Below are 72,089 nucleotides of genomic sequence, written 5' to 3'. Positions count from 1 at the left end.
TACATTCAGAACAGTTAGGTCTTGGTAGAAGACTACATTTAGAACAGTTAGGTCTTGGTAGAAGACTACATTCAGAATAGTTAGGTCTTGGTAGAAGACTCCTTTTGTTACTAATAGGAATCACAGGGACTCTAGGGTTTTTCAAACACTTACAGTTCATATACACTTTCAATACTTTCAATACATATACTTACATTTTCTCACATACAAATTAAGTCACTAAATACTTATGATCTCACCAGCTTTAAAGCTGATATTCGCTTTCAAAATTACTTGTATCCTCAGGTCATCATAGACAGGTACAGATGCAAGGAGAAAGGAAGATGGAGCTTGTTCAAGACTTATCTTTCATTTTGATTTATGCTTTAGTGTTTATCAAAATTTGACAGAACACATTTGTATAATAATTATATTATTAATGCAATGGATGATGTTGTTGCTTGTTTACTACTTTACATTGTTGTTGATATTATACATGACGTCCTCCGCCCCAGAACGTTTCCGCCGTTCTTGGTTTTGGGGTGTGACAATTTAAGGGCTCTAACTTATAGGAAACCCTCTCATGAATTTTTTTTAGGTCACTAAGGCTAAAAAGTAACCTAACAAATATTTACTTTTTATGACACACGTTGCTAAATCGGGTCGAATCGCAAAACTTCAACATACCATAACTTATTGGTTATAAGTCTGATCTAAGCGTTCCTTATATCTCCAAAATCCTTATCACAACTACTTCAACTTTCGTCAAGGGTATTCGGCCTAATTATTATTTTATTTTAGACACGTATTTTATTCTGATTTTCTTATATCGTTATAAACACATATACCACAAATAATCGCTTAATACTCAAATAATTTCCCTTTTATTAAATAAGTTACAATTGTTGAGCCTAACTATTACATCATCTTATTAATGCCTAGCGAGAAATGCCAGCGTTACAATTCTCTCCACCTTAGGATGATTTTGTCCTCAGAATCATGCATCAACAAACATATGTGGATATCGATTATTAATCTCGCTTTCTGTTTCCCTGGTGAGATTCAGCCCATTCAAATGTTTCCATCGAACAAGCACTAAATCAACCATCTTACGTCTTTACCTCTTTGTTTTACGGTCAACAATCACTTAAGGTTCTTCGATTAACCTCTTGTCTTCATCAATCCTTATCTCTAAAAGTGGGATTATATCAAGGACTTCTCTTGAGAATTTCCTTAAATAACACACGTGGAATGTGTTATGAATACCATCCAGTTCTTCTATATCACACGTCCTCAGAAGCATGGTCGGTTGACTTTCCCAACAAATACGCTCCATTGCTTCGCCAAATCATTTCTGATTCAGCAGCAATGAGCATGTAAGTTAGGTCAATGAGGTTGTCGTCATGATTCATCATATAATACTTTCTTTTGAACTCATTATATGATTCAGGAAGTAACTGCAAAACCCAATTTACAGCCAACTCATTCGGGAATGACACACCCAACATTATCAACCTATCAATGTGTGATTTCATTCCTAGAACGTGGGCACACAAGGGTTTACCATCCTCATGTTTCATTTCCAATAGGGATTTAGTGATGTTGAACCTTTCAATTCTTCGATCTTGTGGGTTAGGGAGAACAATTGGAGGAGGTGGAGGAAGTGAAGCATGATATCTTGTTCCTCGATCGAATCGTGGAATACCATCTTCATGTGGAATGCTTATTCCACGAGATTTGGGAAGACCATAGTTGTCGAACTTTGACATCTACAAAACGGGAGAAAACGAATTCAAGTTAGTTGATCGATTGAGTCCTTAGTAAATCACCCAAATGAGATACTAAGGCTAGGACCCAACACAATACACTACAACCTAGAAAAGGGATTCCGTAATTTAGTTGCAGAATATTTGAAGGTAAGTGAATGACGATTCACTAATTTCCACCATGAAAAACAAAAAGAAATTTAAGTTTTAAATCTATGAAAACTCCTAGATCCTTTGAGATTCATTGAACATTTCAATGGCATGTTTAAATCTCGATATGCCCCTCTTGTTTGTGACTGGGATGCCGAGGATCACAAAGCGGGTGTAAAATAACCATGCAAACTTACATGGTGCCCTCACATGTTACAGTCACCTATTCGATGTGCCGGTAAACCACACATGCTCCACCGAACTATGATAAACACTGAGTCACCCTTTGCTACCTTTGCTTAGAACCATTTAGTGTGCCCGTAAACCACACACGCTCCACTAACGTCTTCGCAAGGGCACAAAGTGTAATTTCATGGAATTGCATCAATTCAGTTTTGCCTAAGTAACTAAGATTGGGAATTTGTAAAACATTTAGTTACTTTTGTATTTCCTTATACTTATAATGGAAGGTTTCGTCCTATCCTACCCGTTCGGCTAACGACCCTCCACTAGTCAAGAGTGCGGTGGGTAAGAGTGGATACCCATTCAATCGCCATTTTATAGGCAATTTCCTTAAACACCCCTTATAGACTAGCTTCGTGAATAAGGCCTACTAACGGTAAGACTGACTTTTACTCATACATATATATAATGTTAAACTTTTAATGTTATATATAGTATAGGGTGTGTTTTACACTTTGAAAATACTAGGTGGTCAAATTTAATAATTATACCTTTAATTCAATTAAATTGTATACCTAAACTTTTATGGATTTATTAAACCTCTTTTAATTATACACCTTAATTAATTAATAGAACCATAAAGGTGTGAATTGAACTTTTCAAAACATTACTAGGTTTTAGAATTTAACATTCCTAATTAAACTTTTAATAAACTTTTAAATTCCAAAACTTGAGGGCAAGTTTTGAAACATTTCAAAACATTAGGGTTTCAACTATTTAAATTTCAAAACAACAAAACTTTTGGGTTCAAATTTAAACTATAAAACCTAAAGGGGAAAATATGAAACTTTTCATAACAACAAGGATCAAATAACAAATCATCTAAATTAACATTTAATCACATAATTATCCATAGTTGATTTATTGAATGATTTCTTGCAAAACAATTTACCAATTTAATCAAAATAATTAATCAATTATCACATAAGGAAACAAATATTTTATTAATTGATAAATATCTTCAATTAGATCAAGAATATAGTCAAATATATCATAAAATCGGATTTATATTGATCTAATATGATAAGGAAACTATCCTTAAGCAAAAACAGCAAGAAATCCTGAAGTTTGCTCCATCTGACGAGTTGACTCTTCGAGTCAAACATGGACTCGTCGAGTCAGCATGGACTCGGCGAGTCCAGTCCCCAGAAACACACAAAAAAATGAATTTTTCAAACATATAATGCATCAATACAATAGAAACCAATCTGGGCTCTGATACCACTGATGGGTTTTAGTCATAAGAACATCCTATGTGCTCATACAAACCCTAATGCTTGGATCTAGGTTTCTCTATTGTACATGCAAGTTATCCAAGACTATAAGCCCTAATTCTAGCATACAAGTAATCATATTAACATAAGAATGGGTTTAAGACATTACCTTGATTGTTATGTAGCAATAACAATCCAATTCCTCCTTGTATTGACTTTAGAAAGCTTAGAGTCACAAATGTCACTCCTCTAATGGTTCACAAACACCTAGAGCAAGAGGATGAAGAGGAGAGAGGATAGATGCTGCCCAAAACGTGTTCTAGCCCTAGAAGAGAAGTTCCCCATGTTTTTGAGCCTTAAGGGTTCTATATATAGTCAGGCTATTAGGGTTATCTAACAAGGAAACCCTAATTTGGATGCTTAAGCCCTAAGCAACCCATGGACTCCTTTACTTAAGGCCTTGGACGATTTCCTCATGGGTTTCCCCATAGAATTCGTCCACTCCTTAATATAAGACAATCCATAGCCCAAATTGCAATTATCTTATAATTACAATTCCAGTCCCTTAAGTTTAATTAATCTCTTTTAGTCACAAAACTAATTACCAATTAATCATTGACTAATATTAATTAAACAATATGATTTCTCCTTTAATATATTATTCTCATAATATATTAATAAATCATATTTAATCCTTTCTCTCCATAATTCATCCTATCAAGTTGCTTTGTTGAAGGCAACCCAAAAGGACCATGCACCATCGGATCAAGTACATAACAAAATAGTTATAGACTTAGACACTAATTCAACATTAACATGTATGATTGAGCACCTAATTTTGACATAAAGGTAGACCTGAAAACTGAGCAGGTTTTGATTCTGATCCGCTCCAAATCTGCTCCATTGTCAGGTCTACACGAAGGTAATGAAAATGTTAAAGCTCTAATGGTGAAATCTAATTTGCTTTGAAAGATGGTAACTTATAACTTGGAAATTAACTAATTTTCATATATTATTTTGGGTTTAAAACCAAAATATAACATTGTGTGGGTTGAAAAGAAAATTGTATGGCCATAAATTTTGTTTTTTAATTTGAAGACGCACATTTTTTATCAGTGATCAAAATTCCTTTTGAAATTTGGATATGACTTATTATTTTATGGTATTAGTTCTTATATAACTATTATTTAGAGTGTACATTTAAAAGGATAACCTAGTTATCGATAATTTACCTCTCAAATGATGTTTATTTATCAAAAACATGTTTGTATATAGTTTTTTTTTTTTTATATATAAAACATTTTTGTATACATTTGTTTATAAAAACGTGTTTGAATATATTTTTATAAAATATGTGTTTGTATACATTTTATATATAAACGTGCTTGAAAACAAATATGTTTTTTTATAAAATAAGTGTTTATAAAAAAATATGTAAATATATTTTTACAAAAGAAATGTATACAAATACTTATTTGGGTGCATATAAATATGTTTTTACATCATGTATTTATAATAATATAGATGTTTATATATATAGGGAATGGTTATTTGGAAAACTAGAAAATCCTAAAATCCCCTAAAATCATAAAAATGCATAAAAAAAATACTTAAAGATTATAAAACTCTTTTTTTTAATTTTTTATAAAAATTCACAGATTTTTTAATAAATTCGTTGAAAAAAATAAAAAATCAATTTTTTAAATTAAAAAAATCAGTGAATTTATTTAAAAACCTGGGATTTTTTCATAAAAAATCTTAAAAAAAGTTTTGTGATATTTAAGTATTTTTTTATGCATGTTTATGATTTTTAGGTGTTTTTTTTGCGTTTTTTTTTTGTTTTCCATAGAACCTAAACCTATATATATATATATATATATATATATATATATATATATATATATATATATATATATATATATATATATTAAATACCTATTTGTATAAATAGGTAATTCGTATACAGAAAAGTTTTTTTTTTAAAAAATATATAGAAAATATAAGATTTTTTAATGTGAAAATATGTTTTATTTTTGTATGAATATGATTTTATTAAGAAAAAATATATTTGATTTTTTTTTTTTTGAGAAAAAATTGTTGTAAAAAAACCTAAAGTTATGATGAATTCATAACAAAATTCTGAAATTTAGGCAAAAACATAAATTTTGGACAAAATTTGTAATTAAATTTAAAATTTGGGCCAAAAATATAAATTTTAGACCAAATTTGTGAAATTTTTTTGATATCTATGCAAAAAATGAAATTTTTAATAGTTCGATGACCTGTTGACCATGTAAAATGGTCAAATTGAATACGATTATCAGTTTTTGGGAATTAATATAATAAAAATTATATATCAAAATTAAATCAATTATGAGTCCAATATGTAATGAATTTTTTGCAGTTTTCTCTTTCATTTTTAACAAAAACCATTTAATACATACAATTATGGGTGTGTAAAAAATTGCATAAACCGTACAAACCGTTCACACTGCACCGCATAATGCGGTTTAGAATTTCGCGGTGCAGTTTGCGGTTCGTAATTTTGTCCAACCGCACTATGCGGTACGGTTTGCGGTTTGTAGTTACCAAACCGCGGTTCAAACCGCACCGCGTTGTGTGTGTGTATATATATATATATATATATATATATATATATATATATATATATATATATATATATATATATATATATATATATATATATAAAAGTTTACAATCACTAAATATTTCATACTGTCCAATAACTTTATTCTATATCACGATGGTTAAATATGATAATAAACTTAAAAGACTATGATATCAAATTTAATAAGTCATAACAACTTAGCAAAACATTATGTGGTTTTTTTGTTTGCAATATATATGCCTTTTAAATGGTATTCAATATAATTAATAGAATTTGAAAGTGTTTAAATATAATTAATAACAACCAAAGTTATAAATTGAAACAACTAATCAAACCGCATAAACCATCCAAACCACCCGTATGAAACCACACTGCATAATGCAGTTTAGAGCTTTTGTAGTGCGGTTTGCGATTCCCAAAAAACTCAAACCGCATTTGCGGTGCGGTTTGCGATTTCAACTCTAAATCGCACCGCGAACACCCTACATACAATCAACAATCATATAAAATTAGGGTGGAAATAGGTTTAATTTATGGTTTCATAGGTTGGTTCGGTATGGTTTTTATGTTCTGATATTGGGATCTGAACCGAACACCGAACCAAACCAAATTCTAGGCAACATGTTGCCAAACCGAAAACAGAACTATAATTTGTTTTGGTTACGTTTAAAAACCAATGAAATTAGACTCAAGAATGGGTTAAAGAATGGAACTTTTGAGATTTTAGAATTGGAAAGTCAATGAGTTCGTGAAATATTAAATAGCAAATATGTTTTCGTTTGTTCTAATTAATTTTTACTGTATAAATAAATATAATATTTAATTGATTAAATTCAGTAATTCGGTTTGGTTTGGTCCGGACACCACTAGACCGTAACTCAAACCATAAACCAAATTCTTAATTTGGTTTAGTCTCAGACCAAATTGAAATTTAGAATTGAAATTTGGTCTGATTCAAATTCGGTTATGATTTGGTTTGATTTTGGTTTCTTTAATTCTAAACCTAATAATACCCGACCTATATCACATACAACGATAAAACAAATATACATAATGTAGCCCATTCTATATTCGATTTTCATGAATCAACATAATAAAACATAATAAGTGATGTTCAAAATTGGGACAAACCCGATTTGTAACACTTTCTAACTTTTTAAATAAATTTCCGTTAAAAAAGGTTCTGAAAAAGCCAAGATTGTTTAAATTTGCACATAATATTAAACTTAAGCAAACTTTGTCTTAAAACACTGTTACTCGTTTTAAATGACCAAATTTGGTTGATATTTTTGTACTTGAAAATTTTATTTGTTATGTTTTATTTTTTTACTTGATAACCGTTCAATAAGTCTGAATCAAACAATGTTATATCAAGTTTTAAAATTGATAAACATGAAAATTATAAATGGAAGGGGGGGATGCACTTCTTTTTGTTCCTCTTTTGATGATTATTCCCAACATTCTTCAAGTCCAACTTAGATTTAATGACAAAGAAAGAGATTAGGGGGCCTCGAGGAGCGTTTACTCTAGAGACCACTTTCGGCCTATTATCTAAAAAAGTATTAAATTTTTTATAAAAAAACAATAACTAATTTTGTAAAGTAAATATAAAAACAATATGTTTTGTAAAGATGGCCTATTTCGAGAAATTTTAAGGATAAACCGTAAAAAATATACTTATTAGAGACTTAGAGTAATTATATTTCAAAATCATTTAAAAGAAATATCATTCAAGTTTTATATATTTAAAAAAGACCAATCGAGTCAAATATTTATATAAAAAACACCAACAATCTGTAGGTGGCGCAAATGTCATATTATGATAACCGACATTTTTAGTTGGGGCAAGATTATATCGGTAAAATTAATTAAAGGGAAAAAACAAGGGAAGATGACTAATGAGGGTACCTATGTTCAAAATTGTTCAAAAAACATTATCCAAGTAATATCTTTGTACAAAAATCACAAATATACTATACGTTTTGTTCAAATGTTAATAACGGGTAACTCATATGTCATAGTAATTTGTGACACAACATTAATTGATATATTTCTCATTTTTTTTAACGGAGAAATTTTATTAAATAAAATTAGCAAGGAGCTAGAAAAGAACCACTACAATAAAAAAGAGGTTAAAGGGTTATGTAACCACAAACTCTAATTAAGTTTAGCTCTACCGCACTTATTAGAACTTTTAAAAAAAAGTGTCATATCAATCATGTCATAAAAAAAGAAAAAATTTCCTAGGTAAAATCATTCTAAAAATAATGGAATTTCAGAAATTCCAAAAGTACCAAAGGTAGTCATGACTACCACATCAAAATCCTTGCGTTGAACCCCCCACCCACCCACCCTCTCAAATTAAGAGCATCAGACCAAGTAGCTAGAGACCGAGTAGATAACAGAACTGGGAGTTAAACATCCGACAAAATAGTTGTTGGAATTATACGCAAGGACATAAATAAGAAAGAAATTACATGGAAAAATTATAGGGACTTGATTTGTTAATTAATTAATAGTCTTTAATTAATTAAATGAAATCTAAAAAAATATGGAATGTTCTAGAGGATTAAACAAGATAATTTAAGCAGTCGGATAATTATCAATTACATGGATAATTATTAGGTGACTGGATAGTTATATTTTAGGGTTTTATATCCTTCACTATAAATAGAGGGGGTCTATGGACGAAACTTGATGATGTTTTTTTCACAAAACCATAAGAAAATATACTTACATCCTTCTTGTCTTGTAACCACCAAATTCCCGACACCACGATGTGATGGCTTCATGGCCACAAAGTGGAGACATTACTCCAGCATATCCAAATTTTGGAGTCCTCGTTCAATTTGATGGATCGGTTGTTTTCGTATGTTGTTGTTCTGAGTGCCTTGGGTGAGACTACGAAAGATGTAATATCCCGAGAATTCAAGTACTTCTAAATTCATCCCTTGGTTTTTAATGTATGTTATTTTGGCCCTTAGATTGAACGACAATAGTCATGGGAAGCCCTAGTGGCAAGTTTGTAATTTTGGGGTCAGGAGGAGTATGCTAAGCGTACATGTGGGTACACTGGGCATACACTTATGTACACTGGGCGTACTCGTGTTTAAAGGAAACCTTAAGTTTTAGGGTTTATGGGGTATTTAATCATCCTTATGGATCATTTATCCCCACCTTTTTAGCCTCCAAGGTCTTAGAGTCATTCTTACAAAACCCTAGCTTCCTAGAATGAGATTGAGAGCCTTAAAGTGTGTTCTTGGTGTTTTAGAGGAAGGAGGAGTGCATCAAGAAGCTTGGAAGCTTGAAGCAAGGATTGGATCTAGAAGTTTGGCTCTCTTCTCCACCATCTAAAGGTATAAAGTTCATACCTTTATGGTTTATTTGATATATCTCATGTTTGGGTCTTTTTATGTTTCTTTTTGGTCCTAAATGCTCCATCTTGAGCATAGCATGTCTTGGATGTTTTGAGTCGTCCTTTCAGACCCTTGGAGGGGTCCTTAGTCATAAAAATGAGGTCCTAATGGCTAGAAGTGTCCCATGCATTTGGAAAAAAAGGTCTTAATGGACTAAGACCTTGTATTAAGAACTTTTGGACATGTAAAGTCACAAAGTTAGAAACTTTATGACTCTAGGGTGCATTTAGACCACAAATCTATAGTTTGGGTTTAAGTGCTTAAGCCATTAAGCACTTAATGAGACTTTTGGATCTGTAAGGGTACACCCCGTATAGGGGGAATACGCCTCGCGTACTCGGTCAGCCACCCCGATGTGGGTCAATGCGGAGCTCTGTGTACCCCACCCCCGACATACCGCAGGAGTACGCCCCGTGACCACTATCTGTTGGATTTTGGAACTCAGGCTTCAAGTTTTGGGCCACCTTTAGGATTGTCTAAGTTTGAGTGTTTTGGCCCAAGTGAAGGGTTGGACCTTAGGATAAGGCCCAAAAAGGAGTTTAGGCTCATTTTGGAAAAATTTGGCAAATTATGGGTCTTGAATAGTTTTGGGCTTTTTAGATCAAGAATTGGGCTTGGGTATTGGCCTAATTAGGGAAAGGGTAAAGTGACCATTTACTCTAAATATGGGTTTTAGTCAAGGATAGTAATCCAATTATTAATTGGATGTTTATTTTGTTGTAAAAGTTCAGGGATATTTTGTGAGCCACCAGCTGGAGGTTTTCAGTGTGATTCGTCAATGTAAGGTGAGTCTTCCTCACTGTACTTGCAGGTCGAAGGCAACAACGTCGGCCCTTGGATTGATATCATGTTACATACTTTTGTACTGTTGAGATTTGCATCCTCGTAGATGGATGATGTTAAGCCTTAGTGATCTGTTAGATCGGTATCCTGGTAGATAGGCTATAATTTTCTCATAATCATACGAAATATTATCTACCTTCGCTCTCTCAAATGCTAGAAAAGGCAGTAAGTTTCTATGTTGCTCTTTACTAATGTCACTTGTGTGATGCAAATCAATTAATTTTCCATATACTCTCTTAGCTGAATTACAATATATATTTCTCTGTGCTAATAAAAGTTTGACTTCACTAGACAAAGCATCCTTATCACACATTATGTTTGTTATTTGTAACTCTAAACATTCAACTTTACTTATTTTCATATCTAAATGCTTTTTGGTCTCTAACAACTCCATGGACAGTTTCTTAGCCTCATTGCTATCAGACACAACAATTGAATCAAAATAAGTAACAGTCGCATCAAAAGATACTAATTCAGAGTTATAAGCATTTACTGGAATGTTAAAAGATTAGAGAATAGAACGTACCTTTGTCGTCATATGATATTTGTCAGTAGTCTTTGATACAAAGCACCGACCTTTCACTTCAAACTCTTCTCCATCCGAATCCTCTTCCATTTTCTCAAACAATGCACCATGAGTTGGATTCCTCATCTCCTCATCATCTGATCCAAATGACCATATTTGATAGGTTCCAACTTCGTCCTGTTCACCTGTTGCTATCAACGAAAAATTCTTCACTTTCGCACAAACCTCCTCAAGCTTCTCAGCGTAATAAGCTTCATCTTTGATTTTATTCTTCCTTTCATCCTTCTTTCTCATCATGCAGTCATTTGCAAGGTGATTAGCTCCATTGTAGTAGTGACAATCTACACCTGAGTCACCTTTAAGGTTCTTCTCATTCTTCCCCTCAGATACCTTCGAATCATTCTTCTCAACCTTCTTCTTCTCCTCACCAACAACTTTACTCATAGCACTTCCTTTCACCTCAGTTTGCTTAGCCTTCAAATTGAACAACTTCTTGAAAAATTCCTTGACACGATTATTTGAGTAAAATGCTATTGCTTCATCATCTGAATTCAAGATGAACCCTTCTTCCTCCTCTGAATCACCTTTTCCGTGTGTTTCTTTCTCATACACCTTTGAGACTAAAGCTAATGGACCTCCCAAACTTAGCTTCGATTCCTTAGCTATTTCATTTACATCATTTTCGTGTGTCTTCAACTGATTGTACAAATCATTGAGAGTTGATGTATCAACACATTGCTGATTTTTCACCATTATAGTCACGCTTCTCCATTCTTTTCGAAGACCCATTACAAAAATGAGACTGAATTCCATTGAAGTCTTGGTGATTCCATAGCGATGGCAGCGATAGATTAACTCATTCAGACGATCATAGTATGCTTCAATCGTTTCAACTTCCTTTTGTCTGAAATCTTTAAGCTCAACCAAGCACTGTTTGGTTGAATTAACTTTTGTCTTCTTGCTTCCTTGAAACTTATCTTTCATATTGTTCTAGATCTCTTTAACAGTTGTACAACTCCTTACATAATTGTACACAACTGGAGGTAAAGCTCCTCGTAATTCTCTCATATATCTCTTCTCCAGCTTTTTCAGACGATCAGATCGATTTTCAACAACAGAACTTCCAGAAGATGATCCAATTGGTTGAACATTCGCTGGAGGATTGACATTTTCAGAGATACACGACCACAATTATTCATCAAGACCATTCAGATAATCCTGCATACGATCAGCCCACTGATCATAGTATTCAGGAATTAGCATTGGAATTTTGGTCGATGATCCTAACAGATGAAAAAATGAGGTCATCGAATTGAGATTGAAGCTTGCCATTGTTGTACGGAAGAGAATTTTTAATGAGAATTGAAAATTTGATAACAAGCTAACTGAATCACTAAGAAATGAAAAGAAGAACACTCTATTCAACAATTCTTATGTAGAATCGAATCACAACCTTAAATCCAAGGGAATTTTTCACTTTCAAAAAGTGCGGAAACTTTTGAATCAAAAAATTGATTCAAAACTTTTTGAATAACGTGAAAATCAGATCAAGGAATATGATTCCTGCTTTGATACCAATTGATGAATCAATGAATCGAGTAAGTAACAAATCAGAGTATGTAAGAAAGTAAGATTGAACACCGGATGTAAATATGATCTTGTTTTCAGCTCTATTATGCTTTCGAATGCTTACATAGTACAAAGACAGGTTTATGTAAAGCAACTCTTATCTAACTCTAGTAAATGTCCCTGTTTATAGGAAACAAAAAGCGTACAAAAAATACTAAGGCATTGACAATAAGCTTCATATAAAAGAACCTTAGTAAATATATTACAAAACATACGTAGGGGAATATGACAGACTTTGACATTACGACATACATTGACTCTTACACCATGACTGGTAGAAAAGGCTTCAGTTAACAAGAGGGTGTATATATCTTTGACACTTATACCCTTACATCCAAATAGATTACAATAAAGATTTTACTTGCAATTGCAGCTGCCAAGTCATGGAATCTGGTACAACTAGACGTTAATAACGCATTCCTTAATGGCGACTTGAAAGAGGAGGTTTACATGGATTTTCCACCCAGACTCAAGTTTCAGGTGGGATACAATTCTCAACAGAAAATGGTTTTTAAACTTCACAATTCCATTTATGGTCTTCATCAAGCTTCACGGAAATGGTTTGACAAAATTTCCTCTTTTATGCTACAAATTAGATTTCAACAATCAAAATCTGATTGTTTATTCATTAAAGGAATTGGATTAAATTATGTTGCATTGCTAGTATATGTAGATGATCTACTCATCAGTGGTTTTGTAATGCCTGAACCTTGTAGGTATATCTTGAAGACCCTTCTTCCTTTTATTAGTTGACATTGTTGGTCCTTGGAGTTGGTTGTGTTGGGTCGCGAGAAGTATAAGGACTAAAGTTGCAACTTTGGGACAGGAAGGAGTACATTGAGCGTACATAAGGGTATGCTAAGCGTACTAGGTGCGCCCTAGTACGCTGGGCGTACTTATGTCCGATGAAAACCTTAATATTCAGGTTTGGGACTATATAAGCATCCTTATGGCTCATTCTTTTGCTTAGCCTCAGCCTCCATACCTCAGAAAAACGTCCCAAACCCTAGTGTGTGTGATAAGTGTGAGTTGGTGTGCATTTTGAACCTTGGGAAGTGAAGATATTGCACCAAGGAGCTAGAGGAGGAAAGCAAGGCTATAGATCTGAGGTTGTATTGTGCCATTGAAGCTGCAAAAGTTAAAAAGCTTGAAACTTTGTGCTTACTAGTTATAGATCTAGACATCTAACTTTATGAAAGTCTTATTGTCCCAAGAATTCCCAAGGTGGTGCATGTGATGTCTTAGACGAAATGAGTTGTCCTTTTAGACCTTAAGAGAGGTCTTAAGTGATAAAAATCAGTTCCCAACAGTTAGGCTTGTCCCATGCATGAAGTGAGAAGGTCTTAATGGGTTAAGACCCTAAGTAAGGGCTTAAGAGCTTAAGTCGTTAAGCACTTATTAGGGTTTTGGTAAAACCACATGGCATATTTGGTCCATTTCATAAAGTCCATTTCTTTTTGTCGGGCCAAGGCCCAACACCAAGTCCTTATCTGGAACTTTATGGTCCCATGGGATATTTGGTCGATGGATCTGTAATTTGGTCTTAAGAGCTTAAGCCGTTAAGCACTTATTAGGGTTTTGGTAAAACCCCACTTACGCTCAGCATAAATTTTGTACGCCCAGCATACAGGGTCATCTATCCGGATGGCAGTCAGCGTAGAATGACATTACACCCAGCGTAACCAGAGAGGTATGCCCCGCGTACGCTCTCTGTTGGGCTTAGGGTTTATGGGCTAAATGGATTTAGGCCTTTGTTGGACACAACAAATAGGATATTTTGGGCCAGGTTATGATAGTGGATCATGGGGTTAGGCCCAATAGGAGGTTGGGCGCAATTTGGTAAATTGGGCCAATACTAGACTTTAGAGTATGGACCTTCAAGATAAGGACTTGGTGTTGGGCCTTGGCCCGACAAAAAGAAATCGATTTTATGAATTATATGACACTTAACCAAGGGAGTGATGTCGGGTAATAACCTAGTATTTATTATTTGTGTCAGCTCGGGATTTCCAGTGAGACAGCGGTTAGAATTTCAGTATTTCGGCACTACTAGTCAGGTGACTTTTCCTCACTATACTTAAGGGACTAAGGCACCAAGGTCGGCCCTTTGAACTATTATTGGTTATGTTATGCTAGTATGATCTGTTAGATCAGTATCCTAGAGGTTAGGATGATAAAATGTGATATATGGTATGATCTGTTAGTTAGACATCCTAGAGGGTAGGATAATATTATATGTTATGTGGTATGATCCGGTAGATCAGTTTGTTGTCTATAGACTGTTATGTGATTATCTGTTATATATGCACATGTTTGTTTATTGGTTGAGGCTTATCTTCTTTGTGCGAAAGCCAATAGACCTGGGCATTCCAACCTGTTGGTTGTGGGCCTGGAGTATTCCATCCTGAGGATGACTGGACTCATAGTATGTGGACATTCCAACCTATTGGTTGTGGGCCTGGGGTATTCCATCCCGAGGATGATTGGACACATAGTATGTTGGCATTCCAACCGGAAGGTTGAGGGCCTGGGGTATTCCAACCCGATGGTTGATTGGACTCATAGTATGCTGTTTATGGTTATATTTGTATTGTGTGAGTATGGGTATTTTAGGGGAACTCACTAAGCTTTCGAGCTTACAGTTTCAGTTTATTGTTCAGGTACATCAGGGGATCGCGGCATGGAAAAGGCGTGATCAACTGATCATACAACTCCTCACATTTTTTTTATGTTTATGGGAAAACTCTGATAAAGACGATTTTGAAAACAAAGATTTGTAATAAGTCTTAGATTTTAAATGTGTTGAAAAGTTAAAATTCGGTTTAAATTTTATGGGTGTTACAAGTTGGTATCAGAGCCTAGGTTTGAGTGAATTAGAGGAACATTCGTGTGAATCCAGTCTCAAATCAAGGAAAGGTTTTCAAAACGATTTCTAAAATGGTCTTCAAAATATGTAAAGGAGGATGCAGGGTGTAAGATCAGTCGGAGCCAGTAAGTAGACCCTAAAATACCATACAGTTATTTGATATTGTAATATGTTAGAACCGCATGCTAGTACTAGGCTAGAGATCTTCAGGAATTACATGATAGAATTGCCTGATTATATGATGCCTGATAGCCTAGGGATTTCCTTATATGAAATTGACATCATTACTATAGTTGCTTAGTGTAGGCATCACGGTTATACGTAATTAACATCTTATAGCCTTAGAATGTCTGCTTTAGTCTTATGTTCTGTTCTTGTTTGATTGGGAGCTTAGGGTAGGATTGGATATTCAAAAGTCTAAGGGGTTCAACATCATATATGGCTAGCATACACTAGTGCTGCAGGGTTGGTGGAAGTTTCATGGATGGGTGGGTTGTGTGAGGCTGGTAGGTCAGTGTTGAGATAGCTATCCTTTCCTTAGGAGTGAGGTTGAGCATCCACCATGAGCATGTATAGTGTTAGGGTGTTGTGATGATACTTGAGACAAATATAGGTAGGTGTGGAAGGTAGTATTGGGTCCGTACTACTGAAAGCACACGACCCATATGCATAGCAAGGAAGTCACAACCCCTAGGGTTTTGTAGGGAGTTGTTTCCCGGTTATTTATGCGGATTGTCTGATATCTTACTATTTATATTTTAGTATGGTGGTTACGAGGCGTTTCGTGGTTGGATCCAGATCGGGATCAGGGCAGGGTGATTAGGAGGCCCCAACGGCACCGGAGATTATCGGCCAGGAGGAGCCAGTAATGATAGAGGATCGGGTTAGGGAGATCATCCGCGAGAAGGTGGTCGAGATTGTCTGGGGTCAGATTCTGGTATTGTTTGGGATTATTGAGTCCGTTGTGAGGGAGTACTTTGATGACAGATATGCATCCCTTGTTGAGACGAATGTCGCTACAGCTACCTCGGCTGTAACAGCGGCAGGAGGGGGAGGAGCCAGTTGGGGCTTCTAGTACCGGGACTTCGATAACACGAAGCCCCCGACATTTGATGGTGTTCAGGATCCTATCGTAGCTATCAGGTGGATGTACGATGTGGAGGGATGTTTCTTCACGTGATCGTGTCCTACTGACCAGAAGGTCAGGTGCGCCCTGAACTTGTTGTGGGCCAGGGCAAAGGATTGGTGGAGGTTGGTGACTGGGTCATACCTGGATGATTAGAGAGTTGCGGTTACTTGGAAGCAATTCAAGGATATGTTCCGCGCTCGCTATATTCCGCAGGTCGAGCATGATCGGTTGTCACGGGAGTTCTTAGATTTGAAGCAGGGTACTGGGTCGGTGATAGAGATCACCCGCATGTTTACGAAGAGGGCAATGTTTTGCCCGGAGTTTGCTTCGGAGCAGGCTCAGATGACGCGTTATCTGGGCATGCTTAAGACTGACATCCATCAGTTTGTCGCCACTCAGATATGTGATACATTCCTGGACCTACATGAGGCCGCTAGGCAACGTGAGTTGGAGATTGAGCTGAAGCTGAGGGACAAGCAGCGTGCCCCAGTACAGTTACAGCCGATGCTGAAGCGGCCTAAGACCGCTGATACCAGGATTGGGGAACAGCCAGACTGCACTTGTAGGAAGTGCAGGAAGGCTCATTCAGGGACATGTCGAGTAGGAAATGGGTGTTACCGTTGTGGCAAGCAGTGCCATCTGGCCAGAGATTGTAGGTAGTAGGCTCCGACTTCCTGGGTCAGAATTTGTTATCATTGTGAGTAGGTGGGCCATCTTAAGGCCCAGTGTCCTTTATAAGTTGTCAAGTCGGTGCAGGTCCAACGCCAGCTACTTTGAGGATCACGGATGGGAGGCCAGTTAGGGTGGATCCTCCAAAGGCTTAGTGGTGTGCTTTCCAGCTTACAGATGAGGAGGCCAAGGCAGCACCGGATATGGTTGCTGGTATGTTTCTATCCATTATCTCATTTATTATATTTGTATTATGCTTATCTGTAGTACCTATGAATAGGTACGTTCTTAGTAAACTCCTTGCCTGCGTTGGTTGTATTCAAGTTCGTGTCTTAGAAATTGAGCGGGGAGTTCATAGTGCCTATGGGTGAGCTAGAGTGTCCGTTACGAGTCTATCGCTAACGAACACAGGATTTATGCTTCTTCCGTTTACTGAGGATGTGAGATGGAGATCTTCGGGATATCCTTCCCGATAGACTTGATTCTGATTCCCATGAGGGATGTATGTGTGATTGTGGGAATGGATTGGCTCAGTCGGTTCGGTGCCAAGCTTGATTGCGAGGGACAGCGGGTAGTGGTTCGAACCCCGAGTGGGGGAGAACTTGTTTTTATACCGAGGGCACCAGAGTGGGATCAGGATTTTATTCAGCTGCCAGGGCTCGAAAGTATATTCAGCATAGGTGTGCAGGTTATCTAGCATATGTGGTGGATACGTGGGTCCGGGATCAGACTTCAGTATCAGAGGTTCCAATGGTTCGGGAGTTTGCGGATGTGTTTCTGGAGGAATTGCTAGGGGTGCCTCCGGAGCGGCAGGTCGAGTTATGGATCGACCTGGTATTGGGTGCGGCTCCTATTGCCAAGGCGTTGTACCGTTTGGCGCTGCCTGAGATGCAAGAGTTGTCATCTCAGTTGCAGGAACTGCTAGGCAAGCAGTTCATTCATCCGAGCAGTTCTCCATGGGGAGCACCGATCCTCTTCGTCGGGAAGAAGGATGGCACGCACTGGATGTGCATTGATTATAGGGAGTTTAACAAGTTAACGGTGAAAAACCGTTATCCACTCCAATGGATAGACGATCTCTTTGATCAGTTGCAGGGTACATCTTGGTTTTCCAAGATTGATTTGAGATTAGGGTATCATTAGGTCCGGGTCAGAAAGGAGGACATGGAGAAGACCGTGTTTCGGACTCTTTATTGTTATTACGAGTTTGTGGTGATGCCATTCGTACTCACCAACGCGCCAGCAGTATTTATGGATCTGATGAATCGAGTCTCCAGACTGATGCTAGATCGCTCGGTCATTGTGTTTATTGATGATATTTTTGTATATTCCAAGATCCAAGAGCAGCATGAGGAGCACCTCAGGGATTTGTTGGGAGTTATGAGATGAGAATGGTTGTATGCCAAGTTCTTGAAATATGAGTTTTGCTTATGAGAGGTCCAATTCCTCGGACACCTCGTCAACCAGGAGGGGATTTTGGTCGACCCGGCCAAAATCGAGGCAGTTATGCAGTGGGAGGTGCCGAGATCTCCTTCAGATATCAGGAGTTTTCTGGGATTAGCAGGGTACTATCGGAGATTCATTTGAGATTTCTCCAAGATTGCAGTTCCCCTCACTCGTCTACCGAGGAAGGAGGTGGATTTCCGGTGGGGCCCCGAGTAGCAGAGGTCATTTGAGACCCTCCGACAGCGATTATGCGAGGCTCCATTCTTGACCCTCCCGGAGGGAGTGGAGGATTTTTTGGTCTTCTGTGATGCGTCCATCACGGGAATAGGAGTTGTTCTTATGCAGAGGGGATGGGTTATAGTGTATGCCTCGCGGCAGTTGAAGCCGCACGAGACGAGATACCCTACTCATTAATTTAGAGTTGGGAGCAGTGGTATTCGCTCTCAAGATCTGGAGGCATTACCTTTATGGGGTTCGCTGTAGCTTATACATGGACCAAAAGAGTTTGAGACACATTATGGATCAGCCCGACCTGAATATGAAGCAGTGCAGGTGGCTGGATGCAGTTAAGGACTACGATCGTGAGATCCTTTACCGCCCGGGTAAAGCGAATGTCGTTGCGGACGCTCTGAGCCGCAAATCAGCAGGACCTTTTTCTATGGTGGCGTGTATTAGGATATCAGTGGATTCTCCTCTTGTGATTTTGATTAGGGAAGCTCAGGCAGAGGGCATGCGTCGGGAAAATTGGAAGCTGGAAAGGATTAAGGGTGAGTGATAGTTTATTTTATTTCCTTACTTTTATTAGTTTATTTTAGATTTTTAGCTCTTTTAAATAGTTTATGCATTGTATATTCTTTATTTTCATTATCATGGAACGTTTCGGGGACTTTTTATTTTGCATAAGAAATTTTGCAGGGTTTTGGGGCTCATTGCGGTTGCGGTTTGACTGGATTTGGGCTTAGTGGGCATTCTAATGCATTATTAGGCTTGGCGGATCCACCAAAGAAGAACTTGGCTTAAAAAGCTAAAAAGATTGGATGAAGTGGGCTTGTGAAGATGGATCTTGGACTTTTATTTTGGGCTTGGAGCATCCACATTTGAGGCTAAAAGATGATTTGTCAATTTGAATCACATGGATATCGAGGGGACCAAAGGAATCTTTGGTAGTGGAACGGTGGAGTGGAGGAATGAGGAGCCAATAGTATTACAGCAACACTTGCGCGGGTGGAATCTCTATCGTGTGGGTACCCGCGCAACTGCCCAGTTTGGGCATTTTGGTCATTTGGCACACCATAACCTTGGGGGATCAGATTTATCAGCCATATTCTCAATTTTTTCACCATTAGAGACCTGGAGGAGGCGATTTTGAAGCTCACGACTCATTTCTTTTCATCTTTCCAAGATATTGGTAGTTTCTTTATGCAATTAGACTTTTGTGATTGTTGTTTTATTGCCATGAGTGGCTAAACTCTCTATTTTGGTAGACCTTGGCTAAAACCTCTGAATGTTTGTGGGTTTTTGAAGGATGTATGCTTATTTATCATTTATCTTATGTCTATGATTATAGTTCATATTTTCTATGCTTGTTTAGTACTTTGATCATGAGCGTGGTACTTTAATAAGCAATTGTTGGTTTATTTCTTTGGTTTAGCATTGAATCATTGAATTTACTTAGAACAAGAGCTTTATGATGGTAGAAATCATCTCTAGTTTATGAATCATAACTCATTTATGGATGTCTAAGCATTAACATCCTTTAGGAATTGGAGATTTCTTCATTCTTAAGGTTAATCAACTTCTTGGGTTCAATTGCTTCAATTGGATCTTTGATTTTGATTAAGAAGGTATGGTGTGGGATTCCCCAACCTCCATACTACCTATGAGAAATCTTAGCATATCATGCTTCATGATTGCTATAACCAATTTGGGATGAATGATAAGCTTCATGTTAAATCCTAATGATAAACACACCAATTTTCATTGTGTTGAATTGCCTTGATTTACCAATTCTCTCCAATATTTGAGCATCTCACTTTCTTGCTTAATTGCAAGTTTTTAGTTATTAAAGTCTTTTAGTTTTCAAGCAATCAAAACACCCCCCTCACTTTTAGTTTAATTGTAGTTGGTTAGTTCATTTACAATAGTTCTTTTAGATTGCATTAGTGATTGAATACAACCATTTCCCCGAGGATCGATACCCCTTTTTACCATTATATTACGTTTTATTTGCAAACAAGGGTGTAATTTGCTTGGTGGACTTGACATCCCACTAGTGAGAACACCCGGTTCGTGCAGGATAATCGGGGTTGTTGACCCGTTGCGGTTGGGTCTGGGTTCCGATGTCCGGCGGGGTCAAACATGTTGTTCTGGAGGAGGCTCATAAGTCTCGTTTCTCCATTCACCCGGGAGCCACCAAGATGTATCGAGATTTTCGGTTAGGTTATTGGTGGCAATGTATGAAGCAAGACATCACATTGTATGTCGAGAGGTGCTTGACCTGCAGGATGGTCAAGGCCGAGCATCACAAGCCGCATGGCAGGTTGCAACCTTTGGAGGTTCCCATGTGGAAATGGGAACAGATCACGATGTATTTCATCACCAAGTTACCGAGGACGACCAGGAGTTTTGACGCTTTCTGGGTCATCGTGGATCGATTGACCAAGAGTTCCTACTTTTTATATATACGGGAGCGTTCGTCAGCAGAGAAATTGGCCGAGGTATATATCTGCTAGATCGTTGCTCGCCATGGGGTACCAGTTTCCATCGTTTTCAAATTGTTATGTTCGGTGCACCTCCCGTTTCTGGAAAACGTTCCACGAGGAATTGGGCGCGCGGCTACACTTCAATACAGCCTATCATCCGCAGACTGACAGCCAGAGTGAACGGACTATACAGAATCTCGAGGATATGCTGAGGGACTACGTTATTGACTTCGTTAGGAGCTGGGAATCCTACCTACCGCTTGCAGAGTTTTCCTACAGCAACAGCTTCCACTCCAGCATAGGTGCCCCACCCTACGAGCTGTTATATGGGCGGATATGTTGCACCCCAGTTTTTTGGGGTGAAGTTGGTCACAGGGTGATGGGTCGAACCGAGGTGGTTCTACAGACTACTGAGAGGATTCAATAGATTAGACAGCGGATGCAAACCGCACAGAGTCGGCAGAAGAGTTACGCCGACTGGCGTCGATCCGAGTTAGAATTTCAGGTTGGTGATATGGTACTCCTAAAGGTTTCACCCTGGAAGGGTGTCATCTGTTTCAGAAAGAGGGGGAAATTGAGTCCATGCTTCATTGGGCCATTCAGGGTTATTGCCAGGGTTGGCAAGGTGGCATATAGGTTGGAGATCCCGGAGGAGCTGAGTCAGATCCACAAAACTTTCCACGTTTCACAATTGAGGAAGTGCATCCTGGATGAGGATGCTATAGTTTTTTTGGATGACATTCAGGTCGATGAGCACTTGAACTACGTGGAGAGACTGGTGGCCATTCTTGAGAGGGCATCTGAGTGGACTTGGGAGCCAGAGTCCGAAATGAGAGAGCACTACCCAAATCTTTTCGTTGCATCCGACTTTTGGGCCAGGTTATGATAATGGATCATGGGGTTAGGCCCAATAAGGAGGTTGGGCCCAATTTGGTAAATTGGGCCAATAATGGACTTTAGAGTATGGACCTTCAAGATAAGGACTTGGTGTTGGGCCTTGGACCGACAAAAAGAAATGAACTTTATGAACTATATGGACACTTAGTCAAGGGAGTGATGTCGGGTAATAACCTAGTATTTATTATGTGTGTCAGCTTGGGATTTTCCAGTGAGGCAGCGGTTAGAATTTCAGCATTTCGGCACTACTAGTCAGGTGAGTTTTCCTCACTATACTTAAGGGAATAAGGCAGCAAGGCCGGCCCTTTTAATTGTTATTGGTTATGTTATGCTAGTATGATCTATTAAATCGGTATCCTAGAGGGTACGATGATAATATTGTTGTGTATTATACAAACAATCATATGTGTGCATGCAACCCTAGAGTTGGATCTATGTTATCACTATTAGTTATACAACATTATGAACTCACAAGGAAACCTAATATGCTTCTAACAATTTCGAAAATCACAAGGAAGGATGAAATACATACCTTGTTGTTATGTTGTAATAACAACTTGTTTCTTGAATCTTCTTGTCTTTGAAAGCAAGTACCACAAGTGTAATACCTCTAATGGCTCAAAAACACCAAGAGAAAATGGAGAGGTAAGAGAGAGAGAGAGAGAGAGAGAGAGGAGGTATGAAATACGGCTCTAGGAACCCTAGGGATCAAGTCATCGACGAATTTCATATGCCAATGGGTGTTTATATAGGTGCAGGGATTAGGGTTTCAGTCCTCATCCTTATCTAATTACTTGCCCACCAAGCAGTCCAAAGAATAACCCTAGAAACCTTATCATGGACGAATTTTAAGGCCTTATCCCCTTGAATTCGTCCACCCTATCCTATAGGGCATCCATTGCCCTACTTTGCGACTATCACGTAATTACAGTTCAACCCCCCTAGTTTAGTTAACTTCTTTTAATCACAAAATTAATTCTTGACCAATGTTAACTAAATGAATATGATTTCTCCTTTCATATATTATTCATATAATATATTAATAAGCCATAATAACCTTTTTCTCTATTATTTCTCCAATCAAGTTGCTTTGGTGAAGGCAATCCAAAAGGATCATGCACAACCAGGTCAAGCACTTACCAAATATGGTTACGGGCTTAGACACTAATCCAATAATCCCCCACTTGGATAAGTCTAGTAACCATAAATTCAAGTACAACCCGATTGGCAATCGTAGCTCTCAAAGACACTGTCAAACTCTGTTCGTATCAGCAACCTGTCCTTTAGATAAGGGATCATATATTCCTCCATTCTATATATCGTATAGACGTGAGACATGGATTGAAATCATTCTCTCAGTCTATGTGTTGTTTCTCGATTTCCGATTTACGATGAGTGACTAATTGAACAAATCAAATTAGCCCTAGCCCAGCTGAGCATTTACGTTTGTCATCACTAAATCATCGAGGGGCCCATAGATATCGTTTTTATCCCACTTTGGGTAAAAGGAACGGATAAACTTCGACTCAATGCTCGCTTGCACTCACTCACCAAATCACACACAACAATATGTTTTATAAGACCAAGTTACTGGTGCGTTTACATATTATCAATGTGCAACCGACTCGCAAGATACAACTCACACATCTCCATTTCAAGAATATAAGATATTATGGTCTCACCAATCGCTCGTGATAAAATCCATGAAGCGATCCAAGTGAGCGTGGGTTTAATCCAATGCTCACATCATATTCTTAAGCACTCATGAACGTTGCAGCAAACCTTTGCCATGTTTAATACACTTTAAACAATCTACACACCAATTCACGACAATCTTCTTTCATACACACTCCCAAAGTATGAGCGACTGTGGAACATTCAAATAATTTGATTATTCTGAAATAATTTAATTATTCAGGAAGTCAAAACATGCAAAGTGAAACACAAGAATAATACTAATCCTATATGGCCCCAAACTTTTGAGTATAAATAAAACATCTTTTATTTATCACCATATTGATTACTAATTATTTGTTGTTTCGGTTAATTAAATTATTACTTCAATTATTATTACAATTATCCCATGCTCTTAGCATGCACACAATGTTTACCTATGGTCCTTACCTTGTGAAATAGATCAAATGAACACATTTCCAATGATACTCATTTCACAACTCCCAATCCTTATCACAAGTGTAAGAATATCAAATTCTTGCCACTTATAGAATATGTTATATTCTAACGTTTTATGCAACAATCCTTTTATAATGTCACTGCACTAAAGTCAAAAAGACTAATGCCAATGAAATTACGAAGTCCTCTATTGGAGATTATTGCAAGACAATTCCATAGATACGAAGTCTCATATTCAAGGTACATTCCTTTGAATATCCTTCTGCATAAAAGTTTCTAATCTAGACATATAGATTCTTAATGTCCAACTCCCAATATGGAAACATTTCCACATTTGCTATATGACAACTCATTATCAAATCTTGTAATAATAATGTCAGTATGGTTTATCCACTAATATACTTCCAACTATTCACAGGCAACCAATCCTTGGCGAACCATATATTGTCCTTTGATAGTTGTTTAATAAACTTAGTCATGTCCGGTTCTAGTCCTTTTTCCCTCTTAATGCTCTAGGCATTTAGAAATTTTTTGAACGATCAATTATTACAGCATATGCGATCGATCCTATACTCGAAGCGTATGGAACACGAAGCATAATGTCTTACATAAAGACGTGATACTTTATCCGTATTTTGCCATAATATTTCTATTTTCCATGTTCTCAAAACTCGAATTAAGAAAAGGGATTTCGTAATCATAATCGAATTTTGAGAATGCAATTCATATATTTGACTAAATTTGATTAAAATTTCTCGCTCTAAGCTCTTAGATTTCGAAACAAAGTACAATATTCTCTCCCTTAATTAGAGCAAAACAACTTTTCAACCCTTGCAACTTTGCAAATTAAAACACTTGTTTTCTATAATTAATATTGCTAACTTGCAACTTACCATAATTATCATGCTCCCACTAACATGATGATTATATTTATACCAGCATAACACTTATGCTCCCACAAGCTTTGACATGTATTTAGAAAATAGTTGAACTTCTAGAAAACAATGCTTATTGAGTTTCTTAAGTTCATATTTCTAATACTAAGATGCTTCGATAAGACTTTATCTAAGCTTCTCTACCTCACACACCTTTTCTTAGATAACTCTTGTGTGTGTCTAAATGATTCTAGAGCTTATAACAATAATTCTAAAATGTTCAGACCCATTTTCCATTTCCCATAATTCGAACTATGAAGAGGGATGTTGTAATCATAGTTGAATTTGAGAAACCTAAATTACATAATGCTATCTTCAAAATCTCTCTTAGTGAAAGCATTTCCTCACAATCATTTTCATGAAGGAGAGAAACCTTATGACACTTATATTTTATTGTGTATGTGCCCTTATCCATGTGAATTTGTTATAACCATAATCACAATATAACGTTAGTGACAAATACAAACACTTATGGACAGAACATGTTTATTTCCATTAAGGGTCCCACCATTGCTTCCAAGTTATTGAGCAGCTCAACCCTACAATTCAATTTACTATCTATTGATCAACGTGCCTAGCTCCTATACATCCCATTGAGAACTCGTAGAACTCACATGCATAGTTAAATAAACTGGAATGGCACATAAACAAGTATATGTCAACACAATAGGTTACGAACCTCAAGTCATATGCTAGTGATTGTTGATTAGGTTTATTCTTGATTAGTTCTTGAACACTTTTCAAGATCATATAGACTCCCACTGACCTCTTGACATATATGATTCTCTTGTCAAGAAACATTCCTCGACAAAACAAATATTCAAGAGTTAGTGTGAGATTCTATCAAGACTAACACTTAACTTAATTTGTTCTAGTTGGTCTTTGTCTTCTTCAAGGCATCACAACTTGCAAATTTCAAATGTGTAGGAATAAGAAAACTTTCTCTATTCCACATTTAAGTGTTATAAACCTACTTAAGATGTGTCACTCGATGTCACAATCTTAATTCGATATTGGAACGAAGTATGATTCATCATAATGTCTTAACCACTATAGCAATTCTTGATTCCTCTTCTTAGCCAAACTAGTGTACTAAGGTGTCCTTAGAGGATGAATTGTAATATGGTTCTTTACTATTACTAAGAAGATCATAAAACTTGATATAGAAGTACTCTCCCTTCTTTTAGATTGGAGAAACTTCTTATTTTTCTGCCTAATTGATTCTTCTTATTCGTTCTGCCATTCATTGAAACTTTTCAATAATTCAGAATTATACTTAATCTTGTAAGCATAACCACATTTACTAAGCCTTTAGTAAATCATGACGAATAATCTTATTGTTATTTATGGTAGAGTTGACTAGCGCACAACACTGTGTACCAGACCTTCTAGTCCTTCACTTGACTCTTTGTCAAGGAATTAGTCTTAAAATTTCTAAGTATCAAGATTTCCATACATCACATGATTCAAATCATATGATTCCAAGATTCTGTCCAATTGAAACTTGGGCGATAGGAATCTTTCCTTACTTAGAAAAACTACTATAAATAATATAACCAAGAATCTCATCCACTTAATATTGTTTATAATAGAAACACATAGACATCAATTCTCATAATTGCCATTGCAAGGAAATATAAATAAGACAAAATCAAAATTTATTTTACTGCAGAAAAATATATCCTTACAACGCAAATGAAAACTATGCTATTACATATCCCTAATCAATCTATCATAACTCTAAACAACAACTTAAAATCCAATCATCGAATCCATGCGATCGTAATCCATTTCTTCGCGATCAGACTCAACTTGCTCCTTCCATTAAGCTTCCTTATCACATCATGTTATTAAGAATCTCCAAACAGGAACTTAATGGAGTTAGATAGTGGATTTTTTCCTGAAGCAGAGTCATACATCTTGACTCTCCCATCTCTTAGATCTCTCAGTTAGTCAAGGTAGCTTCATAACCAATGCCCTTTCTTTTTGGCAGTAGAAACATATGGATTCTTCTGGAATGGTACACGAGACTATCTCAGACTCAGCCTTTCTCTTGCATAGAGAAAACTTTTTTTTGGACTTCCAACATTGCCATTTCTCATAGAAGGTTAGGATATTGATTTATCATACAAAATTTGCTCGACCAATGCGCAAAATCATTTCTAATTCAGCAGCAATAAGCAAATGAGTCAAATCAATAAGGTTCATGTCGTGCTCCATCATATAGTACTCTCTAACGAACTTACCATATGATTCGGGAAGTCACTGAGAAACCAAGTCAACAGCCAACTTCCTTGAAACATCGACACCTAACAATCTTGTCAATGTGTGACTTCATCTTTTAGACGTATGTACACACATACTTTCCATCTTTGTGTCTTATTGCCAATAGGGCTTGAGTGGCCTTGAACGTTTCAAGTTTCTAAACACGTGGGTCAGGAAGAATTATTGGAGGAGGTGGAGAAATGAAGCATGATTTCCATTTCCACAATATAATCGTGGAACATCATCTTCATGTGGAAAACCTTTTCCAACTGATTAAGGAAAACCATAGTTGTCAAACTTTGACATCTATGAAACGGGAGAAAATTCAAGTTTAGTTGATTGAGTCCTTAATAAAACACCCAAATGAGATATTAAGGCCAGGATCCAACACAACATCCTACAAATTCGAAGAGGGATGTCGTAAACCAACTTGCAGAACATTTGAAGGTAAGTGAATGACGATTCACTAATTTTCCACCTTGAAAAATGAAAAAGGAATTTAAGTTTTAAATGTATTGAAAACTCCTAGGTCTTTCGAGATTCATTGAACTTTTCAATGGTATGTTTAAATCTCGATATGCTCCTCGATTTGCGACTGGGATGCCGAGGATCACAAAACAGGGTGTGAATAGTCATGTAAATATACATGGTGCCCCCAATCTTACAGTCACCTATTCGATGTGCTGGTTAACCACACACGCTCCATCAAACTATGACAACCATTGAGTCACCCTTTGCCACCTTTGCATAGAACCCAATTAGTGTGCCGGTTAACCACACACGCTCCACTAACGTCTTAGCAAGGGTACAAAGTGTAATTTCATGGAATTACATCAATTCACTTTTGCCTAAAGTAACTAAGATTAGGAATTTGGTAAAACATTTAGCTACTTTATTTTTCATTATACTTTTAATGAGGAGAGGGTTTGCCCCATCCTACCCGTTCGGCTAACGACCCTCCACCAATCAAGGAAGCGGTGGGTGAGAGTGGACACCCATTAAATTGACATTTTATAGGCCATAACCTTATACCCCCTTATAGATCGGCTTTGTGAATGAGGCATACTAACGGTAAGACTAGCAGTTTAAGTTATACATATATAATATTAGACTTTTAATGTTATATATAGTATAAGGGTGTATTTTACACTTTTAAAATACTAGGTGGTTTATTTTTATAAATTACATTTTTAATTTAATTAAATATACACAATATCATTATGAATTTATTAACTATATTTTAATTATACAGTTAATTAATTTAATAAAACCATAAGGGTTTAACTTGAACTTTTCCAAATTAGGGTTTTAGAATATAGACTTTCAAAATTAAACAATTTAAATTTCAAAACTTGAGGGCAAGTTTTGAAACTTTTCAAAACAATTAGGTTTCAATTATATTTAAAATTTTCGAAAATCAAACTTTTTAATTTTTTTTAAATCTTAAATACTAAAACATTGATTTAATAATTATACAAAATTAAACAATTAATTTGAATTATTAAACCTTGGAGGATATCTATTAAATTAAACAATTCATTTAACCTAATCCCTTAAATCCCCTAAAATTCGAAATTATGGGATAGGATAATTCAAAATCTTTAATTACCAAATTTAAACACTTAAAAGATAATTACAAGATATGACATTTATCCAAATCCCTAGAATTTAGGATCTAATCTTGGGGAAGGAGGCAATTTCGAAATTCAAGGGTTGGATAATGCTAGAATTTGAAATCTTGGAGGCTAAGGAAAGGGTTTGGGAAACCCTAACCAAATTTCGAAATTTAAGGCTTATGAACCCTAAATTCGAAAATCTTGCCTTCAGGTTTTATTGGCTATAAACATTAATATGTCAAATTCATACTTTTGTATAGAAAACTAATTGAAAACAAAAACCAATGTCTCTGATACCGCTGATGGGTGTTATACAAACAATCCTATGTGTGCATGAAACCCTAGAGTTGGAACTATGTTATCACTATTAGTTATACAACATTATGAACTTATAAGGAAACCTAATATGCTTCTAGCAATTTCGAAAATCACAATGAATGATGAAATACATACCTCTTGTTGTTATGTTGTAATAACAACTTGTTTCTTGAATCTTCTTGTCTTTGAAAGCAAGTACCACAAGTGTAGTACCTCTAATGGCTCACAAACACCAAGAGAAAATGGAGAGAGAGAGAGAGAGAGAGAGAGGACGTATGAAATTCGGCTCTAGGAACCCTAGGGATCAATTCATCAACGAATTTCATATGCCAAGGGGTGTTTATATAGGTGCATGGATTAGGGTTTCAGTCCTTATCCTTATCTGATTACTTCCCCACCAAGCAGTCCAAAGGATAACCCTAGAAACCTTATCCTGGACGAATTCTAAGGCCTTATCCCCTTGAATTCGTTCACCCTATCCTATAGGGCATCCATTGCCTTACTTTGCAACTATCACATAATTACAATTCAGCCCCTAGTTTAGTTAACTTCTTTTAATCACAAAATTAATTCTTAATTAATTCTTGACCAATGTTAACTAAATAAATATGATTTCTCCTTTAATATATTATTCATATAATATATTAATAAACCATAATAACCTCTTTCTCTATTATTTATCCAGTCAACTTGATTTGGTGAAGGAAACCCAAAATGACCATGCACAACCAGGTCAAGTACTTACCAAATATGGTTACAAGCTTAGACACTAATCCAACAAATATGTGATATATGGTATGATCTATTAGTTAGACATCCTAGAGGGTAGGATAATATTATATGTTTTGTGGTATGATCTGGTAGATCAGTTTGTTGTCTATAGACTGTTATGTGATTATCTGTTATATGTACACATGTTTGTTTATTGGCTGAGGTTTATCTGCTTTGTGCGAAAGCCAATAGACCTGGGCATTCCAACCTGTTGGTTGTGGGCTTGGATTATTCCATCCCGAGGATGACTAGACTCATAGTATGTGGGCATTCCAACCTGTTGGTTGTGGGCATGGGGTATTCCATCCCGAGGATGACTGGACCCATAGTATGTTGGCATTCCAACCGGAAGGTTGAGGGCCTGGGTATTCCAACCCGATGGTTGATTGGATTCATAGTATGTTGTTTATGGTTATATTTGTCACACCCCAAAACCGAGAACTGCGGAAACATTCTGGGGCGGAGGACGTCATGTGATGTATCACAACAATGCAAAGTAGTAAACAAGCAACAACATCATCCACTGCATTAATACTAAAATTTTAAATACATGTGTGTTCTTTCATAGTATAAAACAACATAATGAATAATCAAAATAAAAGACGAGTCTTGACTGCTCCGTCTTCACAAAACCTAGTCGTCGTACCTGTCTATTTGTGACCTGAGAATACAAGTTATTTTGAAAGCGAGTATCAACAATAAAGCTGGTGAATTCATAAGTATTAATGTGTCTTTGATTTGTGAAACTGTAAAGTAAAGACTTGTAAATATTTGGAGAAATGTTTGTATAAGTATGAAAATGTTTGTAAGTAATTGTAAACGTTTGAAAACCCTAGAAAAGCCCATATTTCGTACTGGTATAAAAAGGTAGTCTTCTACCAAGACTCGACTGTTTTAAAAGTAGCTTTCTACCAAGACCCGACTGTTTTGTACGCTTGTTCCTTGTAAAAACGTGTAATTTTCCCAAGTGTAACCATCATTATCAAAATATAGTTTATACATTAATGTTTAAGTGAAGTAATCACTAAATAAATGTAAAGGGTAAATTAATGTAGTACTGTAGTATTGTATTAAGTGACTACTATTGTACTGATTGCCTTAATTTAGTATTAATGTATACTGTGATGGCTAGTTCCCATACTAAACGCTCCCCTGTCAAGAGATTATGGGAACCAAACGCGACCTATGCAACGATTGCAAGCCGTGAACATCCACATTACGATTATATGATCATGTATACCCAATATAACTATTACATTTTGTTTAAAACAATGCGTTAGTGATTCATTGGTATAGTTAGATCCTGTAATTGTTCCATGCTATAGCACCTTATTATGTTTGTTCTGTTATCGTGTATTGTATCTTCCTCCCTGTTTCTCTTTATTGTGTGTTCTCTTATGTTACTGTGTATTGTAATTTTATTTCTGTAATTGTATCTCTTCATATAGTATATATTTTAGTATAGACTCATGAATGAACTGACTCTTGTGTGATTCCTTGTACTTGGAATAGTAAGTAATATCTCCTAACTATATCTATTATAGTTACTAGTAATGTACGTGTATAACCAAAAGTATGCTTTTGCTACGCAAAGGTATTGAACTGACTGATAGAACTTTTATATCTATATATGTATACATGATATATAACTAATATTTAGACGACATTCGGACGAGTAACCGATGCCCTAAGGCCACATCCCAACTAGGAAAAGGAAATAAAGCGAGCTAGCCGTCCTAAGTCCTTTAAACATTACTTAAATAACTATACATATCTAGGCATGCATTTGACAATATAAAAGTATAAAAGAAGTTTTGTAAAACCTTTGAAGAGTTTAATAACTAAGAAATGATGACTTGATGTTAGTTTATAAAATGAATTGAAAGTAGTTTGTTTAATAAGACAGTTTTAAATATAAGGAAAACCTTTGTTTGAAACACATTTGTAACAGAGTTTGAAAGGAAACATACAGTATGTAAGACAATTTGATAAAGAGTTTTAACATGTAAAAACTGGTTGAGAAAGTCATTTGAAGTAATAAGTTTGGTAAAACAGCTAAATGTATAGTAAATCCATTTGTATGCTAGTTATTAATCACATGTGATTGATATAATAACTAGCATGATTCAACTTGTATTCCCCCCCCCCCCCCCCCATAAAGAATTTATAAACATTTAAAAGGTTAATTAAGGGGTATGAACTCACCTACAGTGAGTGGATCGGATGGAAGTGTCGGACAAGTGTTTGGTGTCAAGTGAAGACTTAAACACACACAATGATCCTAATAACATATAAAGACATATGTATATATACAATTAGTGATTATAACACTAATTAGACAAGTATAAACATTCTAAGGCATGGAAAACACTTTGGTCAAAGTGTTAGGAGGCCATTGGGTTGCAACAAAGGAGTGCAATGCATTGTAAGGGAGTTTATGGTCAATGGACCATACTTATTGGAGTTTACAGCCCATGGGAGTTTACTTTTGGACGTAAACTCTCAAATGGGCCTCCAAATAAGGCTTAAAGCTATTATGTCTTAAGTGGTTAAGTGTTCCAAGGCTTAAACAAGAGGCTAGGTGAGTTTAAGGCCCAAGAATGGCCCTTACATGTGTTTACGGCAAGGGGACCACTTCCCCATGAGTTTACGGTCGTAAAATCATGGTATGAAGTACCATTTCGTTTATTTAGGTCCCTAGTTCAATGGTGTAAGGTTCTAGACTAAGATCCAAGGCTTGGTAAGAGACTAGGGTGCCATTTGCACCACTTATAGGGGTTTACGACCCAAGAACATGTCTTGGCCGTAAACTCCTTTGATGTAGTGTTTCTTTGTGTTTTCTAAGGCCTAAAAATGTTAAACCTAGTGTACAACAAGTTAGAACAAGAGTACTTACTATCTAGGAGCTTGATTGGTTGTTTTTCGCCAAGAACACTAGTGTGTGTTCGTGGTGAAACTAAGAAAACTTGAAGATCAACACAACTGGAATGATTTCACGAATGGAATGGTGTAAGATCACTAGATTAAGTATGATATCAACTAGTTAGGACAAGAAACTTACGAGTTTTGAAGATCGGGGACGAAGATTGGGATGATACTTGAGAGGATTTTGGCCAAGAGGAGGAAAGGAATGAATAAAATGGCCAAGACTTCACCATATAGGAGGAGTTTACGCCCCACATGGAGTTTACGGCCGTAAACTCCCATGTGGTGGCCATGAACTCCTTGTAGAGGTGTTTAAGGTTGGTTCTTTGAGCTATAACATCAGCAGATAAACCCCGACACTTATCCCTTAAGTGTACAAGGCTCAAAATGCTCAAATAAACTCTTAATTGTGCTAAAAGATAACAGAAATGAGTTTGACTTTCAATGAAGTGTTTGACTGTACAGGATAGAAAATTTTGGGTTGTCACAATATTTGTATTGTGTGAGTATGAGTATTTTGGGGGAACTCACTAAGCTTTCGGGCTTACAGTTTCAGTTTATTGTTTCAGGTTCATCAGAGGATTGCGGTAAGGAAAAGACGTGATCGTACAACTCCTCACATTTTGTTTATGTTTCTAGGAAAACTCTGATAAAGACTATTTTGAAAAAAAAGATTTGTAATAACTGTTGGATTTTAAATGTGTTGAAAAGTTAAAATTCGGTTTAAATTTTATGGGTGTTACAGGTTCATCAACCAAATAGATAAATGCAATTAAAAAGAAATTAAGTGATGAATTTAAACTCAAAGGTTTGAGATCAGTGCATTATTTCTTGGGTTTAGATATTGCCATATCAAAAGCTCGAATTTTTATTTCTTAGAGGAATTAAAATCCATAATTAGTTGAGGATTTGGGTTTGTTAGGTGCTAAGCCTACAAAGATACCAATGGATCCACAAATAAACTTACACATTGATATGGGTGATGTTTACAAAGATCCATCTAGATATGGAAGACTAATTTGAAGGTTGTTGTACTTCAACATTACAAGGCCTGACATTTCTTTCTCTATTCCAAAATTATCTTAATTTGTGTCTAATCCTCGAGTTCCACATTATGAAGTTGCATGTCATCTTGTAAGATACCTTAAACAAAGTCCAAGATAAGGTTTCTTTAATCTAATAAACAATAAACTTATGAGCCTTTTGTGATTCAGATTGGGGAAAGTGTTTGGATACTCGAAAATAAGTTACTGGATTTTGCATATTTCTTGATGATTCTCTAATATCATGGAAATCGAAAAAGCAACCAACGATTTCCAGATCATCTATTGACGAAGAGTATTGAGCTATAGCCTCCACTACATGTGAATTGATTTGGTTGAAACAAGTTTTAAAAGATTTTGGTATTGCTCATACGAATGCCTCTTTACTCTTTTGTGCTAATGATGCAGCTTTTAAAATTGCTATAAATCTGTTAGGCGTGTCAAACCCAACAAATAAAGGGGTACGGTATACTCCAAAATAATCCCACTATATTGCACTAAAAGGTAGTACAAGGCAAGCAGGGTCGATCCATAGAGACACAGGACAATTGGTCTATACCTATTTGCACAAGGTACTATGGTCACCAATAGTAAAGAGAGAGGGGGGGGGGGGGGGGGGGTTAGAATGTAATGATTAAACAAACAATTAAAAACATAAGCAATCAACTAAATGCGTGAATTAAATTCAGAATTTGTGAGGTCCAACCCCATGTATGACAATTTAGCAATGTGACTCAAGGATGACACAATGTTCGTTCAATTCTATCTAAGTTGGTACTTGAAAGTGCTAATAAGCTCTAACACTTCCCATTCACCATATTAATTAACCAAAACAAGCTCTTTGATTAACCCTAACCTTATTAACCTAATCTAAACAAGCTCTTAGGATTAGATTATAAGATTGCATGAAGCTTTATGTGAATATTCCCAACAACACCCAATACTCCTCATAAGCTCAGGAGTGTAAAAGTGTATGAATAAGATTTACACTAAATTCATTCAATAGAGATCAATTTAATGCTTGTTACTTGTTCAATTTCACAAAACAATTACGGATTTTGTAAAAGAGATAACTTGAATGACCTAACCCTAATTCAAATGGCCAATAAGAATCATAATTAGAATCAAACATTCGATTGAAGCAAAATCAAATTCATTAGATAGAAATTAAGAACAAATATCATGTCATATGAATGAAGTCACTACCAAGAAGTCAAAACATGAAATTGGAGAAATTAGGGTTCTAGCCACACATGGCTAGAACAAGATCACAAGTCTAAAAGATGAAATTAAGTGTAATTACAACTTACAAAAACAAGAATTAATGTCTCCAAATGATTAACGGACAAACCCTTGCAAAAAGCTTCGAATTCCCTTCTCCAATGGTGCTCTGGTATGTTCTACTTATCTCCAAATGAACCTCAACCCGTAATATGAAAGATAGGAAAAACTGTCAAAAGTTGGTTTTTGGGTCGAACACGACCCGTGTTAAAATAGGCTAAACTGACACGGGTCGTGATCAGCAACACGCCCGGTGTTTATTTGCACTAAACTGACACGGGTCGTGTTCAGCATGGTCAACAGCTCCCATTTTGGTCAAACACACCCCGTGCCCACTTTTCAGTGTAAATTCAACACGCCCCGTGTACCTCTCTGACTCCAAATCCAAACTTGATTTTTCCAACTTTTTCGTTCTTCGCCCGATCGTCCCGAAATCTCCACCAATGCTTCCCGACACTTCCCAAAGTGCGTTCCAACCTCCGGTTTACCTGAAAAAGATATAAAAGTGTGCAAATAAGGTTGTTCTAGAGACTAAAATGAATATGATAAAATGCAAGGAAAATGAAGAACAATTGTGCTAAATATATGCATAAAATGAGACTAAAAGGTGTGCAAAAAGGTGCACAAATAACACCTAACAAAATCCTACATTTCACGAGCGTATAAAACATATAGAATCAGACCTTCATTTTGTGCGAGATAAGGTTCTTGATAAAACAATTCGATTGATGTCTATAAGAACTCATCTTTCACTTACTGATTTATTCACAAAACAACTTCCAGCTACAAAATTAGTACCTTTCATATCCAATATGTCGATGAATAACATTTATTCTCCATTGTCATCTTTTGAGGGAATATCAGTGTTAATATTGTAAATAAAGAATAGTCAACGGGTTTTAATGTAAATAGATTGTTAAGTTGGGTTAATATTGTAAATAAAGAATAGCCAAGGGATTTTAATGTAAATAGATTGTTAAGTTGTTAAATCAGATAGTTGTTAACAGTGTATATTACTATATTAATTGGAATATGTGATGAGCTATTTTCATTCAATACAATTTTCAGTTGGAAGTCCGATATCGTTCTCTCGTAATAAAACACGATATTTTTTAGCCTTCGAACAAAATAAAAAATCATATATTTTAGTAAATAAATCAAATTTTTAAATAGAAAAATAACAAACTAACTTTGATTTCTCACTTAAATAACTTTTAACAAAGTTTTAACCGTAACATGTGCATTTATACAACTGTTTGTATTTTTTCTTTAATTAATTTAAACAAAAATGTGTTTTTAGGAAATAATTTCAGGACAAAATATAGTATTTTCTCGTGACCTGTTTAATATATTAAACTTTATCTGCATAACTAATATAAATTATATAAATTTGTAAAATATAAAACATTGCTGTATAAATTGTTAAACCAAAAAATATTATTGCATAAATAATCAATTTACTGGCTTCACTTCATAAAATAACACTTCCATTACAGTGTTATATATATTTAGTCATACAAGTTTCATCAAGAAAAAAAAATCATTGTGTTGAATAATTTTAAGAAAACTGAACATTATTACAAAAACAAATTAAATTAATCTAAAAACATAACTACGTACACATTTGTCCCAAATCATTTGTATACAGACAAAAGAATAATTATGGAAGTTGATAAATTCAATATGTCAAAGAGGAATAACAAAAGAACATTAGTAGCTTTTTTAGGAGCGTGGTTTTTTTTTTTTTTTTTTTTGAATCGTTGATCAAGATTTTTATGATTTCTACGGCACATATGACAAAAGATATATCCAATTTGTGTTTTTAATAGGGGACCATTAAGCAGCAATTTTGGGTGTATTATTCAAAAAGGCAATTTACCAAATTGAAAATTCGCCTAATATATTTAGTTTTTCTGAACTTTTTGACAAAAAATTAGAAAAATGACTCCAACATCCCTTCTACTTTTCATATTTTGTAGCCAAAAAACGTGTCCCATGAGACACTAAAAAAGAATTTATAAATATAAAATGGAACTTACATTCTAAGAAAACACGATTATAATCGGTTAATTTTGTATTTCTTTTATGAAATTTAATAAAGACAACGTACTAATTACAGATAAATAAAAGGGAGAATTTCATATATGTTATTCTTAAATACCAAAATATCATATTTACCCAACTTAATTTCTAAATATCATATTTACCCTTAATAAAATTTCTAAATATCATATTTACCCTTCATAAAATTTCAAAATATCATATATGTCATTTTTAAACATCAAAATATCATATATGTCCTTCTTAAATATCAAAATATCGTATATGCACTTTTTAAACATAAAAATATCAATGGTAATATCTAAAATACCCTCCATCTAGAACATAATAACAATCAACAACAACAAAAACTAAACAATCAACATATACATTTCATAGAAAGGGTTGAAAATGAATCTTTTTGTCTGTCAAGAGGTCGACATTCCAACAATTTAGAAGTTCACATTCCATTATCATAGACGTCAGGGTAATATGGTTAAATTTCATAATTATTATAATAGTTCTAAAGTATAAAAAATAATTATAAAATATTAAAAACATTATAAAAAAATATTTGGATAAATATGATAATTTGAAGGTTTATGAAGGGTAAATATGATATTGAGAAATTAAGTTTGGCAAATATGATATTTTGAAGTTTAAAATGGGCATATATGAAATTCTCCCTAAATAAAAAACACACACACAAAAGGTTTAAAGGTTTATGCATTTTGACATTTTCAATTGAGTACATTTATTATTGTAAAAACATTTGAGAACAAATTTGGACCAATAATTTTTTTAATTAAAACAATAAAATAATATTCATAAAAATCAATAAGTTGATACAAACAATTAAAAAAGTCACTAACTGAAACTACTCATCACCCATCACCACTACCTACCACCCAACACCACCGCCACCACCACTAGGCACCACACCTACCACCACCATGCACCACCACTCATCACTACCGACCACCACCACTCATCACCACCACCCACCTCCACCACTACCCGCTACTACAATCCCCACCCATCACCCACCAAAACCACCACCCGCCACAACCATCACCACCTACCTCCACCACCCATCACCACCACCCCACCTACCTCAATCACCCATCACCACCACCCACATTAACCACCACCTGCCACGACTAACACCCGCAACCACCATCACCACCCGTTAACACCACCCCCACCCCCACCCATCAACAACTAAAACCACCACCCCCCACCACCATCACCACCCACCTCCACCTCCCATCATCACCACCCCCACCCACCTCAATCACCCATCACCACCACCCGCTGCTACCACACTCTACCACCCACCACCACCTATCACCACCCACTACCATCACTCATCACCACCACCTCCACCCACCACCTACCAAACCACCACCCGCTACATTCAGCACCCGTCACCATCACCACCACCACCACCATCACCACCCACCACCTACGACCACCAACCATCATCACTCGATACCACCATTACCTACCACCCACTATCACCTCCACCAGCCATCATCACCACCCGCCACCACCACTAACCACCACACCCACCACCACTCATCACTACCGACCACCACCACCCGCTAGGCCGCTACAACCACCCCCACCCATTACCCACAAACACTACCATTACCACCTACCTTCACCACCTATCACCACCTTCCCCAACCACCTCAATGACCCATCAACACCAACCACTACCACCTACCACCTACCACCATCACCACCCACCACCACCACCGATCACCACCATTCATCAACAACACCTCCACCCACTACCTACCAAATCCAGCACCCACTACCACCATCACCACCAATCACCACCGCCGACTACTACCATCCATCACCACCACCCACCACCACCCATCAGCACCACCCATCACCACCACCTACCCCCATAACCCCACCCACCTCCACCACCCACCTCCACCACCCACCTACTACCCACCATTATGACCATCACCTGCCATTACCACCACCCACCACCCATCATCACCACTCACCACTTATCACCACCACTCACCTCTACCACTACCCATCACTACCGACCAACACCACCGCCCGCCATCACCACCACTTACCACCCATCACCACTACACACCTCCACCACCCCCACAACCACCACCGACCATCACCACCTATTACCAGCACCCGTCACCATCACCTCCACTTACCACCCACCAAAACCACCAACCACCAACAACCACTCATCACCACCACCCACCTTTACCACCCATCACAACCACCTTCCACCATCACCTATTAAAACCACCATTCACCATCGCCACCGTCACCACCAACCGCCACCCACCCACCCACCACCACCACCTATCACCTTCGTTCATCTCCACCACCCATCACCACCACTCGTTATCGCCACCTGACACCCAATATAAAAACCACCCTACATGTCACCCCCACCATCCTTCACCACCAAACATCACTACACACCACCACCACCCATCACCACCATCTGTGATTATATATATATAAGCTCATATGATTATTTGTATTTAATCACATATGATTTATATGGACAATATATCACATATGATTAGATATATTTAATCAAATGTGATTAGATATATTTAATCACATATGTCATTATTGTGTTCCCGATTTAATAATTATTTTTTGTCAACTTTAATCATATGTGATTAGATACATATAATCACAAATTATATGTATCCAATCACATATAATTTACATGAACAATATTCACTTTTGATTTTTCGTTTCAATAATTTTTCTCATATATTTAATCACATGTAACTATAAGTATTTAATCACTTATGATTAATGTGGACATAAAATTGTTTTAATGTTCTTGATTTAATAATTGTTCTCGTGTATATAATTACATGTGATTATACATTGCATATGATTTATCAAATCAAGAACGTTAAAACAAATATTTATCACATAAATTGAATATGATTAAATATACGAAACCAACTATTAAATTAAAAACGCAAAAATAAATATTGTCCACAAAAATCATATGTGATTAAATACATATAATCACATGTGATTATATGTACCTAATTACAAATGATTTATGTTGACAAGATTCATTATTTTTTTCTCAATTCAATAGTTACATTCATGTACTTAATCACATGTGACTATATGTATCAACTCACATATAGTTTATATTGATAATATTCGTTTTCACATTTTTTTTATTCAATATTTTTTCTTATGTATTTAACCGTATGTGATTGTATGTATTTAATCACATATGATTAATGTGAAAAATAACTATTGAATCAAAAACGCAAAAATGAATATTGTGTACATAAATCATATGTGACTAAATGTACAAGAACAACTATTGAATGAGAATGTGAAAATGAATATTGTCCATATAAATCATATCTTATTAGATATATATATAATCTCATGTAATTAAATAAACAAGAACAACAACTGAATCGAGAACACGAAAATGAATATTTTCTACACAAATTTTATGTGATTAGATACATATAATCAAATGTGATTATATGCGTTTAATCACATATGATATATGTGGACAATATGTATCTTTGTGTTCTTGATTCAATAGGTGTTCTCGTGTATATAATCATATGCGGTTATATGTATCTAATCACATATGATTTATATAGGCATCATTATTTTTTCTCCATATAAATCATATGTAATTAAATACATATAATCACATGTGATTATATGTATTTAATCACATATGATTACAGTTGACAAAGAATAATTACTGAATTGAGAATGTGACAATGAATCTTATCCACATAAATCATATATGATTGGATACATATATTCACATATGAGTATATGTATTTAATCATATATGATTTATGTAGACAATATTTATTTTTGTGGTTTCGATTGAGTAATTGTTTTTATGTATTTAATCACATGTGATTATGTGTATATAATCACATATGATTTGAGGTGGACAAGATTCATTTTTTCCTTCTCGATTCAATAGTTGTGCTCATGTACTTAATCATATACGATTATACATATAATCATGTGTGATAAAATACATGAGAACCACTATTGAATCAACAAAGCAAAAATGAATTGTTACACATAAATCATATGTGATTAGATTGATATACTCACAAGTGATTTGATTTATTTAATCACATTTGACTAATTTGGATAAAGATTTGTTTTCGTGTTCTTTGTTCAATATTTGTTATCGTGTATACAATCACATGTGATTATATGTATCTAATCACATATGATTTATACAGACAATATTCCTTTTTTTCCAAATAAAATCATATGTGATTGGAAACATATAATCACATCCTATTAAATGTATTTAATCATATATGATTAAAGTAAAAAAAAACAATTATTGAATCGAAAACATGAAAATGAATCTTATCCACATAAATCATATGTGATTAGATACATATAATCACATATTATTATATTTATCTAATCGGATATAATTTATGTGGGCAACATTCATTTTCGTGTTCTTGATTCAATAGTTGCTCTTGTGTATTTAATCATATATTATTATGTGTATCTAATCACATATGATTTATGTGAATAAGATTCAAATTCACGTTCTCAATTCAATATTTGTTATCATGTATTTAATCATATGTGATTTTACGTATTTAATCACATACTATACGATTAATATGGACAAAGAACAACTATTGAATCGAAAACACAAAAATTAATCTTGTGCATATAAGTCATATGTGATTAGATCATATAATCACATGTGATTTAATACACGAGAAAAACTAACAAATCTAGAACGTGGAAATGAATCTTGTTTCCTTATCTCACTAGAGAACAAACTACATTATGCCTATCCTTCTTCACTCTACCGAATTAGGGTATCCATGAACAATAACATAAAACAAGTAATACTTACATAATATGAGAGTTATTGTAACTCACCTCCTTGAACTTGAAAATTAGCTAGCATGAGATAGATGAACCCTTTCCTTTCCGAGAACCTACACATCAATTATAACATTATTTAGCATGTGCTTTGTTGTATTACTCTTAGAAAACTTATGCACATATTTCCTTATTTTCTCTATGATTGTAGTGTTCTATTTGGGATCTATTTTCTTACCTTTCAACCCATTATTAAATTTTGATAAAATAACATTGTTAAAGTTCCCCCTTTTATCTTTTCAGAAATATAAAGATCCCGTTCTAATGATTTTTGGTTGATTTTATATTAAACTTACAATTTACTAACTTTAAGTTGTCACTTTCTGGACCACTCAACACTCTTGGAAGAAACTGTACCAATCTACTACGAATTACATCAGACCCTTTATATGTTGGAAACTATACATTAATATCTAACTAATTGGAATTTTGGCATTTGGAGTTTTGATGAATTTATAATGATTTTTTTTGAAGAAATTGCATGAAATCTATGACAACATGGACCACCCTAAGAAGATTGCCAATTTTACCCCTTAAGGATTTGGAATTTTGAAATGTGATTCAAAGTTTGAAGAAACTTGACACACTAATATTTCTAGAAAACTAAGTCTCATGATATTTAGGTGTTCTTATTGACTTTGGAGGACATATTTGGGAAAATTGATCATAATAGTTTTTAAATCACTTTTAGTGTTCTATTAAGGACTTAATGGTTAAGCCCGATACACCTCTCTGTTTATATATTTAGTCTTTAAGTGCTTGCAAGTAAGCTAAATTGACGTTATGTGTTGAAAGATCAAGATTCATACCTGTAGTCTGTATTATACTTGTATTGTCGGAAGTGGTTGTAAATGGAAATCCATTTGTAACAAGTTCAATATGTGTACAACTATGAGTATTGTTGCAAGAAGTTAAAGTAAAGTTAGTTTGACATAGGGAATCGACTCTCCCAAAGCATCTAAAACCTGTAAACCATTAACATGTTAATTTTCACAATATCATAATTAATTTAAAAGTTGTTAGAAATCGTAGGATTACCTTTGACTAAACAAGACAGATATTGTAGATGACTAAGGCACAACTGCATTGGTGGAATTCTTTTAAGATAAAAAGTCGAAGAGATCAGGCATCACTTTGTCATCATGTACACTAGGTGATGTCATAGGGTTTGATTTAGGAAAAACTGCTCTTTCAAGCATTTAGTTGAACACTTGGTGTGCAAGGCTCATTTCAACCATTATGTTCATTCTGGTAAATGCATAAACAAACATAATAATTGAAAATAAATAATTTTTTTGCATAATAATATATAAATTTATGAAAATATTTCTTATATTTAAAAATCTATTTCCATGTACCTTCCAAATGAAAATAGTTATCTCTTCATTAATGTGGGTTTGCACTTCATAATATTAAAAAAGATTTGTGGTTACACTTTATCAATATATAAACAAAACAATAATACTAATTAAGTTTTTCTTTTCCACTTGGAAGAAAACACTTAAGATTTTCTAAATATATATAAGGAAGGTATTGAAGCACATAATTAAATACTATCTCGACACGAAAGCATAAATAAATACACATGTTTACTCTAGCCATATTATATAACTAACAATTTATGTTTTAGATAAACATGTTAGAAACCTAACCACATTTTCACAATTTAATTGAAAAAAGGTTATTTTAGTAAGAATCATACGACCAACATGATTGACCCATAATAAAAATGTTACCTAAATCAACTAATTGCTTTGTTCAGGCATTTAGTCAAACCCTTGTTGTGCATTACTATACAACTTATAAAAAGAAGAAGTGACGGTTGTGACACAAGACCATTTGCATTACTAATTGATTCATTCAAGCATTTAGTTAGTTTCCCGCCTGAAACAAATAAAATATTTACAAAATAATAATAATAATAATAATAATAATAACAACAACCAAATTTTTGGAAATTGTGTTTGTTTCAAATTCAATTTGTTTCATCACTACTACTACATATGGTGCAAGCTTGAGACTAGGAATGTGAACTCCCCATACCAAAAAAAGAATTTAAGAATACAAAAAAAAAATCATGACAACATCCAATAAATGCTTACTTCCTTAATTTATATAAGAAAAAAAGGTGGATAAATTTAAAATTAAGTTACTATAACTAATAGTAACACAATCTTCTATCTTCTTCCATGAAAGATAAATTGAAAACCGAAAAACTACGAAAACCATTTATTTACAGTGCTTAAGCTTCAGGTTATTAGGAAAGACAACCACCTTCAAATTGGAACCTAACTAACAAGCCATGTCTTTTCACATGTCTTGATTTTTTTCTATGTCTCGAAAATTATAATTCTTCTATTTGTTGCAATTGAATACCCGCCTTATCTTTTTGTTGAATTAAAAATTCAAAGGTTCTAATGTTTCATATGTTTTGAAAGCTTCAATAATTTTAAAAACGCAAACGATTGGAAGCACAGAAAAGGATATGGAATGTCAAAAACCTAGGTTTTGGAAAGTATAATCAAAATTCACCCCAATAGTTAGAAAATAGCCACACATTTTCACATCTACGATATACAATCTCGATTAGCAGTACAAAACCAAAAAAAATTTAATATACTTGATGAGAAAACATAATTTACCAGTGTGGAAATAATCTTTATAGTTAACATGATTTTTAAGATGGGCTTTCAAAGCGTTAATACAACAATTTTCCTCCGATGATGAAATCTACCCCCCTGTCGTCAACAACTGTAGTGTATGCGGCTTTTTTTTTGCCGCCTCAAATAGCTCTTTCAGCTCCGCCTCCATCCTTTACCTCAAAGATCAAAAGATCGCTTCAAAATCAAAGTAACAAGTTGTTGTTCACTAAGGCTTTCAAGCTTCCATGTAGCAAGGAAATTATCAACTTCGAATCCTCAAGTTGTACTAAACGACCAAATGACCCACACGAACCAGGATTTTCATTAAACATTTGAAAAATCAACAACATATTTTTCATTGTGGAATCAAATTAGGAACAGAGTATAGAAATTATTGGAGAGATCGTTCATCAGAAGGAATGCGAAAAGCACAAGGTAAGATCATTGCCAAAGGGGAATAGCGGGATGAGGCGGTGTGGGACGGAGGGCAGTTCGGAGTGAAGTGTTGTTTGTGTTCTGTGTGAAGAAGCAAATCACAGGGAATTGTTAACCTACACATGAGCCCTTCTGATTTTTAAAACTTAACAGGCGGGCGTGTTAGTACAAAATCGTTCTCAATTGTTCTCAATTTAAGAAATGTTCTCATTTGAACATACATATATATATATGTTCACTATATTTATTGTGTGAATGTAGGAACCAATCAAAATCAAAATTTTGAAAATATTAAATAGTTAATAAATTGCTTACGGGTTTTGAACATGGACTGGAAAATAAATAAAAAAACATTTCCTTATATGACATTCTACTTTTTCAAAACTTTTATTCATGTAGTGTTCTTACACATGTCAATTGTATATTGTCTTATCTAGAGTTCAAAATAGAAAATGATTAAAATTGTTAATTCTAGATAAAGATAGTAGACTTACAAACAAACGTTCAATTTTGTATATAAAGAAGTTTTTGGAAAGTTATAAACAATTTGTAGATTTTTATTTTTTATATCATATTTTACTTAATTTTAGTAAATCACATTTCATTCATCATTTTAGTTTGTAATTTATTGTGCTATGTTTATGTATGTTTCTTATATTACCATCATTTTTAATGTGACATATAACAATATCATTTCCATAATTGATTGTTTTTTTACTCTATTCAAAATTATATTGCATTATACAAAATCATGATATTATCAAATATCCACACATTCATTCAGAACGCTAATAAAATATTCATACCAGGGTATATATTGATTTTATCTAATCATTATAAACTTACAAACAAGTCATCTATCATTGTGTTACAACTTATTATTGCAAATTATTGATTAGTTATTATGATTTAGAGTTATGAATAATGTTTTATTTTTTCAACCGAGGTTTCTATAGATTTAAACCTAGTTAATAATAAATACTTTCCTGGGAGCCATGTTCATCAATCTCTTTTGGAACTTGGACCTCCATGAAACCATGAAGACCATGACAAGCTCTACTTCATTATAATTCCTTTTTATAAAATAATGTATTAGAAATAAGTAGATAATTTGGAAAAAACTCAACATACTACTTCTTCTAGATTATGTACAAGCTATCTTGTACTACAATTCTAAATATAAATAAATTTGGTTGATATATCTTAGCTTAGCTATTAAATTCGGGAAGCCAAATTAAAGAAAAGAATTGTCTCAATTCTTAGAAAGTGCTTGATAAATTAAAGGGACAATGACTCAAGAGGATAACCAATTGTTAATTTTGCTCATATTTGGTCCTTTTTGTTATATGCAATATATCATCTAACTTGTTGTTTATGTTTACCATAACCCTTTTGTCTAACTATTATAGGTGATAGTCGGCCAAAAGGGTTATGATTAACACCAACAACAAGTTAGATGGTATATTGCATACAAAAAAAAGATAAGTGAGCAAAGGTGAACAAAATCAATATTTGGTTGCCATTCTGAGTCATTTTCCTAAAATTTTAAGCATATGTAGCTTTAACATGGGATCTAATAGGTAAAAAATTCAAAACTTAAATCAATTAAAAAGAATACAACTAGTTGTTTAAAACTTATCCAAGATGTGTCGTGAAAAGAATGCACAAGAATAATGAAAAAGTAGCCATGTTGAATTAGATGGAAGTTATGGACTTATGTTGACAATGTGGGATGGTATTGCATGCCCAGTGGGTGCTAAATGCAAGTTGAGATCTTCATTAAAATTGGGTTCATTGTTAAGTTGTAGATTTGATGGTACACGTTCGCTAACTGTTGACAATGATAATAATTACACTTACCACCAATGAGGTCTTCTTCATCAATTTCATTTGCACCTTGTAGCTTATACTAAGAGACTCTTGTATTTCATTGCTAACATCCATCAACTCCATCATCTCATCTTGCATGTTATTTAAAAGAATAGTCCATTTAGATGTATTTGATTCAAAACCAAAATATGTAACCTTTTAAGGCATGTTTATGTTTCAGACATATATGATATGATGTCACATTCAGGAAAAATTGTTTCCTAGAATAATCAATCCACTACCTCATAGAGGTAGACAACAACATCCAACCAGAGGACAGATAAAATCTTCACCCTGCATGCTTTGAACTATTTCCAACACGATTCTAACAACAAAAATAATTTAATACTATCACAAGAGCTACAATATTTCACATAGATAATGGTTTGTATTTATCTATCCATAGTAAAATTAAAATCAAACAGAAAGGCAAGTGTATGAATAACTATTAACTTAAAATTTTGTGGAACATATCGTTTGTTGAGCATCATTGATACCCTCAGAAGCAAATGCGATTTGATATAAACTAAAAGTTTGGTTTTTATAGCACGCCACGTTGTCCTTCATACCTAACAATAATAAATAAAGGGAAAATGAATCAGGAGGATAACAAATTGTTGTTTTTGTTCACATTTGGTCCATTTCCTTCTTTTGTACGTGATATACCATCTAATTTGTTGTTTATTTTCACCTTAATGCTTTTAACAGCCTATCACATGTGTTAGCTGGTCAAAAGGGTTATGGTGAACACAAACAACAAGTTAGATGGTATATTGCATACCAAAAAAAAATGAAAGGGGCCAAATGTGAACAAATTTAACCAGTTTTTACATTCCTGAGTTATTTTCCTAAATTAAATATAGGATTTTAATAAATATTTCTGCTTAAAACAAAGAAATAAAAGATGTAAATTGTATTTTTGGTTCCTGTGGTTGACACATTGTCACAGTCTTAGTCCTGTTTTGGTACGGTCAAACCTCATAGTATTAAAATCCATCATGTCTTTTTATTTTGTTGTTACATTTTCCTTAATTTGTTGACCACATCTAAAATAATAAATTTATCCATTTTTTTTATCTTTTCTACCGCACACTTTGGTAGACTGTGATGTGCGGTAAACACCACACTGATCCCTCTTTGAAAACCATGGTATCCTTGCCGCACACCCTTTTCTCTTTTTGACCGTTGCAATTGGTCCGTTGGGGATTTTTATTTATTTTTTAATTGTTTTTTTATTTTTCTATAAATTTACATTCATTTCTCCTTTCAAAATCACACAACAAACACATAACTATCTCTATACTTTTCAAAAAAATTTATTTCAAAATATCTTCTTCTTCGTCCGATACGTTAGCATTGCGTGAAGCAGGGTTCATCGGGGACGTCATGCACACAACACTTGCTTATTTGCAAAAAAATAAAGGCGAAAGTTCACGCCAAAAAACAAGAAATCCTATTTTACGAAGAAACCATAAAGCTAGCCATAACCAATTTGTGAACGACTACATTGCCGATGATGCAGTGTATGTGGAAAAATTCAAGCGTCGGATTCTGGATGAGTAATGTAGTATTTTTACGCATTGTTGATGATATACCTAATCGCTTTCAATATTTTCAGTAACAAGTTGATGGAAGATGTAAGCAAGGTTTCTCTACAATTCAAAAATATACAGCTGCGATTTGTCAACTAGCATTCAACATGGACCAATCTCATGGGATGCGTATTTGAGGATATCAAAGCGAACAACACGAGATTCTGTATACAAGTTTGTCAAAGTTGTGATTATCCTCTATCATGGTCTTTATTTACGCAAGACTATTATTAGCAACATCCACCAATTATATACAGTAGATAAAGACAAACATGAGTTCCCTAGAATGCTTGGTAGTCTGGATTGTATGCATTAAGGGTGTTCAATTTGCTCTAATGCATGGAAACATCAGATTATAAGAAGTGATCAAAATCAGTTGACAATAGTTTTAGATGCACTTGCATCGTATGACCTTTGGATATGACATGCATTTTTTGATCCATCGGGTACCAACAATGACATCGATGTTCTAGATCAATCGCTAATATTCAATGACATCTACCTTTGGAAATCGTATGATATGTCATTTCAAGTAAATAAGACATCATACAAGCATGGGTATTACCTTACTGATGGAATATATCTCGAGTTAGTAGTATTTGTGAAATCATTCTCATGTCTAAATGATGAAAAGCTATTAAAGTTTAAGGCAGAACAAGAATCTGCTAGGAAGGATATCCAGTGAGCATTTGCCTTTGGTGTCTTAAAGAGATGTTGGTAGATACACGGAGTATCGACACGATCTATGAAGCACGAATGAATAAGTAACCTGATAAACGCAGGTGTCATATTGGATAATATGATTTTAGAGGACGAGGGGAAAGCGATTTGTCGCTACAATGAAAATGAGAATTTACCAAATGTCGAAGGAGTTGGTAATTAGTATGGAGGCGTACATGGAAAACATAAGGGAAGTATACGACCGAGTTGGACACCTCAACCTTGGCACTGATTTGGTAGTACACATCTTCAATGCTAGAACGAATCCTGTTGTTGAAATTTTGTTGAAGACTATTTTTTCAACGATACAAATGATAAATCACATATGCCTGATGGAGAATCGGGTGAGGATTACGATGACATGGCGAGCAATGATGATTATATAACTACGTTTCGATCTTATGTTCTTTTTTCAATTTAGTATGTATTTTGTTTAATTAATGAAGTATTATCTTTTTATTAATTGTATATAATTCCATTTCATTTGTGGGGTGGATAGAATTGTAACCATTTCGTTTTCAGTATGTTTGATGTTCCTTTGTTGTTTATGTTAATTTGCTTGTTTGCATTCATCTGTTTTTGTTGTTAGATCTCTTGTCGTTCGATTGATTGCTTCCACTAGTTGGTTGTTCTTCTCATTCTATGATTGCTTATCTATTGTTGTGGTTATTTATCCATTGCTAATATAACTGGAAATAAGGATCCTCTTCAGTTAATCAGTACTCGACTAGATGGAAAGAACTATACATATTAGAGTTATGTTATGAATAACTTCCTTCGTGGGAAGAATGTGTGGGGCTATGTCACTAGGACTAAATCCAAACCTTCAGTGCTTCAAGCTAAGATTTCTGTTTGTTGGTTGATGCTTAGGATACTGATAACTCCAAGGTTATCACTTGGATTAACACTTATGATACACTATATTAGTATGCAGTTGGCTAAATATCACATAGAAAAGGAAGTTTGGAACCACTTAGAGAGATTTAATATTTAGTCTAACTTTGCTAAAAAGTATCAGTTAGAATAAGATATTCGTTCCCTTCAACAAAATGACACGAGTATTCAAGATTTCTATGTTGCGATGTATGATTTGTGGGATCAATTGGATCTTACTAAATCTAAAGAGTTAAAAGAGTTTGATCCTTATATTTCTAGGTGTAAAGAAAAATGTTTGGTCTAGTTTTTGATGGCGTTGCGTTCTGATTTTGAAGGCCTATGCGGAACGATTCTTCATTACTCCCCTTCCCTCAGTGGATTCTTCTTTTCATGAGCTAATTAGCATAAGTGTTATGCTAGTAAGATAATAATTATTGTGCTAGTGGGAGCATAATTATTATGGTAAGTGTTGCAAGTTAGCAATGTTAATTATAGAAAACAAAAACTTTCAATTTGCAAAGATGCAAGGTTTGAAAAGTTGTTTTGCTGTAATTAATGGAGAGGAATTTATACTTTATTTTAAATCTAAAAGCTTAGATTGAGATTTTTTTAAATCAAATTGAGTCAAGGATATATATGAACACTATGTTGGAATGATTCGACATAAGGAAATTTTATATGGAAATGTTGATTGCGTTCTCAAATTCGATTATGATTACGACATCCCTCTTCATAGACCGAATTATGAGAACATGGCAAATAGAAATATTATAGAAAAAGGTTGATCAAGTATCATGTCTTTATGTTAGACATTATGAATCGCGCCTCATATGCTTCGGGTATAGGATCGATTTCATATACTATAATATTCTTGTGTTCGTATTCTAAATTTTCCAAATGCCTAGGGCATTAAGAGGGAAAAATAAATAGAACTGAATATGACTAAAGTGGTTAAACAACTGTTAAAGACAATCTAAGGTTCGCCAAGGATTGGTCGCTTAAGGACAGTTGGAAGTATAGTAATGGATGGACCATATTGACATTATTATGAATAGATAGGATTTTATTAATAATGAGTTGTCGTATGGCAAGATATGGAATGTTTCCATATTGGGAGTTGTAGATTAAGAATACATGAGATAGTTAGAAAATTTTATGCAAGAAGGATGTTCAAAGGAATGTACTTTGAATTTGAGACTTCGCTTCCTTGGAATTGTTTTGTTATCAATCTCCAATGGAACGTTTTATAATATCATTGGTCAAGTCTCTATGAATTTTGCTACCTTGACATTACAAAGGTTGCATTACATGATAGTTTAGCAGTGACAAGAATTTGGAATTCTTACACATGCAATAAAGATTTGGACTTGTGCAATGAGCATCATTGAAATGTTTTTTAATTGGTCTATTTCACAAAGTCAGGGCCATAGAAAAACATAGTGTGCATGCTTGGAGCATGGCATAGCTATTGTTTTAATTCAAGTATTAATTTGATTATATGAGACATTATACAATGAATAATGAGTGATCAATATGGCACTCAAAAGTTTTGGGGCCATATAGGATTAGTATTATTCTTGTGTTTCACTTTTCATGTTTTGACTTCCCGAATAAATAGGTTATTCAAACCATCCACAATCGATCATACATTAGGAGTAGGTATTGAGGCAAGACTGTCATGAATGGGTTTGTAGTTTGTCTAGGTGTTTTATACATAGCACAAGTTTTCTGCAGTGTTCATAAGTACTCCTAGAATAAGATTCGAGTATTGGATTCAACCCATGCTTATCTGAATCACTTCATGGATTTTATCACGAGTGACTGTGAGACGATAATATCTTATATTCTTGAAACCAAGACATGTGAGTTGTAATTTACAATTCAGTTGCACATTAACGCACCAGTAACATGGTGTTATAAAGCATATTGCCGTGTGTGATTTGATGAGTAAGTACAAGAAAACATTTGAGTCGAAGTTTATCCATTCCTTTTACCCTTAGAGGGATAAAAGTGATATTTGTGGGCCCCTCGATAATTTAGTGATGACACCCGAAGTGCTTGGCAAATCCTGGACTCATTTGATTTGTTCAATTAGTTAATCATCATAAATCGGAATTCAGGAAACAACAGATGGATAGAGAGAATGATTATAATCCATGTCTTGGTCCATATGATATCTAAAATGTAGGAATATATGATCCCTTATCTAATGGACGTGTGATTGACTAGGTCAGAGTTCGACAGCGGCTTTAGGAGCTATGATTGCTAATCGGGATTTTGGAGTCGTACTTGAAATAATAGTTATTAGACTTATCTAAGTTAGAGATTTTTGGATTAGATTTCTAAGCCCATAAGTATAATTGGTATGTACTTAACCAGAGAGTAGCATGGTCCATGGGGGTTGCATATCACCAGGACAATTTAATAGGATGAACTTTTGAGAAGAGGTTATTTATGATTTATTAATATATTAAAAGCTCTAATATATTAATATAAAATCATATTATTTAATTAGTATTGATCAAGAATAAATTTGGAATTAATGTAGTGATCAAAAGAAACTAATTAAATGTAAGGGGATTGATTTGGTAAATCAATCATTCTTATGGTGTGCACTTATAGTTATTTAGGATGGGCTAAACCAATATGGTAGTCCATAAATAGCCTGTGGAGGTTTTAACCCATGGATCCTAAGTAAGATGAAAATTCATTCACATTAGGGTTTACATGGATGTAACCCTAATCCTAGCCACACTGTATAAGAAGCCCCTTAGTGTCCAAAATCGATTACTAGATGTTCTAAGAGTTCATGAGCCTATTTGAGTGTAAGAATATTCTCTCAAAACTCATCTTTTATCCAAAGGTGTATTATGATTCCATTTAAGGTGCAACACTTGGTACACTAAGTTCTTAAAGGCCAAACACAACATGTTCTACAAGCCACAATCAAGAGGTAACTTTGTAACTTAATTCTATGTTGATTATATCATTTTAGTATGCTAGTTGTAGGATTAATGCTTTGGAAACAATATTGCATGTATAGTTAGAGACAACATAGATCCAAAGCATTTAGGGTTGTATGTGCACCATAGGATGTTGTAGTATACTAAAATCCATTAGTTTTATGTCCGATATAGCAACGTATTTCATTAAACAGAGAATTTGGGATTTCGGAGAAAAAACACTATCAAAATGATCATGTTTTCCACTTTTTCTCATTTTTTGTGGGATCGTATATAAATACCTCCTACCTGATTACTTGAAACCCTAGACGTTCCCATACAATGAAAAACCCTTTTCATACGATTTTTGAGGTGATTTTTCTTCGTTTTCATGAATTTCTAAAGATATGAAAGCTGTGAATCATCTCAGTCATTTACTTTAGTAATATTTAGTAGCTTAATATCTCTTTTTATTAGTTTTGATTGGATTTTAGTCATGCCTGGCTAAACCCTAGATTTCATTTTTGCACAGATCAGTACTTTTCATGCAATCAATAATCAATTGGTAATAAGTAACCAATACCAGATTGGTTCCATGTGGGGATTTAACTCTGATATAAATTGAAATTTCATATTTTTACACTTCTGAGATTGTGAGAAGTATTAAATATTGTTGGGAATTATAGATAGATCTTAAGGTTGCTTTTCTGATTTTAATTAAGAGATTTTTTAATTGCATTAGTAAAAAGTTAGGATTAACTAAAGAGCTTGTTTTGGTTAATTAACCAGGTAAAAGAAAACTTACTAGAGCTTGTTAGTAGTTTTCATACCAGCTTAGATAGAACACTTTTTGAATAATCAGGGTTATGTTGATTGCATGTTTAGGAAAGTCACAATAGAACTAAATTTATTTTTATTACTGAATTTCATTTAGTTATTTTCACTGCTATTTAGTTTTTAATTATTAATCAAAAATCCCCGTGTTACATTTTCTATTTTATACTAGTATGTGCCTTACGCTAAGAGACATTGACCATTAGGTTGTATCCATGTCGATTCGACACTGCTTTCCTATGCTATCTTTAATACATTTAAGTAGTGATAATTTTTTTCCTTAAGACGCCCGCAACAACATTTTAACATGAGACCTCGTTATCCTAGGCATAAATAGAGGATATGAAAATCTGAGATTAACATGCCATTAAATAGTTTCAATAAATCTCAAAAGCTCTAGGAATTTCATAGTGATTGAAATTGGTAAATTGCATTACCTACCTAAGATAAATTTGCGATATGATTATGGTATCTCTTTTCATAATTCGAATTGAAAATATGGATCCTATACTTCAAATAAATTTGGGCAATTATTTAAGGATTAAAATCAACTAACTAAACTTTTTTTCTATTTTAGATTTTGGGTATCAATGGTCTTCCTCTCCCACCTCTTACACCCACTAATTCCAACTTTTCCCTAAATTATGTTTTATAATGAGTGAAGCTCATTGACATGGCTAATTATCTCAGTTAAATGAGAAACCTAAGGATTACACTGAGGTATGACAATCGTGAATATATGCTCGATGACCCTATTCCAAAAATTGATTATAACTCAACTGATTAACAAATAGTTGCTAACGCCATACACATGGGTGAATCGAATAAGGTGTCTTTCATCATGAATGGCTCCATGTCCTCATACCTTCAGAAGGCATTCAAGAACACTTAGGCATATTAAATGAATTTTCAATTGGCTAAAATGTTTCAGCAAAAGGCAATGCAATAATGACTTGAGATTGTCAAAGCCCTAATGCCACGCAAACTCAAATAATGCGGTTTGGTGTGTGATCATGTTCAATAAATGAAGAGCTACATAGACCAAATCGAGAATCTCGATGTTGTATTTGATAAGAACCTAGATTTGGACATTGTCCTTAGTTATGTCTCTCGTTTATATGATAATTTCATCATGATTTATCAACTGAATAGTATGGACAAGACATTGATGGAACTCTACGGCCTCCTCCAGACAACTCAAGCTATTTGTAACACCCGCAGATCCGATTTAGTCAAATTAGAGACAATAAGCGTCAAAAATAACTTTTTTGATATAAGACTATTTAGAAAAAATAATCTTGACCAGGTTATAGTATATTTCACAAGGGTTCTGTACATATAAAGAATGTTGAACTCCGAGTTATAACAAAGAAGTTATGACCCATCGAAGTTTTACGGAAAAACTAACACGGCACCGGGAATCGTAAAAAGTGAATTTACGATAAAAGACTTTCTAGCCTTAGAGATCTAAATGAAAGTCGTAGTATATGTTAAACCAAGAGTGTGCATAAAAAGAACGTCCAAATCTGACTTCATACGAGGAAGTTATGAATTTTCTAAAGTTTAGCATAGCAGTGCAAAACCCGAAATTCGAATTTTAGATTGGTCGATTTTAACCAAAATAGTCTAAACAAGAATTTAAGATCTCTTTAATTGGAGCACAAAGATAAAAAGACAGTTGGAAACGGAGCTCGTATGCGAAAGATATGGACGAAACTTAGTCCCTACTCTTCAAGCGTGAAAAATTAGATACATATTTGTAAATTTGAGATAGAATGAGAATTAGCCGATGGAGTTTAAATAAAAGTTGTAGTACTCATAAATACCAACGCGTGGATATAAAGAAAATTGAGAATAGAGCTCGTATTTTAAAGATATGGATGAAACTTGGTCCCTACTCTTCGAGCGCGATAAATTCAATACAGTTTTGTAAATCTTAGATAGAATGAGAATTAGTTGACGGTGTCTAAATGAAAATTGCAGTACTCGTAAATACCAATTCGTGGATATAAAAAACATCAAAAATGGAGTTCGTATGAACGAGTTATAATTTTTAATAGCACATTTACATATTAAAATAAAGCGTAAATCATATATACGTCTACATATATATACATATGTATATATCATTAGCAAGGTATCGATGATGCGATCGTTATAAGACTAATGCTGAGTATTTTCGACATTAGTTTACTACAAATATCATTAAATCTATTTAAAATAGTATTATAAAGGGCTGTTTAGTCATTTAAGTAAATATAGATGATGGTTTTTAAAAATTCAATTACTATAAATAAGAGCCTCTAGGCTCTCATATTTCTTGCACCATTCTCTTGATTCAAGAGTCTTTCTCTTCTTATCCCACGAGAATTTGGTCCCTTGTGACTCGACTTCTCTTTCTGTAGTTTTTAGTATAGTAAGGTGAGCGCTGAAGCGCCGCAAGAATCTTTCTTAGAAAGATCCAGCGACGAAGTTTTGCCCCTATAGAGCCCGACTCCTAGCTAAGTAAGTTATGCTACCCTACTTTAAATATAGCTTATAATATCGTTATTATGAACCTATAAATAAAATTTATCAGTGATTCAAAGTCGTTATTCAGATTAATCTACTTATGGGGATGATGTATAGGCTATGATTTAGTGAGGTGTTTAAATTAGGATTTCCAAACAGTATACTTCGTATACCAAACAGACTCTACCTCCGATATGATCCTACTTGGTTGTTCCTTACTTGATAGATCATGAAGTAGAGTTGGAGTTAATGATGAATCTAGATTAATAATTAGTCACAATAAATATTAGACTAAAACTTAGCGATAATAATGCTAGGTTTCGTCAAAGGAAAATAGAATCGTTAACAAGCGAAGCGCTGTCCGAGTTTGGAATCATCACTTTAACAAGTGAGTGCATAATTTCTTTCGTCTTACACATAGATATGAAGTATTTTATATAAATTACGTGCTATGTGTGCATATTATTTGAATAGTTGCTTCTATGCTGGATGAACGATTTTATACATGTTTTAAATGATTTTAACTGTATATGTATTTTATATCTACGAATATGTTGGGTAAAACATTAGTAGATGAATGATGTGATATGAGAGATGGTATGAGTAAACATTGGCAGCTATAGACTTAATGCCTAATAAATACCATCGACAACTATGGACTTAGTGCCTATTAGAAAAACATTGGTCGCTATGGACTTAGTGCCTGTTAGAGAAACGTTGGTAGCTATAGACTTGTACCTGTTAGATAAATGTTGGTGGCTATGGACTTAGTACCTTTTAGAGAAACGTTGGTAGCTATGGACTTAGTACCTGTTAGATAAACATTGGAAGCTATGGACTTAGTACCTATTAGATAAACACTAATAGCTATGGATTTAGTAGTCGGTGAATAAACTTTAGCTGCTATGGAATTAGTGCTTTATGAACGAGCATGGGTAGCTATGGACTTAGTTCCTATCGTATAAACCTTGGAAGCAATGGACTTCGAATTGAATGAATGTAGGATAAATGATGCTTAGGGTAGACCCTTAAGAATAAAGAAGATATTGGGGATGAGTAATTGGGTTAATTGTTTGATGATTAAACATAATAATTACATTATTGTGGGTTTAAAACCCTATGTACTCACCAGGTTTCCCAACCTGACCCACTCAGTTTATTTGTTTCACAGGTGTCGATATGAAGTTACATTACACTGAGAGATTAAGGAGATGTAAATCACTAGTGATAATGAATGTAAGTTTTGTTTATGCTTATGTTTATGTATTAACGATGACATCCCAATGTTTTAAAAAGAATAAAATACATTTCTTCGGAGATGCTTTGATAACGTATTTATCATGTTTTTCTGGAAACAAATTCCGCAACTATTTTCTTTAAAAGGGTACTCTGATTTCAAAATAAGCATAAATAAAACTTTTAAAATGACCATGAATTTGGGGATGTCACACTATTGTATAGAAAACTCATGGTACACCTCAAACTCAATTACTCACCATTCAGACTGGTCGTGGACACAAGAGGAAGCGTTCCAAGCCAAAGTGGAAAGGGAAAGTAGTGGCTTCACAATCCCATAAGGGAAAGAGTAATAATATTGTTCCACATGTGAGTGTTCCTAAAGAAGCATTATGTTTCTACTATGGCATTGGAGGAGAAGTTGCTAAAGTACTTGAAAGATCTCAAGGATGGTAAGGTTCAAGCGATCGGGTCCAGTTCAAGTACTTATATGATCGAACTTCATAAAACTACTACCTTTAATTCATGGGTTATTTATACCCGGTATGGTACTTACATATGCATTGTAATATAGGGACTAAAGGAAAGAATGAATCTTAGGCATGGAGATTTGAATTTGATCATGGGGAATGATGAACGTTGCATGTCTCGATGGTGGAGTGTCCCAACTAAGCTTAGTGGAGTTTGATTAACTTAGTTAATTATTGTTACTCTTCAGATATATATATATATATATATATATATATATATATATATATATATATATAAACATTTTTTCTTTCCATGCATTGTATAAACAAGGTTTTTAGTTTTTGTTTGATAATGAAAAGGGTGATATAAGTTTATAAGGATGGTTGTTGTATATTTAAAGCTTCCCTTTTCAATGGAATTTTTGAAAGTGTTGTGTGTGTTTCTAATAATAGAAATGTTAACTTTAATATTGCTTCTAATATGTTAGATAAATCATGCTTATGGAATAGTCACTTTGGCCATATAAATAAGAAACACATCGCAAAGTTCCATTCGGAAGAATTCTTGGAATAATTCGACCTAAAGTCGGATGATATATGAAAGTTTTTTTTGTTAGCCAAGATGACTAAATCACCATTCATAGGGACTTGAGAAAGAGGTGAATGATTTTCGGATCTCATACATATAGATGTGGGTGGACCCTTCAGATCTACCACAAGGGAAGGTAAAAACTACTATGTTACATTTACTAATGATTTCAGTGGATATGGTTATCTCTATTTGATTTAACATTAGTTAGAAACTTTTGAAAAGTTAAAAGAGTTTCAAAAAAAGTAGAGAATCAATTGGATAAGAAGATAAAGGTTGTAAAATCTAATAAGGTAGGAGAATACCTTAGTATTGAGTTTAACGATCATCTTAGAAATTATGGTATAGTTTCACAATTAGCTCCTCTGAGAACACCATAACTTAATGGTGTTTTCAAAAGGAGAAATCAAGCTTTGTTGTACATGGTTGGATCTATGATGATTTGTACTTAATTACCAATTAAGTTTTGGGGATATGAACTTGAAACAAAATCCCTTATCTTAAACCTTGTTCTAACTAAGATGTTTTCAAAGAGACCTCAAGAGATGTGGACTAGAAAGGTTTTTTCACTTAATTACATCAAGGTGTGGGGTTCTGAGGTTTTTTTTGGTGTGAAACCTAAGTTAAACTAGAATCTAGATCTAAGAAGTATCATTTTGTCAGTTATCCACAAAAGACTTTTGGGTCTTTGTTTATAGGCCCAATGAAAAAATGGTGTTTGTAGCTAGAAAAGGATTGTGCCTTGAGAGATAACTTATATCTAAGAAACTCAGTGTGAGTCAAATTGACCTTTAATAAATTTAAGAGCTTACCGACAATGAACCTATAGTTAACACTAGTGCTCCACCAGAGGTTGAGCAACTTGTTGAGCCTAATGACATTTCATTACCTCTTAATGAGATTCACAAGAGTTAGCATTCCTCTCGAGTTTTATGGTTTCCATATAACAACACATGGAAACACGTTGATTAGTGAAAGAAAACTTGTTAATCTGGATGAGCCGGCTAACTATAGGGAAGCGATGGAAGGCCATGGGGATGCCCATTGGAAAAAAGGTAATGGTAAATGAAATTCAACCCATGATGGATAACCAAGTTTGGAATTTGGTTGATTCGACACCTGGTCTTAGGACATTAGGCAATAAATGGATCTTCAAGAAGAAGACCAACATGGATGGGAATGTACAGTCATTCAAAGATAGGTTGGTGGCAAAAAGATTACCCTCAGACTTAAGGAATTGATTTTGAGGAAACATTCTCACCATTAGCTAAGATAAAGTCCATTAGGACACTTATTTCCATAACTACCTTTTATGATTAAGATGTATGGCAAATGGATGGCTTTCCTTAACAGAAAACTTTCAGAGGATGTGTACATGACACATCCTAAAGGTTTTGAACATGTACATTATCATAACAAAGTGTTTAAGCTTGAAAGATCCATTTATAGACTTAAACAAGCGTTGCGAAGCTAGAATATGCGCCCCATGAGAAGTCAAAGAGTATGGTTTTTGAGAAGTCCAGATGAGTTGTTTATATATTTTAAAGATAGCGTGAGTGTCATTGTCTTCCTAGTGTTGTATATAGATGACATATTACTCATAGAAAACAGTGTTATAGAGTTGCAAAGTGTAAAAGATTGGCTCTGGAAATGTTTCTCTATGAAGGATGTTATGGAAGTAGCATATATAATTGGTATAAGAATCTATTAGAGATAGATCAAAGTGTTTAATATGACTTTAGTCAGAGTACATATATGGGTAAAGTATTGAAAAGATTCAATATGGATAACTCCAAGAAAGGAAGTGTTCCTATGCATCATTGCATTAAATTAATTAAGACTCAATGTCCTAGTTATAGTGATGAACATGATAGAATAAGTCGATTCCCATATGTTTTGGCTATATGATCGATCATGCATGTTATGACTTGTACCCATCCTGATGTATCGTATGCTTTGAGCATGATGAGTCGATATTAGGAAAATCCAGGACTAAGTAACTGGAAAGTTGTCAAGAATATTCTAATGTATTTGAGAAATACTAAAGAAATGTTGTTTGTATATGGTGGTGAACAAGAATTTGTTTTGAAGGGATATAGTGATGTAAGTTTCCAAACAAATATAAATGATTCAGAGTCATAGTCTGGATAGGTATTCATTTTGAATGGTGGTGAGGTGACATGGAAAAGTTCCAGGTATGAGATACTGGCAGACTCTACATGCGAATCTGAATCATAGCTACAAGTGAAGCATCCAAGGAAACTACATGGATCAGAAACTTAATAGGCGACCTTGGAGTTGTTCCGAGCAACAAATATCCATTGGAGATATTATGTGATAAAGAAGGTGTAGTCGCTCTGATTAAAGAGCCTAGGGATCATGGAAGGTCAAGGCATATAAAGAGGAAATAACTCTACATTTGAGATAGAGTTAATTATGGAAATGTATTTATGAAGTGAGTATCATCAGAGGAGAATCCAGTTGATCCATTCACAAAATGGATGACTAAGGAAAGACATAGTGTGCATGATAATTCTGAGATGATAATATCTTTTATTCTTAAAACCAAGAGACATTTGAGTTCTTTGCATATAAGTTGGTTGTGTATTAGGCTTACTCTAACGTTATCAATAATTGGTGGCCATAACATGTAAGTCTATGCATGATTTGATGAGTAGATAAAACTATATAGTACAAGTTATTTTTTCTTTTTCACCTTAATGGGAAAAGCGATATTATGGGCTTCTCGATGATTTAACAATGATATTCATGTGCTTGGTTAAACCCGGATTAAAGTGATGTGTTCAATTGGTAATCTGATTTGACCATCATAAATAAGAAATCGAGAAACATAATGATGAACTGTTAAGTTGATTTATTATCATTGACTCAATTCACAATGATATCTTATAAAAACAAATGAATAATTGGCCACTTATCTATGGGCTGACTTTTGATTAGATTAGAGTTTGACAGTTGTTGTGGAAGGCATGTTTTGTTGTTTATTCAAAGATTATTCGATCAATAGTAGTTGATGAATTATCTAAGTTGAAGATTATTGGAAATAGGTGTCCAATGTCATAACTAATTGGTGTAACTTTGGGAATAATAACACAGTCCTTTTGGGTTGTCCTCAAGATATAAAATTGCTAGAAAATAATTTAAGAGAGTGAGATAAATAGTTTATTAATTTATTACTGGTTAATAAATTAATTAGAAACTAGTTAAAATTAATTAGAATTAATTTGGAATCATTCTGGATTTATTTAAAGCTATAGAAACTGAATGTTAATTATTTAAAACTTGAGCAAAAGGAACATTCCCAATCTCCATGGATGTCGATGGTTTTGGGGAGCTTCTAGAATCAATCCAGCTAACAGATTAGGGTAAAATTTTGAATCAAGATTTAATTTGATTATTAAGTTAATTCAAATCAGGTTTATCTAAAAGTTACCACAACTACATAAATACCCCTCTAAAACTTCATAAATATGATTCTACATTCCCCAGGGTTGAGATTTTTAGATTTCATAACCTCTCTCTTCTCTTTCTTAAAGTTTCTGGAGTTTTAATCTTTTGGGTGCGGCCCATTAGAGGCATTCCTACTTTGGGTTCTAGATATTCAAAGAGCAAGAAAGGAATTCAAGATCTTCAAGGATTCACAAGTATAAACGATTATACTTGAAAGGTTAGTAAATCAATCCATTTTGTTAGTTTATATTCCTTATTTAGAAAGCATGTTGTTAGAACAGTAAAACCTAGATCTATGGTGACTGTACGCTTAAGGTTAGTAAATCAATCCATTTTGTTTGGATGATATCAAGGTGATGGCATATATAATATAAAGTTAAGAATAATTCAAGAAGGCCATGTAATCCAAAAAAACACTTGCAATGAATGGGTTGAAATAAGAAGTTCGTAATAAATGTATGACACAATCATTTGGAGTCTACTTTATCTAAAGAGATCCATGGAGTTGGTTCGAATGTTCATCAGACTCAATTATTTGAACTTATTTTGTAATTAAATCAAGTCAAGGATAGGGTTTAAGAATGCAATACAAAATACATATTAAAAATTGAATTACAAGATTAAAATAATAATTGAAAAATAAGAACAATACATAAGAATTTAAGTGATTCGCACTCTACTACAAGAGGCTACACCATTCGACAGAATTATGTCATATAGTCGGCTTACTCCTAACTTTGATCCACTGAAAAAGAACCCCTTAAAGGTGGGACTCAAACCTTGTGTCACTCTCTTGTCCTCTCAAACATTTCTTTGAATTTTGAATGTAGATCTTTCTCACTCTCTCACAATAAGAATATCTTACTTTTTAGTTTACCTTGAAGGGTTTTCAACCAAGTAGTCAAATATCAATATCTTTCTAAGCGGAAAAGATGATTTTTAGAAGTTTTCTATAATATGTAAAAATTTGTATGAAGCTTTTCTGAGAGAGAATCAAAGAAGAATATTATCGTTGTATGTCAAAAGAAGAATCCAAATGACCATTATTTATAGTGTTTAGAATCTTATGGAAGGTTGGAAGCTTGCAATCCTATTGATCAATTTGATAGGTGGTTGATAGGAACATTCAAAACACCATTTAAAGTCTTTAAAATAAAACATCCACCAACCTAATTAAAAGTTTCATCCACCAAGGTAATTAAAAGAATAAATTCTTCATTTAAAAAAATCTTGGATTGAATCTTTAACAAGATTTTATGGTTCTTGCAAATTGGCACACTGTCCGAGATAACGGCGAACTTGTCTAATATAGCTTTAATAGACTTTGATCACTTCAGAGGATTTTTGTCTTAATAAACTTTGATCATCTTGATATGAATAATCTTACAAAAGCAAGTAAAATAGTTATAATAATATTTTTTCCTCCAATTAGATAGCTTAAAATAAATAAAAAATATTAAAAGTTTAATTATAATATTAAATATAAAGCATGTATCAAAAGATAATTTTAAAATTCACTAAAAATAATAAAGCTATAAATAAAATATTAAATATAAAACCTATATCATTATTCCAAATTCACACACAACATATATATATATATATATATATATATATATATATATATATATATATATATATATATATATAGAGAGAGAGAGAGAGAGAGAGAGAGAAATAGGTTCAGGTGTTTAAAGTATTCATTGTGTTATTATATTCATAAATATAGGCTACTAAAAATTAAATAAAAATTCAATTAATTAAATAAATAAACAGGGGTATTTTAGTAATTTGATAAATAGTTTCCACAAATAGTGCTTGTAATCACGCTATCTTACACTTTTAACCTAATTTATTTTCTTATATACAGCAGGTCGACGTCTTCATCCCTCATTTCATTTGTCGATTGAGATTTCCATGTAAGAAAAAGTGATGGGTGTGAGAGTTGATTCGATCGAAGTGACAGTAACCCCTGGAAGATGTTCGGTGGCAGTCCAACCCCAAAAATGGTGGTGCGATCATTCTCATGTGAAACATTCTCAGAAACTCAATTTTGACTTTCAACTTTGACATCCAATTGCGAACGGGTACACAATCATATTCCAAATTTAGATTTCATATGTTCCGATTTCTTAAGCACCGATTGAGAGACCACTTGAAAAGAATGACCCACGCAGAGAGATTGGACAACTTTGAGAGGGAAACAGTACACCTGCATTGCACGTATCCGCTCTCCTTCGTTTTTAGTCTTGTAATGTTATTTGTTTAGATGTTCTTTACACTTCAATTGAAGTTTTAAATCGGATGTTTGGCTATGCCTAACAGGTGTTCGATGAAATTTGTAAGAGGGAATAAACAACAGCCTGCTGCTTTAGAGACAATCCAATGACTTTTCATCTCCGGCACCATCTTTAGGGAAGAGACCAAGGGGTAGACCCCCAGTTCTGGAAATAAACAACAGCCTGCTGCTATTTATTTTAGGGATTCAGTCCAATCTTTTCAATTGTTCTTGAAGAAAGAATGTTGGAAGGGAAACATTTAAGCAAGAAATATATTTCCGGTCCAAGGACGAAGATATATCTCTTGCTAAGGTGATTTTCCTGTTTCCTGTATTTTTTTGAATCATTAAAGCACAAAACTTCATTAGACAAAAATCACGAATTCAGACTATAAGATTGCGTTACATTTGGTTTTCAATTTTCTTGATCATTTGAATGGAATCACGAATCCAATTCTGTTGGAATATAATCATGAATTCTAATTCTGTTGGAATGGAATCACGAATCCATTTCTCTTTAATGGGTTTTGCGTGCTTTATTTTGGTTTGCTTCTTTATGCTTGAATTTTATCTTATATTGTTAGTTTATAATGATCAAGTGTTGAATATCATTATTTTTGTAGGTACGAAATGAGAGATATCAAAGCAAAATATGGTACAAATGAAACTTACAACATTCTACTAGAATGGAATCTTGAATTCTGAGTCTGTGAGAATAGAATTTTGAAGATGAACATTGTATGGGATGAAGATGAACAATGACTACCAATCTTCCAAAAAGAATGGATTGTTCTACCAGAATAATATACAATGTAATGAAAAAATATATATATTTAATAGTATATTCTGCTAAATGATTCATATATTGTGTTTTTTGTATTATTAATAAGTGTAACATTCGTATAGAATAGTATATAATTTTTTTTCTTTTCTAAGAATGTAATGAATTTTTTTTAATTTGTATCCAAAATTTTGTTATTCTTCAAGAAGTTCATTAAATCAAAATATATATTATGTCAGAATGTGTAATTCTTGTATGGTTCAATCATATTTGTTACTTTTCAATATATTGATAAACATATTACATCAGAATTTTCGAATTTAGAGAATTATCATCCACACAATCAGATTTTTAAGATTAATAGAATCTAATTTCCTTAAAATATGAAATTTTCCTTTTTTAAATTTACGTTAACTGACCAAAATACCCTTAGAATGAAATTAGTTGGTATTTTTTTAATTATATTTAATTTAATAATATGTATTATTCACTTTCCAAAATTAAGTAAAATGATTGATCCACAATTATGCATACAATAACACAATACTTAATTTGAATAATATATATATATATATATATATATATATATATATATATATATATATATATATATATATATATATATATATATATAGGGTTAGGATTAAATGTGAATTACAGGTATTGTGTGAATGTATGACCATTTATTATCCATTTGATTAAAAAAAATAAAGGTTTATGAGTTTAGAGTACATGTTATTAACATGGGATAACATTTATAATATAACTCCATTAATTTGCGACAAGAATAAATTAATCAAATTAGTTACCATTAATCAAATTAGTTACCAAAAATTTATGGAATGTGAGCGTATAAGGGATACACATTAAATTAGATTTTAAAAAATTAAAATTATATATTTTACATTTTTCTGGTAATTACCATATCCTTACCATATCCTGTAATATAATTAGTAAAACCATATGGATATTTAAAAACAATTTTGTTATTGGCAATGAATTATGTAAGAATATGGTATAATAGATTATACATATTGAAAATTTTGTTAAAATACATTTTGTTGATTATTATATTTACGTTTTTTCAGAATTAAATATTCTTCAAGAATACATTAGACTTAAAATGCTTAAAGAATAAAATTGGATTGCATAAATTCTATATAATAAGAACCTGCATCAAAGTAATAATCATTTTTATTTAAATTGATATATTTTTCAGAGAATCATATCAAATTTATACAAACTAGAGTATAATTTTTTGATGTTTTATGAAAGAATGTAGATATTTTGTAACATGCATTCTGAAAGAATGTTGCAACAACAAAAACGATGAACATAATCACAACTGTTGTTTCTCTTTTTTTTTTTTTTTATACCGCTTAAGCATGATTGGTAAAGCATTTGAAAAACATTTCAAAAGAATGAATTTTTAGAGAATATTACACTACGCATTCCTAAAGAATATCGACATCAACCATTCCTTTTGATTTGCAAATTGCATGTCCTCCGTTTCAATTTCAAAGAACTACAAAATAGATTTGAAGATTTATATTTTATTAATTAAAATAAAAAATAAAAAAAAAACCTAGAATTTTCAAATATTGTTAATAATTATGCCACATATAAATTATCTCCATGATTCACGAACTAGTGATATCAAAACAAATTAGTAAGCTATTTATATTTATCTTCAACCGTTCCAAATAAACATAAAAATTTGCTACTATGAGTGATGACCTTATGATGACCATGTAAAAGGTAATGTGATAAATTTATGTCACCCATATTAGAGTTTCAAAAACTTAAAACGTGGATGTATTTTTAGATCTTTTTATAAAAACACTAGGAAAAACATTAAGCTTTTAAAAGTCGGAAAAGTTTATAGAGCCAATCAGTCAACCACTACATCTGCCTCAATGTTTAGCTTATCAAACCCAACTTCAATCGTAGTAACCTCCAATCCAACTATGTTTTCCATTATCAATGCAAACATTGATTAAAAAATATATAAATATTTTGAAAGAAAATCGAAACGATAAAAATGAATATGGAGATTTAGATTCTTAGGTATATCTCATATTATTTTACTTAAAGTTGCATCATCTCAATATCCGTTACCCTGTGAAAATAAAAATAAACTCAATTTAAATAGACATATTTCATGTGATATTATTTCAATGAAGTATATATATATATATATATATATATATATATATATATATATATATATATATATATATATATATATATATATATATATATATATATATATATATATATATATATATATATATATATATATATATATATGGAATGGGCCAAGTTCATTTAGGTTGGGCTAAGCTATCATGGATAGTCCATCGAGTTTTAACCCATGAATCCTATGAAATGAAAGGTCATGGGTATTAGGGTTTAGATGAATGTAACCCTAATCCTCCATACTATATAAAGAGGCCTTTGGCACAAGAAATGGGACTAGTGTGTGAGGACATAAGAGTGGGCCGATTTTAGTGTGCATACATATTCTATCAAGTTCTTCCAAGGTGTTTTGGTGATTTGTGATTCCACTTGAGGCTTCCACACTATTGGGGTTAAGCTCTTAAAGCTTGAAGACATCAAGCTACATTCAAAAGTTATGTTATCTAACTAGAATTTTGTACTATAGGTGCTTCATAATATCTTAGTTAGGATGAAACCTTGGAATTTTTAATATTTGCATGTATAATAGAGAAAACATAGATCCAAAGTTTATAGGGTTGCATGTACACAATAAAAGTGTTATAATGCTCAAAACCCAACATTGGTATCAGAGCCTAGGCTTGTTTTCTTATATACTTGATGCAATTGTTGAAAAATCAAAGTTATCTTGCTGTCTGGACAGTGGACTCGCCGATTTCACTAATGGACTTGACGAGTCCAAGGAAAAATGCAACAAACTCGGTGAGTTGGACCCCCTGACAGCATATCTTCGAGTTTTGGTGTTAGAATTGGTCTAGAATCATTATCTTAAACTGTTTTGGACTTATAAAAACTATTTTTTGATATGATAATGATTATGGTAAACCAATTTCAGAGTTGTTATCAAAATTTCAAGTTTTATATGGTTAATTTTATGATTCTTGAAATTGTTGGCATGCATGTTCTTGAACTTATGAGCTTAAATGATCAAAGAAATTATTTGTAACCTTCTTGGTAGTTTCATTCTTGATCATTATGTGTTTTAATGGAGTCCATAACTTGTCCTCCAGTTATGGATAACCAAAAGTCACAAGTCATTAAATCCATTAAAAGAACACAATGGTTACATAAGATGAAAAGTCACTCATTTTAATAAGCCATTAGCTCATATGTTATGAGAAATGAAAAGTTTTGGAAGCTTACAAAACTTGCGCTCAATTTTGGAACATGTAAAGTCATAATTAAAACTTTTGTTCCAATCCCTAGAGTTTTAAAAAGTTAAAATTCAACCCTTATACTTTATAATATTATAAGTTTAATAATATTTATATATGTATAAAGACAAAAAGTCGTCTTACCATTAGTAGACATCATTCACGAAGCTAGTCTATAAGAGGGTATAAGGTTACTGCCTATAAAATGGCATTTTAATGGGTGTCCACTCTCACCTACCGCTTCCTTGACCGGTGGAGGGTCGTTAGCCGAACGGGTAGGATAAGGACTATAATTCTCCCTTCATTAAAAGTATTAATGATAAATACTAAGTAACTAAACATTTCCCAATCTTAGTTACTTAGGAAAATGTGAATAAGGTGCTAATCCATGAAATTACACTTTGCACTTTGTTTAAGCCGTTAGTGGAGCGTATGTGGTTAACCGGCACACTAACCTGGATTTAACAAGGTAGGCAAAGGGTAACTTAATATTTATCATAGTATCGGTGGAGCGTGTGTGGTTAACCGGCACATCGATTGAGGGGTAAATATTAAGGGTACCAAGTATATTTGCATGGTTACTTCACACCTTGTTTTGTGATCCTCGGAATCCCAGTCACAAAACCGAAAGGGAACACTCGAGATTGAAACATGCCATTGAAAAGTTAAATGAATCTCAAAAGAATCTAGGAGTTTCAAAAACCAATTAAAACCTAATAATACATTTCGTTTACTTTTGTGGAAATTGGTGAATCATCATTCACCTGCCTTCAAATATTTTACAGCTTGAATTACGGAATCCCTCTTCCAAGTTACAAAATAATTTGTTGGGTCCTAGCCTTAATATTTCATATTGGGTGTTATATTAAGGACTTAAATCAACTTTACTTGAATTTCTCCCATTGTTGATGTCTGGTTTAGACAACAATGATCTTCCCAAATCAAGCTTTCCTAATGGATCTTTCTTATTTGCTTATTGCTGCTGAATCAGAAATGATTTGGTGCAATAGTCAAGCAAATATGGATGGAAGGTCTACTTCTCAAACCTTCCATGGACATGGACAATGGTGAAATTAGAATTTCAGAAAAACTTTCTCTTCCCAATGGAAAGGGATCGACCTTGGTCAACCCGGTTGACCAAAAGGTAAAGAGAAAGTCTAAGTCTGGAATTGCCTGTGTACCATTCCCAAAGAGTCTATATGTTCTCAGTGTGAAGAAAAAGGGCATTAGAAGCGAAGCTACCCAAGCTACCTGGAAGAAAGAAGAATCAAAAGGTTTAACTCTGCTTTAGGTAAGTCCACTATCTAACTCTGTTAAGTTCCCAGTTGATGATTCTTAATACAAAATGTGACTCGGTTGCATTTTCATATATAGCAGGATCAAGCAAAGGGAAGGAAACTTAAAGAAAGAGTATGTTGAATTTGATCGCGAAGATGGATTTCTTTCACTTGGTTGAAGATTGAATTCCTGAGCTACTTCTTAGGAGTTATGATAAATTTCTAGGAACCATGTAATTGCATAATTTTCATTTCAAGTTACATTGTAAGGGAATTTTTTTCCACATTTTAAAAATAAATAAAAGTTTGTTTTACGTTATTTTTTATGTCCTTACAATGGCATTCATGAAAACTTTATGTTTGTATGTTTATACCAATATTGGAAATATGAATTTGATTCTTTCATTTGTGGTAGTGTCTAAATTTCCCAAATAAGGAAAGATTCTCATCACCCAAGTTTCAATTGGACCGAAACTTGGAATCATGGAAGTTGGATAGTATGATGAATGAGAAGTTTCATTTTTGGGGAATTAAGACTAGTTCCTTGTTTACATGTATATGTGACTCAAGTGAAGGACTAACGTATCAAGTACACTTTCTTGTGCACTTGTCAAAGTCCACCACAAAAGATGGATAAGACTATTCGTCATGATTTATTAAGGTCTAGTAAATATGATTATACTTACAAGCTTAAGTTTAACTCTGAGACATTGGAAAAGTTCCAAATGTATGGCAGAACGAATAAGAAGAATCAAATTAGGCAGAAGGATAAACGTTTCTCAAATTTGAAAAGATGGGAGAGTACTTTAGTATCATGTTTTAAGATCATCTTAATGATTTTGAGACCTTATCACAATTCATCCTCTAAGTGCATTCTGATAGTTAAGAAGAAGAGTTGTGAATTGTTGAATTGGTTAAATCAAGAAGATGATTCATACATCTTCAAAAAACAATTCTTAGATTTATCCTCTAAGATTGTAACTTGAGTGACATGTCTTAAAGAATGTTTAAAACACTTGTCAAATGTCTACTCTTGTACATTTGAATTTGGTAAGTTGTGATGTTTTGGATAAAACAAAGACCAACTAAGGCTAATTGTGTTAAGTTTTTTTCTTGATTAGAATCCATACTATCTCTTGAATATTTGGCAAGAAAGTATCATAGGTCGAGGAGGCAGTGAGAGTCTAAAAGTTCCTGAAAGGGTTTCCAGAAGTAATCAAGAATAAAACTTGTATTTCATCACTAACACACAACTAGAGGTTTATAACCTTTTGTGTTGACATTTCTGTGCCCATTCCAGTTAAGTTGGCAATATTGTTAAGTGCATTTCATGCATTCATTTTGTAGTTTTAGTTCATAAAAGTGCATTGCATTTAGGTTTAAACTCATGCATTTTGCATATTTTTCGGGATTTTTCATAATGCAATTCCATTCACAATCTTTTAAGATATTTCATGGATATTTGAAGGTTGGATCTTGATGAGGGAAGTTAAAAAGAGTTGGAGACAAAGTTTCAGAAGTTTTGGAGCATTGAATAGAGAGAGAGAGAGAGAGAGAGAGAGAGAGAGAGAGAGAATGAAGAAATAAAGAATTTGGTTTCACAGGAGTTTACACGACCGTGTAAATGATAGCTTATAGTTTACACGGTCGTGTAAATGATAGCTTATAGTTTACACTGGCCGTGTAAACGCATATACAGGAGCATTCTACTTCGAAGGCCTGGACGGATTGAGCATTCTACTTTTCTAGTTTACACGGCCGTGTAAATGGCACCCTTTAGTTTACACTGGCCGTGTAAACGTCTCGAC

Source organism: Lactuca saligna, chromosome 4, assembly GCF_052625555.1.
Source record: "Lactuca saligna cultivar CGN05327 chromosome 4, ASM5262555v1, whole genome shotgun sequence".
NCBI lineage: Eukaryota > Viridiplantae > Streptophyta > Magnoliopsida > Asterales > Asteraceae > Lactuca > Lactuca saligna.
The sequence above is the reverse complement of the archived record's forward strand: the minus strand, read 5'-3'. Positions refer to the sequence as shown.